Consider the following 72089-nt stretch of genomic DNA (forward strand, 5'->3'; position numbering starts at 1 on the left):
ATACCGAAAATTTCAAAATTCTCTGTGGACCCTGGAATCCCTAGGGTCTCGGACTCTGAGGCAATCTGTCTGGGGGGCTGCTCCAGAGCCGTAGACCCTTCCAGGTGAGCTGGGGAGTGAGGCAAATGAGCTGGCAGGAAACCAGGCAGGTTTCAAAACCTGGCTGGTTTTCTGCTAAATGTCAGCGAAATCAAATGGTCTCCAGGAAACATTTTGATTTTGCCAAATCAGCAAATTCCAAAAGAAAAATGTTGTGCCAGAACTTTTCTGATCAACTCTCGTTATAAGTCTTATAACCTACAGCAGAGCAGTTCTTATGCTGTCCAGTAGAGAGGCCAATAATGGTACACATACACACTACCAGTTCATTACACACTTTCTTAGTTTGACAAATCTCAACTTCAAGCGTCTGGCATTCACTATAGTTCAGCTCTCAGTTTGACATCAGTGTAACAAATCTGTTGCTACCTAAGGCTTCTTGGTATCACTATGGTGCAAATTATTGCCATTCAGAAGCTCTCAGGAGCAGCAGGAATGAATGTAGCCTCCTGTTCCAAAAGCATAGACCAATCCCTACCACTTGAGCTAAGCCCCTACCACCTGTAACATAGGGCCTGATACACACAGCTCAGCCATTTTGAGTCTCTTTAGTAGAGGACAATGGCACACATACATACTAGCCAGTTCATTACAATATATACCAAAATACACAAGCACCAGGTTTCCATTTTGAAGTATGGCATTCTCTCTCTCATGACACATTGTTTAAGCTTACTTTCTATGTGCACCCAAAACTCTTGGTCCCACAAATGTTCTTGTGGATATACAAGCAATGCAGAATTGGACCCCAAAGAAATTATGGCCCAACCTCGGTTTATCATGGTCACGTGAGCAATTGCATTGAGTAAGGCAATCAAAATTTGGCCATGTAACTTTTGCCATTTTATGTGCATGGTCCAATGCAATTCTGCTGGATAAAGTGCCATAAACTAAACATACTTTCAGAATTAAACAACCACATGCCTTTCAGTACAGGTAATTCAGTTTTTGAGTTATAACTTTATTTTCACTCTGCACATATCTAATAGGCTAAACTATCATAATTAACCCCTTGCATTTTATTTTGGGAAGGTATCCATTGTATTTATTAAATTCTAAAGAGTGAATTAGAGTGAAAAACTACTGTGGAAAACATTTACTAAATACAAATGCAGTTAAACTTGATTTGATCTATATACATTTTTTTTTTAAATGGACCCCATCCTGCATTCCTTGGGCACCCAACTGTGAGTAAAGAAAGCACAGAGAAAGAACAGGACTTATCTGTTCTTGTGCTTTCAATTCAGTACAATGCTGTCTTTTTATATGTTGATTTTTTGTAATAAACAGTAACTGTTTATTACAAAAACAGGGACACCTGGAAAGTTACTTCACTTACTGAATTTAAGGCTTTCATGTTTCCTGTTAACTTAAAAATTATGTGGTCAGGATTTTACAATTTGTGGTTTCTTTTTTAGATTGTTTTGGTTATACACAAATGTGCTGTGCAAAATACAATGGCAATAATCTTTCTCAAACTGCTGACGACCAGGTCATTAAGTAAGGTGGTTGGCCACATTTCATAAAGTAGAGAACATTGTTGGAGAAGGAATAACTTTTAAAATTTAAGAGGCACATTTCATAAGCTTCACATTGATGACGAGCGTCTGACAATTGCACAATTAATTCTTTGTGGCATACACAGAACTTTGCAGCATGTTACTCTGCTCATGTTGAATCTTAGCTGTTCTGATGCAGTCTGCCAGTCAAGAAACTTTCAAATTCTCCTTTCTATAAAACAAGCACACACAATCATTCAATTTCTACAGCAGAGGTGGCACCTTATAATGGTGAGATGAGATGACAAATAGAGGAAAACTGTACAGTAATAAAACGCTTGATTTTACCATTTAATACCTTTGGTGTAGCTGGAAGCATCAGTCCTCTACACTTCTGTATCGTACTTTTCATTAGTGAGCATAGTGATTCCTGTGTGTTCTTGACACATCCTATTGAGCTTACTTATTATGCAAGTGGCCACCAGGATGTGTCTCTTATTTCATACAGGACTCTGTCCTGCAGCCCTTACGTTTCAAAGACATTGACTAATTTGTATCTCTGGCTCTTTAACATAAAATTAAAATGATCTTATGTTAACATAGTGATTTTCGTTTTAGAGGCCCAAAGTTTTTTGGAAACTTTATAAAGTGAAGGTCTGATCCTGCAACCTTTCCTCACGAGTAGTTCCAGCTCATGCAAACAGACCTCTTGGCTTCATTAGGAGTGTTCATGTGAGAAAGAACAACAGAATTTGGTCCGAATAACTTTTTCCACTTATACAGTGCCAGCACCTCTGAGTAAAGGTGGGAACTGTTCTCCAGTGCACAACACCACTACACAACAATTTAAGGCAGGAAACAAAGAACAATACCATAAGCAACTGAAGCTATAGTGCAAATTTAGCATGGATTATGACCAGCATTAAGACACCTAAGGCCAGATCAACCACAGATTCCCCTAACTGGAGGAGCATGCGGTCCCCAGTAGGTGCTGAGCTGACATAGCTATCTCTTAGACCACTCCTCCCGGCAGCTCCAGCTGTTGGAGGAATTATGGGGGTATGGCCAGATTGCACAATACTCTAGTTTAGGAACTGTTACTAGCTGACATGGATTAGACCCTGACAATCTGGAAGCCACAACAGCACCTTTGGGGCACAACCCTCCACTACTCAGTGGAGACTGGATGCTGCAGAAAATCGGGAGCACTAGTCTTATGAAAATTGTCAGGGAATATATAAAGACCACAGTGGTCAGGACCTCTAATCTAAACTATTATAAATTCATAGACCACTCCTTTATATGGAGTGTGTATGTATTTCTTTCATAATATTTCAAGGCCTGAAAGGTTATTGCATGTTATTTTAGAATTGCATAGAGACAGTGTTGGTTGTGCTCCAATAAATAAGACAAATGATAATCGTAGAAATTGTTAGTAGTTCTAGCAGAACATCTATATGACAATATTCAGGAAATTCAATTGTACAACTTCAGTGAAAACATGCGTCCAAGCGGTACTTGTGGTGGTTTTTTAAGAAGAGGATTGTTTATAAAGCAATATTAAGTAAGTGGCGGCAGCCTCAAAAATGGGCCTTTAGTAATGTAATATCTTAAGCCATGTATTGCAGCTGCACAGGAACAGAGTTATTCTTTAGTTCACAAAGACTGTAGGGTTCTTGCTTCTCCGGCAGCCCGTTGGTGCAGCTTACACAAAGAAAAGCCTTAAATAAAACAAAGTGGATTCTTAAGAGTGTGACATCTTCAAAGTGGCTCGTTTTCAAGGACAGTGGGGAAGAAAAACTCTAGACAGTTAGATTTCAATTTACTATTTCAGACTGTCCCAGTAGAAAGTCCACGCTGATCTACTTCGGGAAGTAGGAAGGGGGGAGAGGGGTGGAACAACTTCTAGTTTTTTTCCCCTGGCCAGAGATTGATATCCTCTTCAAATTTATAAAACAAACACATTTTCAAGTCCACTGTCCATGGACCACTGAAATCAACTGGAGCTCTGCACAAGAAGGGCTTGCAGGATTGGGTCCATTTAGAATGAGCTGATGTAAATGAGGAAACTGCAGTCATTTGTCAAACTGAAGAGACCGCCCTAGACCAAGTAGGATCAGATTTGCCTCTGTACAGAGTGCCTACAAAAAGCCTATGCATTTAGCCATCCTTAGTGCTTTCAAGTGTTATGTAAGCCTTGTGTGGTTGCTCTGCACTGGAGTGAATTTCACCCCGGTGAGCAAATGTATCCATAATAAAGTTTAATAAACTTTGTGTCTCACTATTTTTCCTGGCTTTCACTGTGACAATGGGCATCCTTGGTCTATCATGTCATAACCCAAGCTTCATTGGATTATTTAATTCATACATAAGTCATTCTAGTTTGCTTTGGTATGGGTTTTGTTTGATTGTTTTAGTCAATGCAGTGAGAGGAATTGACATCCTTGGAAGCTGGAAACCTGCATTTGTCTACAGCATGATACTGCTAACACAGCTCATCCCCTGACTAGAACAGGTCAGAGGGCAGCTCAATTTTAAAATTTTATTAAGATGATGTTAAAAAAAAATTGTTAACAGAGTTTGAGCATAGAAGTTTCTGGTTATCAGGGAATAACATACAGATTAGTGCAAAGTTTGGCTTAAGATCAGGTGGCATGAGGAATACATAATCTGCAATATCCTGGGGGTAAAAGGTTGATGGGTCAAAGTACAGACATTGAGTTATGAAGTTCATAGAGTGGTTGTGTTCGGGTGTGGAGTATAATGAGTGGATATGATGATGAGGATGGATTGACCCTCATTTGGTGAGATTTAATGTTTAGGGAGTTTATGTTTCCAGTTCATATGATCCAATGGAGAAGGTCACTTGGTCCCTTTCTCGTAGTGGGAGAACTATGTCACTCTGGCTCATGCCTCCTGATACCGTCGGTGGCCGGTGATGTGCTCGATGTAGATGTCCCTGGACCATCGGATGGCGTCTGAGACCATGAGGCGCTGCATGAGACGTGCGTAGCGTCGACCGATCCCACAGGTCCGCAGCATCTATACTCCTTCATTGGTCTCTCAGCTGAGACTGCCATCAAGAGTGTCAACCATGCTGGCATTTTTCTGCTGTGGGTACAGTGGCACCTCAGAGTTACGGACACCTTGGGAATGGAGGTTGTCCGTAACTCTGAAATGTTCCGTAACTCTGAAGAAGAGGTTACAGACTTCGGGGGTGTGGGTGGGGCATTGGGACTGCAGCCGGATCCAGGTTGTGGGGAGGGGAGAGTCGGGGCTTCTGTCCCACAGAAGCACTGGAGCTCAGTGCTTTAGACATAGGGGGAGCACTGGGGCTTGGGGCTTCAGCCCCATGGCTCTGCTCCCAGTTTCAGCCTTGCAGGGGGCACTGGGACTCAGGGCTTCAGCCCTGGGCGGGAGGCGCCGAGGCTCAGAGCTCCCCAGGGCTCCACTCCTGGCTTTGGGAGTGGGGAGGGGGAGGGAGGTTGCATTAGGGCTCGGGGCTTTAGCTATGGGGGGAGCATTGGGGCTGAAACCAGCACTCCCCTCTTAGCTAAAGTCCCGAGCCCCAGTGCTCCCCCCGGTCTAAAGCCCTGTGCCTTGGTGCTCCTGAGGATAAGAAGCTCCGAGCCCCCCTACCCTGTGGCTGCAGCCCCAACCCACCGTGGCTGAAGCCCTGAGCCTCAGGCCTAAAGCCTTGAGGCAGTACAGTATTTGCTGGTGGCTTTTTTTTTGTCTGCGCTGCTGCCTCATTGAGGACTTCCAGTTCCACAGGGTGTCTGGTTGACCGGTAAGTCCGTAACTCTGGTGTTCGTATCTTTGAACTGTACATTCCCACTACAAACCAGTCTGAGTCCAAACTGATTTCACATCGGCTACTAGATAGCCACTTTTGGTCACTACTCCACCTGCGCTAGTGACCTAGAGGTACAGGGCTCTGATCACTAGTCTCCTGAGCCATCCAGGCTCCCTGCTCACATCCAGTATGCATTCTTCAGAATCTGCAGTAGTCTTACTACATTTAGTAAGGGCTGTAGGACCTCCACCACAAACAGTCTCAGACAGCAGCTTTGAATCTGGTTGATCCATGGGTCTTTCAGCTGAGGCCTAGTATGTCAATGCCAGATGTACCCTCAACCTGGACTATACCTTACACCTGCGTGGGGTGGGGATAGACTCTGACATTGGAGGCCTTTTCCAATCATGCATAGATGATCCTGCTTGCATTTCTATAAACTCTCTCAAACTGGATTCCTTTAGTATGCAGTTTTGGAGGCTTCCTATAAAGCACTTCCAGTCAGCTGTTCCATTTATTCACTTAGAGCCAATCCCTTGACCCTGTAAGGTCTATAAAGGCAATTCTATAGCATTCCAAATGAAGCTTGATGTAGGATGGATTAGCAGCTGCAAAGGCCACACAAACACAGGGATGTAACTCTCAGCTGTCCTTGTTTCTAAACTCACATTTGCCCCACTCCCATGCAAATTTGGTGCCGCCTCTTTTATTACAGTAAATCTATTCCATCATAAATGCAGAATCAAGGAACAGAGGTTACAGAAAATGTTATTGCCATTAAAGTAGGTAATTCCTCATCAGTGCAAACTTTAAGGGCCTCCAAGGTCTAGCTCTTCCATCTCCCATTGACTTCAATATTGCTTCCGCCTTGCCTTCTCTGTGTCCTTCATTGTATTCTATTTTGGTGTTGCAGCAGGTGGAGACAATAACATGGAGCTTTCTTCCAGTTTTTGAGGCCTGCAGAAGCTGGCAGCTCAGGAGACCTACACAGCAATTAGGCTGTCTGGTCACAGAGCACTTCCTAGTCCAGCACCCTAGGAATCCATTAATTTAAATGAAGAGCACCCATAGGGCAAGATGGTGGCCATTTTTACATGGGTGCCCACAATTGGGGTATAGAGGGAAGAAAACAGGGCACTAGGAAGTCACTACTGCACACCTGTCAGCCACAATCTGTCCCTGAGACCATGACGATTTTGCTCTGTTGTCCACCCTCCACCCCCAGTGGAGGGGAACAAGCATGGGGGAGAGTACATACAGCACCCTGTAAAAAGATGATGGAGTTCCCACAGCAGAGCATATACACACTCTGCCCCAAGGGCACTGAAACTGAGTCAGATAAAATGCCCTTGGGAGCTCCAGCTTCGCCCAGGCCCCTCTTCCTGCTAACCAGGCTGTGGATTAGAGACCCGCCAGGTCTTTACATCCATAAGGAAGACCAAAATAATTGCAGCATATTTTGCAAATCTTTGAAGCCTACATTTCTCAGCACCTATTGCAAAATATATATATATATATATATATATATATATATATATATATATATATATATATATATATATATATATATATATATATATATATATATATATATATATATATATATATGGAGTCAAATAGGAGTTCTGTGTAACCTGGATTTCTATACCACTGGGATCCAGGACTCAGAATACCATGAAAAGGACCCTCTCTTTGTGCTAATAAATATTAAATTATCTGCCCTTTGGCCATTATCTAATTATAGGAACTTATCTCCTAACCATCTTGAGCATTCCTGATCCAATTTATGGAAAGTTTAGACTTAAGAGGAATTTGTCTGACAGACCTCCTTGTACAGACATTTCCTCCTTATAGCTTTCCCTTTCCTTTTTGCATCTTTCCTATTGGGCCATTCAACATTGTACACAGCTGCCGGACTGAAGCGGCACAGAGTGTTTTCTTTTAATTTTATTCATTTCATTCAAATCTTGGCCCAAACTCTGTTCAATTGTTTTTTCCTTCCTTTTCCCCCTAGTGCTGACCGGTAGATTTTTATTATCTTGCTGGAAAATCTGGCTAAAACTTAATTATAAAACATGTATTAAAGTGAGAAACAGATGGAACTGAATTATATGTATGCAGCAGGTTGGATAACTTTGTTACAGTGATGAAAAAAGATTAATTAGGAGGACATCAGTTGGAATTGATATCTTATATTGCATCAATGTGTATGCTTCCAAGTATTTTTCATCATGTTTGAAAATATTGGGTAGCTAGTTAAGATGGATTTTTAGCCACCTGGATTAAGTGCAACACATGTTGCTAGTATTATTAACTGCTAATAGTTGTTTGAACATCCTGGGTGTAATAAGCTTAATGGTCTGAGTGCACAGATCTCCACCTCACAGAGCTACCTATCATACATACACACGCGTTAGTTGTCTGAGCAGAGCAGCCAAGGATTGAATGCAGCATGGAGATCAAATGGCAAGGCAGTGTAGCAGAAACCTCCTCTGGCCCTGTGAGTGTCAATGAACAGACTTCCGTCAACAGACCTTCTGCTTTAGCATCTTTCACGAGCTAAATCCTTTCCCTTTCAGACACCTGTCCCCCTTCACTCTAAAACAGAGCTGGAAGCAGCAATTCAAAAAACCTCATTATATTTTAATTTTTAATAAATGTTTTGGGCCTCAGCTGCTGTAGATCCGTGTAATTCCTTACTGCTTTATAAACGGGGCAAAGTATTAACTGCATGCTACAGCTGGGGGAAATTAAGGCAGAGAGATGAAGTGACTTTGCCTGTGTCACCTTGGGTGTCATTTCCAGAGCTCGGGTCACAGCTCATCTGTCCCATAAAGCTCTATTCGCCAGTGTAGATCACTGGTAGGCTGTATCGTGGTTTGGCCCTACGCTTGGCCTACTGAATCATCAGCAGCTCAGACGGGTTGTGCGTGTTCAAGGCCCAAGAGGCCAGTCTATGGTTTTTATTCTCAAGTAGCTAGCCAGAATCATACACCCAGCTGCCAAAATTCAACCTGCAGGAAGGAGAGTGCTATATACAGGCACAAAGAAGTTCCCAAAGTCAGTCTTGCTATCAATTTACCAATGACTAATGGCCCCCTTGATAATATTGGCCACCCCTATCACAAGCCCTGGAGCCCATCTATCAGTACTATATGTAGCATGACGTAGGAAGGATACAAATCATCCTTTGGATTTGGTATGGCACTGTACGGGAGGCCAAAAATTGAGTCTGTGACCCTATAAAGGAAAACAATGTCTCCTGGACCAAGTCTAGATTATGTGTGTAGTACCCAATCCTGCAGAATGCTTCAACACCCACTCAAACCAATAAGTCTGCGGGTACCGTGTATCTACCAGCATCAAGCCTTATGTATGTCATACGGACAGCCGATCATCTTTTACCTCACAAAAAGCAAACTTTAAAAGGAACTTGAATTTAAAAGGACACAGCCAGTAGGTTGAATTTCCTATTTGATCTACTTAAAAACTGTTACACTCCAGTGAGGAATGTTCTTCACATACCAAATACATTTCACTTAATTTATTTTTTAATCCTTCATTTTGGCACCAAAAACTTAAAAACAAAAAAATCCCCAGGCAATTAAATAATATCACAGAAAACTAACCGTGTAATAAAGACTATAATTCTGTTGAGCTGATGTGGAGATGACAAACAGGTGTGGAGTTGGCAGGTTCACACACGATCCTGCAAGGTGCTGCAATGGGAGAGAAGGGTACCTTGCAAGAACTGAGGCCTTCGCTACCCAAAGCGCCAAGACTGAATTTCCATGTATTACTTCACTGTTGTCTGTTTTTAAATATTATTTGATGTGTGTGCTTACACTCTGTGGGTCTGACACACTGTACTGGCACTGTTAAGAGACCTGAATGTATCTAAGAATCAGACCCTATGGTCTTATGTCACTAGCATTAGCATGGTCCTACTGTGATACGATGCTAATCAATAGCACCACTTGCAAGCTACTAGCCTAAAAGGAATTTTCTGAAACCACATGTTTTATAAAGAAATATTCAGTCATGTGCCTGCAAAATAAAAAGTAGCACAGAGATTAACAGGGTGTTACTGAATTTTTCATTCAGTCTTAAAAAAATGTATTATACAAAGCATACCAGGCACACTTTCTGAATGTTAACAACATCTTGCTGTTACAGTGTCTTTTATCCTTGAATCTAAAAGCACTTTAAAAATATTTATTAAGGCTCTGATCATGGAAAAGCTCTGCACAGGTGCAGGGATCTGCTCATGTAGCCCTGATAACAGAATGGGGAAATCTCGTGTCTCTAAAAATTCCTTGGAGGTGTTTGGGAAGGTCACTTAATCAGTGGCAGAGTTGTGAATAAAAGCTAGAATCCCTGGATCCTCATGCCTTGTTCTAAAACCTAGTTTGCACTTTTCTATTAGATTATATGACATCTACATATTGTACATGTATTTAACATCTACATCGTATACAAAAAAGGAATTACTTCTCTCATGTAAAGAAATGACTTTATAAGACATATGCTAACTAAAATTCATTATGTGGTTACAGGCACGGATATGCCAGGCAATAACCAGTAACATTAATTTAATTAATGACACTATCTCCTGCCCATCCCAGGCAAGATTATGGCAAAGGAAATACTTCAGAAACCTTCAAATTAAGAACTGCACTGTCTTTCTTCAGATGCGGATAACAGAATTGCAATTGACAAGGAGATAAACTCACTCACCAAACTAACTACATCAGTCACACGTAATATTAAAATGACATTTATAAGATAGTTTAATAACGGGTTAACAGATGTTTTTAATGCATTTTACAGATTCGGTTAGGTCAAGATGATGTTTACAACCATGGTATACAATCATAGACAACACCTTCTACTGATGTGCTTGTAACCATCTATGACACACACTACTCATGTTTGTAAAATGCTTATAACATCTATTGATCATGTATTAACCATTTATAAATGGAATCTTAATATCAAATGTTAAAAGTTATTAGAGCTGCAAGCCTGCAAAGACTTATGTATGCAATTTACAGAAGGAGACCTCTCTGGTGTAAGTTTTTGCAGGATGCAAACCTATTTAGCAATTTTACAATCAACAGAAATGCTGAAAATAGAACTTTAAGATTATTACTGAAAAGCTGCATGCTGGTGCTTGAGAATCTCCGCCATTCAGTGGAGTGAGGGAAGAGGCTATTGGTCATTTCACTGGAATGGATGAACTATGATACTATAATGAAATATTGTTGATTTATCGGAAGATTTCCAAAAGCACTGAAAGGATTTAGAATCCTATTGAAAGTAATGCCATGCTAAATCCCTTAGGAGCTTTTGAAAAGGCCCCCTTTAAACTTATTAAAGCATTTGGCAGCACACAAGTTATATACGTGTTAGGGGGACTGAACTCACTCTAAAGATTGAAATGTTGCACGAGGATAAAAGCAAGTATTTTATTCAGTGTTGAAGCTGCACATTTTGAGTCAAGCTCTGTTCAGTCAATGTGTACCCAAAGATAAGAGCGATAAGAAACAACTGCCTTTGAAAACAAACACCTGTTGTAAGACAGCTCAGGAAGCTAGCCCATTCCCCCTCATTCCCCAAATGTAATCTTTACTACAGTATTTGACCTGTGGTATTATTTATTATCTTATTCAGAACATTCTGCTTCAAGCATCTCCAGTATATCAGAAAGCAGGGGAGTGAAGTCACCAGGTTTTCAACTGCCTTTTTGGAAAACCACCATTCACAATCCTCCCATCTACTGCAGAATGCAAAACCCATGGCTAAGGTTGTAAGCATCTGTTCGTTGTCTATATGTTTAATGTGCACCTCGTTTGGCTTTAGGATCTCTGCACATTTGCTCCAAGTATGATCAAAATTTAACAAGATCTCAAGGCTTCCTGACATTTCAGGTCTTCCCCTGCCTCTATCTTGCAGCAAGTCCCGGATAAGTCATTGATCGGTTTGCAAGGGCTGGAAGAAAGCAAATTTGATGACTGCTCAGTCTGGTTATTAAGGATGCCAGGACCCATTTTATAAGAGTTAAGGGTTTGTTCTTCTAACCATCAAAGTGCTAGATGTGAGATGGTGGTTATTGCCTTCCTCCTTGGTGGTGACTGCAGAGATAGCTCAAGGGACATGCAGGTCATGCAGCTACACAGGTCAGCCTGTTCTAGGAGCACCACCGTACCCAGAACAGTTTCATTCTTTCTAAAAAGAAATCCCCTTTCCACTAGGAAACAGGCAGGGCCCCCAATCAGCACTAAGGGAATGCTTGGTTCACATTACTCATCTTGGTCAGAGCATAGAACTTCAGAAGGGAGACGCTCCTCAGCCCCGAACCAAGAGATCACCAGCCAGAGAGGGGCACCACAGGCAGGAGCTCTCCCCACTCAAGCAGCCATGGCAGGGAAGTTCCCGGAGCCTCTCTGTGTCCCAGTAAAATTAGTACAGAATATAAAACAGACCCCAAGAACACCCCACCAAAGGTTCTCTCACAGGGGCAGACCCCAGGGGAAGATGGTCCTTTCCTCACAGAAAGAGAAGCCTAAGATGATCAGAAGATGAAGGCAAAATTAATCAACAGATTAAGGTGAACTGCTCCTCTCCCCAGTGAAAATGTATTGTCTGCAATCCATGCAGCAAAGAATCCTTTTCCAGATGTGCATATTATGGAGTCTACCTGGTGCCTTGCACATCTGGAACCAGTCCTAGGTCTCTGTTTCTATGGATGTAAAAAGACACCATATAATGGTAAGTAGGATCATGAACTCCTCCCTTTAGGCAGTAGCACAGCTCTTCTGAAGCCTGGAAACTCATGGGAGCAGGAGACTAAGCTTGAAAACCAAGTTCTGCTCTCTCTGCGATGATAGATGAAGAGAGCACTGCTAGGGAGGGCGGGCTGAATGACTCTGTGGGAAAGGGGTAGGGCTGGGAGTCAGCAGACGTAGATTCTAGCTCTGTCTCTGCCACACTATTCTAGAGGTGTTGAGCATCTGCGGAGCCCATGGTTCTGATCATCCTTCCCCTCTTGCGAGAGGAAAATCAGTCTCAGAGTTGCTTCTATACAACAGGAATCTACTTTTACTACACATTTAAATCCTCAGCTTAAAACCACAATACCAAGGCAGGATTTGTGTTCATGGAAATGGTTCAGGTGCAGAGAAGGTAGACGGCAGTTGGGTTAAGCTAAGTGGACCATTTCTCTGCCTTGAAATAAGTTTCAGAATTGCTTTGGATGGAGAAGGTAGTGGTGGGAGAAAGATTTGTTTTTGATGAAATATTACAATATTTGCATGTCCCCCAAACACTTTTTCCCAAAAAAAAAAAAAAAAAAAAAAAAAAAAATCTATTGACCAGTGAAGTTGCAGGATTGAAGTTCACATATACGTACTTCACTGAAAGTTAGACAATAATGCTGTCAATAACGTAGCAATTCAAACAGCACACGGATGTGCTGATGCTTTGTAGATTTCAGTCCAAGTAAAGTACCTATTTAAGATTTATTTAAAACAATCAGGGCTCAGATTTAGATTTTAATTATTCATAAGCATATTGTATGCAACCCAAAAGAAAAAGCAAGGAGGCTTTATAGGGTGAGAGGGTTGGTTAGGCAGTCTGTGAAGTAGTACATAAAAAAGGTCAGTTATGAATGTTAAGGGATTTGAAAGGCAATACATGTGGCCTACACACACACACACCCCCCATAACACTCAGGTGCTGATGTGCAATCTAAAATTATAGTTTAAGACATTATCTTTTATGTATAATCTCGCCGTGTTTTTCTTAAAAACATTTATAAATGGCAACTCAATGCTTTGGTCACTTACAACTTTCCTGCAAAAACCTAAGTGCATACAAACAAGTTCTGAAAACTTAAAAGATTATGGAAATGTTTGCTACAAATAATTTTATAAAATTTAGTCATTTCAAAATATACTATTGTTTCTCAAGCAACTTTCTGGTAGGAAAAATCATCTTTTTAAAGTAGCTGATCTCAATGAGCCACTGGTCAGAGCCAGATACTGCTGATATCAAACAGGACTTACATGTTGGATGTAAGTCAGTACCACGCCTTAAGATCAAACCACAGAGAAAATTCAAATCAGCATCATCAACTCTTTGTTCAGTAAAGTTATAGATTTAAGGCTGTCCATGTAGGTTTTACTCAAAGTAATTAAACTCTGCAGAAACCAAGAAATGTGATGTGAGACTATAATGGTACATTATAAGATTCAAACTATATTACCTTATTTTAAAAATATTTGTTTACACTGCAATAATGAGATGCCAATTCTACTAATTTAATAACTATACAGATGTCAAATCCTCAGAAGTTGGAATAAACGTACATCAAACTTTTGTGGTTTTGCCACTCTATATTTTGGGTACATGCCTTCATTTGTGATAATAATCATGAGGCCACAAGCTAATGTCTCCTTAGATATCGAATACACTTAACACTCAAACCAGTTTGAAAACGTAAACATTTCTGCTGTTAACTTCGAGTTCTCCTCGAAGAATTATGCTACAATATATACCAGATGCATGAACAGGCTACAGTATAACAGAACTACTGCCAGCTGTTAGGGGCTGGTTTTATGAATTATATATGTATATTATATTTACATGGTATAATATATACAAATCCCTCCACTCATCTTATTTAAGAAATTTAAATCCAATTTAACATTTATAGTTTGTCTCTATTACATCAATGAAGTCCTTTATAATTTCACTTAGATGCTGAATAAGGGAATACTTAGAATATTTTTTTAAATTAGTGAAGATACTTCTTAGTGCTCTGCATATAATAAGATACAAAGGTGCATGAGAAATCCATAGCAGCAAGAATACTTGGCAGTTTTGTAACAACTTCCAGATCATCACAATGTGGTTTAAAATATCAATGAATTATGCCTTAAAACCCATGAAGTATCTTCATTTTACAATTGGGGAACTGAGGTACTGACCTACACAAGATCTCACAGCAAGCCTATGGATGGGCGGAGAGAGAATTCAGTCCCCTGGTTCTTACTTTTCTTCCTTATCCACACAACTATCCCTTCTTTACATGTATATGTATTGTACCCATTGTACTTTAAGGACTGGATTACCAACTGGGGTAAATTGGTTAGGTCCAATGATGCCAACAGAGTGACACTTGTTTACTCCAGCTGAGAATCTTACCCTCATACTAAAAGCAATTCAGAGCAGTGACCCTTCCTTGACACAATTCAACACTATGTACAGACAGCACTTTATAAAACCATTAATTAATCAAGCTGTACAGTTGTCACAGCAGTTATGCCATGGACCTCGCAGGTGAGGTTCCTTTCTGAATCTGGAATATCCAAATCTCAACATTGCCCCCTGAAGTTTTATTTATGGTAAAAAAATAAAATAAAAAGCGAGAGCCCCTTTCCTCTCCCACTAGTCTCGTACGGAGATTAACTTAAGACTTGCAAAAAAAATAAAGAGACAATATAAAGAGATGACATCAGTCATAGGCCTCAGTTTCTTTTTTTTAAATTAAGTTTCTAAGACTGTCTCCCACCAAATCAATGCTCAGAGACCAGTATTATGACACTAGTGGTTAGTTTTCTTTATTATCTACAAAATCTTTCTTGGCCAAAGGACTGCAGACTCTACAAGAGACCAATAACTTTACAAGGTGATGGAATTTTTATGTTTATTGTAAGTCATTTCTTTTACAAATTGCTGACACCTTTTCAAGATGCAACCTAGCTTTGGAAATGCAGGCACAATAATACGTCAATAGCCATGACCAATGTATTCACTTTTAATGACCTTGGCAAAACATCTCTTTCATTGGGCAGGTGCCACTATTTTGACTGTACAAAATGTTTTGGAAATATGTTGAAAATTATACATGTTTTGGAAAATATTTCAGGATTTCAGTATAGGGAGTGAAGTTTTGGTAAATAAAAGTTTGAAGCTAATGAGGAAAGAAGCCACACCCAAACCTAGGAAAGTCTTTGCTTTCCTTAAAATAGGCATATCTACAATCCCCAAAAGCTGTGCATTCACAGAATGTAGAGCTTTTTATTCAAGTAAACTAATATTTTATCTTGAATGTTCTTTCATTTCCTCCATCAGTCACTTTCACTATCCTGCCTTAGTCCATCATCTTGTCCAGTGTGGCTTTCCCGGTCACTCTCTTTATCCCAGTCTTTCATAGACGCTCCCATCATGAAATCGTCACGGAGTATGTTCCATGCTGGCTCTTCATCAGATTTCACTTCACCCTGAATAGGATAAAACAAAAACCGAAAAGGTGAATGCAGAAATCAGACAGTATGAAGGTTTCTGATCCTCCACAATACCCCCTCCCACTCCCCAAACCCACGTTTACAATGTATGCAAAGACACAGACAAACTGAGAGCTGACTTCATTTGCTTTCAGTGCAAACAAGCATGCAAGTGAATTATAAAGAACTTGACAAAGCAATAAAAGAAATATGGAAACAAAACAATTATTTTTCATGGACTAAACACGGTCAACCCTGGGCATGGCTTCCTTTAGTAAAATCATTTTTGGCAATCAAAATGGACTCATGATATCATTTATTAACCCCCAGGTGCTGCTTCATTAGAACATTTTTGGCACATTTCTGCAATACAAATATGGATTTAATAAAGGCTTTGTAAAAAACAAATTTAACATTTAACATATTTTGTGATTTGTGAACCAAATCCCCTTTATGTGGGTTATTATTGCCTCACTACCTGGGCCTGCATATGGTACAAAGATGCTTCCAAAAGAAATGGAAATTTGATCTATGGTCAGCAAGCCAACACCACCTTGATTCCAAATTTGCTTCTGCATGAAAATGGTTTAACTGAGGCAATATTTAAAGGCTCAGGGGTTAATAAAAAGAAGGGTGACAAAGAGCTTTGGTTAGCTTATCATTTAATGTATTGCAAGGCAGCAGATCTCCAAAGATTACGTGGTAAAACACAGATGGTGCAACAGCGCCACCCTGTGGAAATAATTTAAGCAACACAGTTCATACAAATTTGTACCTATATCCTATTATTGAAGATAATCACTCAAAACTGTTCCATGTACTAGAGTGGTGGTTTAGTGATCTAAGCCTCCAGTGTGAAATATTTCAAGGAACAACATGGCTCAATATCTGCTTGGAGTAATGGAGTAACATACAGTTTACCACTGAAGGGTTATTGAGATGAGATTGTATAGACAAACATAAAAAGTAGGGGTTTTCCCTGCTGTCCCTGGCTAAAAATATCCCCTCCCCCTGCACTGCTATCACTGACTAGTAAACGGTCATCCCAGAAGCGCTTGCACTTCCGTGATGCTGTACGGTGTGTACAGAGCGTACACATAACATTGTTGTAACGTGCTTTGGGATATGTCAGGATTGATACTAGCTTATTAAAGGAATCTTGTCACAAGGAATTAATTGAAATGAGAATACTATGAGATGGTTGTTGCTCTGCCTACTGCACATAGTCAGTCTTCAAATTTATGCATGCTTTCCCTTGATCTAGTGCATTTCTAGATGCTATATATTAAGAGTACAGAACACAACATGCGTAAGCTTACTTTCATGTGATCTCAGGGAGAGAGCAAATGGAGATTATAAGGATTTAGTGCCCTGGGAAAAAGAGACTGGAGAACTCAGGTCAGTTAATAAAGAGCAAACAGAGACTAAAGAGACTAGCAAGAAAGCCTTTCTGCATAATGAACACAAGTTATGGGAACACAAATCTGTCCCAGAAAGAGCGAGATCTTTAAGCTAATGGATTTCAAAAAACAGAAGCATTCATCTAGAATTACAACTTGTCCTGCACCTGTATTAAAAAGATGCCTCTCATAAGCTTGGTTATTTTATTATTTTACACCCATCTCAAAAAATAGTTTCCAAAAGCCCATCCAGAAAAAAGTACCCTCTGCAGCTGCTGCTTAGACTCCTTATGGGTTGCCTGGCCTTTACATCTACTTCTGCAACTTCCTATTCCAAGGAGTAGTTCTCCCATCTCTAGCCACCATGGAATCAGCAACATCCTCTTCTCCAACAGCAGTGTCTCCGATTCCACCTACTCTTATGGCAACTGGCCTCAAGAGAAGTTGATTAACTCCACAGAGAGCTTGGCTACACACAGAAGTTGCACTACAGTAACTACATTGCAGTATGGAATCGGTAACACCTGCTTCCCCCACAGCATGGGCTCAGTTATCGGTATAAATTATTCCCATATGGGAAGGGGAATAGGCCCCTTTATCCCAACATAACTAGGGATTGTACTAGGTATAACTAGATCAGTAAAAGAATCATCCTCTTAACTGAACAGTTATACTAATACAAAAACTGTGTGCAGACCAGACCTGACCTCCACCTACTGCAGCGTTTCTCTAAGGCAAGGTGAAAAAGCCTAATGTAATGATTTCCAATTAACTCAAAGCAGTTAACATGTTGGTAAAGGCTAATGTGGATATTTCGCAAATGTTTGTTCCAGGATACAAACATCAATGAACTCTGGGTAATAAAAGTCTCAAGTAGCCATACCAGGAGTCTCTCTTGTCTGCATGCAGGGTGGGCTCCTCTACGGCTGCTTGCAGAAGAGCTCTGCCCAGAAGACAGAGTGGTGTTCGCTTTGGCCGATAACCAGAATGCACAAGAACAGTAACTGTTGCCGAGATAATTTGGGGCTTGACTGGGCCCCAGCTGTTTTATATCTCATCATCTACCCTGTCAGGAATGAGAGGCTAAAATGATGAAAGAAAACACTCACAAACCCTTCTTTGCTAAACCCATTTAATAATCACCACAGTCTGGATATAGCACTGAAGTAAAACTCTAAATACTCAACTGAAAAAAAAATCCAGCTTGTTTTTCCAATAAGCTGCTTTTGCTAAAGAAAAATGCAACAGAAAAAGAGTACTACATTTTAATCCACACGGTGCGTTTAAAAAGATAAAGGACAAGAGGTAGCAGCAGTGAGTTCTAGGGGATTAGAGAAGTGCTAGGAACCAGAAAAGCCCTAGATTCAAATCCAGTATCATCTGACCTTCAGCAAGCCAGTGGGCCTCCTTTTGGCTCAGCCAACTGAACGGCAACACCTGGGTGAAAACAGGACTTCAACAAAAACCAAATGCTGAACTTCAGTATAGCTACCATCTCTTGTGTAAATGAATTACATGTAAAGTTTGATTAGAGACTTGCACAAGCATTAACTAAGAGTTAGAAAGCGGTAGCAGGTCTCAATCTGGAAGATGAACATTTACGTTCAGGTGGTTTATAAATTTTGAATATATTACCACTAGGAGAAAACCCATGTTCATCCCACTTAATGGTGGGGCACTTCTACTGCAGGAAGGAAAAAATGAAGGGGTCAATGAATTAAGACTGAAGAAAATACAAGACTAACCTATTTGCTGTTGTAATATCAAACAAACAAACTTAAGTTCTAGGAAAATGTGCAGTAAATCTGTGTGTATAATTAGCAGTTCAAGTTTAATTTCACCACATGCTTTATCTATGCAAGAATGTTCATGTCTTAGGGTTTTTAATACCATCATCTAGTTTCATCAAAGTAAAAACAAACTGATTCTTGGCACTTGCCAAGTAAACCAGCTTTCATTCCACATGATTGCTTTGAGCTTTCTCTCAGCTGTTTGTCCACATCTTCCAGATTTTACTACGGTATTGAAGTCCCTTCTGAACATCCCCAAATGAAAACAAAAAACTGTGTGTAAACATTAGCGTGTAGTGCTACACAAAAGGACTGTTTTGGAAAGGCAAGAGTAAAGCGCCAAGTGCTTCACATGTGTAGAGCAAACTGTTCTTCGAACAGGTTATGACATTCAGGAGACTAGAACAATGTGTATATATACAGTAATATGTTTGAAGAGGAGCGGTTTCCTAGTGATGTTCAAGTTATTTTGTTTTATTCCACAGTTTCAACAGGGGCCCAATGGCTAATTCCATTTAAAAGATGGAAGAGGCTGGAGAACATTTCATATATGGCTTCTTATATTTTCACCAATAATATTCAGAAGTATTGCATGAATTAATTGATATAGACAATCTAATCCACAGCATCTCTTGGAAACTTGCTTGCTTGCACGACACGCGCACATTATAAAAGATATCGGACATGCAAACAAGATAAATGTTCACACTGGCTTGAAGCATTGAGAACCATACATCTGGGCAGCCAACACCACACTGGACACAAGCTAAGTCAGCAGTTCTTAGTGCACTGGGATGACCTCTATCCACCAAAGCACCCAGACTAACCCTATTCTGTTCGCAAAACCAGATATGTTTCTGTATCAGGACAGCAGCTGCACTTATGGTCAACTGAAAAACACTAAAAGACAGCCAACCCCCTCCACATCTTTCCTTCTTTCCGAGAGCCTCTCATCCGTGAGCACACTACTCGTGTGGATGCAACCAAGCGGGTCTGGCATGGGTACGCTTTGCAGAGAGGATGCTCCACCTGGGCTAGGCTAAGTCTGAGGGAATGCCCACACAAACCGCTACAACAGCACAGCTGCAGTGCAGCAGCTGAGTCACTGTAGCGCTTCAGTGTAGATGCTGCCTAGGTCAGCGAAGTTAATCCACCACCCCGAGAGGCAGTAGCTAGGTTGATGGAAGAATTCTTCTGTCTACCCAGCACTGTTAACACCTGGGGTTAGGGCAGCACGTCTCTCAGGGGTGTGGATTTTTCACACCTGAGGGACGCACTTATGCTGACGTAAGTTCCCAGCGTGGACCCGCCGTGAGCACCGATCACCTGAGCTCAGACTCACCCACGGTGAGCTGAATCTTGCCAGCCAAATCTTGAAAAATGAGTAAAGTCAGGGTCCAATAGACTAGGAGGACAACACAGCAATATGGCCGTGGCATCTAATTTTTGGGGGTGTCGTGGGGCCAGTGCAGTAACAAACCCTGTGCAGCCTCCAGGCCACCACAGCAGGGATCTGTATATTTGTGATGAAGTAATTTTGGAATTTAGAACTGAGCATCCCTCTCTGCTTTTAACCCTTGTTTTTACTGCTTGTACCAATACGTATTATGTAACTCGCTCTTGGCAAACGCGATTAGAATAACTAGTGTGCCAGAAACTAAGTTTAAGTGAATGAGGAAAGCACAGTCATTCAACTGATACAGTATTTTTAAAGGCGAAAAAAAGGAAAGATTCTAAACCTTGTAGGGTGAGACAACATCAGCAAAAGTATAGTACTTGGTGGGAGTGAACTCCTGTAGTGAGAACCCATGACAGAGTAGGAATATTGGTTCTACTCCCTGCTCTTCCACTAACTCATTGAAACTTTTGGCAAGTCACTTAACTTCTATCTGCCTCAGTGTCCCTCAGTATTGCAAAAACAATAACCTATCTCACATGGAAGTTGTGAGGCTGTGTGTGTAAAGCAGGGGTGGGCAACCTGCAGCCCGCGGGGGGTGCGAAGGCTTGGGGCTTCCCCCATGTGGTAGGGCGAGCCGGTGCTCATGGCTCCAGCCCCATGGTGTGTGGGTGTGCGTGCGCAGAGGCTTGGGGCTTCCCACCCGCGGGGTTGGAGCCGCGAGCGGCGGCTCGCTGGAAGCCCCAAGTCTCTGCGCCCCCTCCCCCGGGCAGGTAAGTTGAATGTGTGTGGCCCGCCATTTATTTTTTTGGTGGGTCAATGGCCCCTGACACAAAAAAGGTTCCCCACCCCTGGTGTAAAGTACACTGACACCCTTATCTGGAAGTGTAGAACATTAACAGATACGTTTGCAGGCATTTTGAAAGCCTGGGAATTATAACCAACATACTGGGTTTCCCTTGCCTTCACTTTATACTCAAAGATGAACTACCAGACAACGCACTGACATCCCTCTCGCATTACCTTTCACCTACAGTAAGTGTTTATTTGTACCTGTCAAGGAAAGAATTTCTAATATAAACATTTTTAAGCAACAGCTTTACATCTAGAGAATTTTTTTTTTTACATTTTTGTCTTAAAGTGTAATTAGTTCAGACTACATCTCCAATTGCACCCATTAAGCTCAAGACTAGCAGTCTGAAAGCTTGAAACATAAGAGACACTGACTGCCATGAAAGAACTGTGAAATGTAATTGACAAAAGTCATTTGATACGTTTGACATTTCTGAATCCACTACTGGAATTAGCTGTCTGACCATAGTCTTGTATTGTCTGGGGTCCTGGTAGAATAGGAGTGCTGGAGAGAAGCTTGCAGATAATTTTTTACCCAGCCAGCTCAGCGCCTACCTTTGGGACTCAGACCCGCTCCTTCGCCGCCACTGGTGGAGTGTCGATGCGGGCTAGCTGGTCCGGCAGGGAGGCTGCCGTCCGCGAGACCTCGCCTCCCTCCTCCTCCAAGGCTGGTGCCACTGAGGCCTCCACCTCCCAGGCCAGGACACTCCTGAAGTTTCCCTTTTGGAGGCTGGGAGCGTCTCCGAGGCCTGCGCTTCTCAGGGCGGGGCGGGCAATTCCAAGGAGAGCAGCGAGAGTGGGGAAGCAGCCGGCGAGGCGAATTCCGTTGCTAGTACCATGCTGGACATATTCGGCTCCATCCCTACCCAGATGGGCTACAAGAGTCAAAAACTAGCAGAACAGATTTTTCGAGGGATCATTCTTGTTTCTGCGGTAATTGGTTTTATCTATGGCTACGTCGCTGAACAGTTCAGTTGGGCTGTCTATATAGTTATGGCTGGGTTTGCTTTATCGTGCCTGCTAACATTCCCTCCATGGCCTATGTACCGCCGTAATCCTCTGAAATGGCTACCTGTCCAAGAGTCGGGAACAGAAGATAAGAAACCAGCAGAGAGAACTGAAAAGGCATACTCAAAGTTGAAGAATATGAACCCTCATGATGTAATATTGGAGAATTTGACTTCATTAAAGGTTTCTAGGATGATAAAAAAAAACTGGCACCCTGTTGACAGTATAAGACAGGCAAAATTTTGAATGGTGAAGGAGACTGGAACTTCTCTTCCCCCCTCTAGGAGTAACTGCTCCTGGACAGGAACGAGGGACATCAACAGCGCAGTGTCAGAAAGTCTGCACTGACACTACCTGTGCCATGTTGCTTAATACATACAAAGAAAGCCCTATGTTTTAAGAAAATTAAGGTTGCAAAGTCAAGCACTCTAAAGTTAGGCAATGCCAGTACTATGGTTGTCTATGTCAGTGCTTCTCAAAGTCGGGCCGCCGCTTGTTCAGGGAAAGCCCTAAAAAAACCCCTTCCACTTCAGCTAAAGGAGTGCCTGAAGCAGTAGTAGGGTGTTAACCTCTGTATGGACCAGTCACTTGAGGGGAACATAACACATTTTGCTAGATAGCAGCAGAATGCTGGAAATCATAAATACTGGGATCCACTCCTGGCTCTAGTGAATAGGTCTAGCAGTTAACAACAGCACACCTAAGCATACAAATTCAGGCCAGCTGTTTTGAAAAGCCATGTGTGGATGAGTAGATAAGGCTTGGGTAGCTATAGTGGAGATCATATTCTATTAAAGCTCTGTTCAAAGTGACCTTCTGAGGCATCTCAGTTACACCATCTGTAAAATGCGAGGAATTAGAACTACCTGACTTTCAAGATAGAGATCTGAGACTTTGCTCAATACGAAGAGATGAAAGTACATGGAATTATGAACGCCAATAAGTAGAAGATCTGAGAGTACAGCCTGGTCTACACTAGAAAATTAGGGCAGCATAACAACATTGCTGGGGGTGTGAAAAATCCACACCCCTGGATGGCGTAGCTAAGTCAGCCTACGTCCCCATATAGACAGCACTAGGTGGATGGAAGAATTTTTCCATCCACCTAGCTACCTCCTCTCCGAGAGGTGGATTACCTCTGCCGATAAAAGAATCCCTCCCGTCAGCATAGGTAGTGTCTATAACAAAGTGCTGCTGCTGTAGCATTTTAAGTATAAACAAGCCCTAGAATTCATCTCTTCTTGACTCCTGGCCCAGCACTCCTTCCCATAAGCAAAAAGGGTTGGTTGATGCTGCCGCTTCTGTGTAGAAGTCAAACTCTGGGGTAGGTGAATATGCCTCATGTGGATAGAATGTTCAGTGATGTTAGCAGTCAACTTCGAATAAGCTCTACTGAACAAGTGCACATGGGGATTTTCAGATGCTTGTAACTTGGGATAAATCTGGGTGGATTTCTAAGGAAATAATAAAAGGCTCTTCTGATTCTGACAACAATTTCCCTGCTAAATTTCAAGTTCCTGCTCCCAACGTCTAAAGTGCTAAAGCTCTTCAAAAAAACACAGTTGGAAACTTTTTTTTTTTTTAAACATTGCCAAAACCATCTACTCTTTCTAACCTTATTCTCTGGAATATCTAAGCTTTTTTTCTGAAGCTTTAAAAAAATTCTCCTGAGGCAGAGAACATGTAAGGAAAATTGCAGCCCAAGCAGTTAAAAATTGGCAATATAAGAAGCGATTTAAAACAGAGGCTTATAATGGAAAAATATTGGTGTTGATACCAACTTCATCTATAATAAAGCATCATAAATATGCATGACCCTGAACAGACACAGACGTAACATCCCTGCTCTGAAGACTTTATAAACTATGTTTTATGTTATTCTGTCCTGTTAGCATCTGGACACTCAATCTGGCAACTTTCACAAACACTCCCTTCACACAAAAATTGTCGTAACAGGATAAATTACATTCTCTGAACAACACACTTCATATTAATTTGGTTTAGGAAAGTATTTTAAAGTGAAAGCTTGTAGAACATGCCGATTGTACAACAGGTGCCTGTTCTGCTCCAGGGTAATTTCACAAACACTTACTCCTAATGATAAGCATGTCATTCAACACACATTCACACTTCCCCTGGACTTCAAGTTAGAGTGACTAAATTGAAATGCAACTGAATATTTGAGATAGATCTATGCTGTTGACTTTAGGAACAATACACAATCTCATTTATTCACAGCTCTACCCAGGAGTCTTGTGTTGGAGGCCATTTCCAGTTAACAACCATTACTATCAATTGTTTACAGCATTTGGATTCCAGTCGTTAATATTCAAACTTCTACATGGGTAAAACATTGGAGTTACTGCACAGAGGGGCAACTCGGGCTCAACAAACATTGGTTTGCATTTTGGGCACAACTGGAAGAGCAATCCACAGTTTAGCAATCTGAGTGAGTAATCCCCCTATCCCTACATCCTTTTCTTGAGTTTATTGTGAAGGTGGATGTGTGAATGAGAAGGAATGCTTGGGTTGGCATGCACAGAGGTTTGAATACACACTAACCTAATAAAACCCAGAATTGAATTACATAAATTCTGAAAATAAACATTCACCTGGGCTTTAGTGAAAAAAAGAAATTAACAGCAACCTCATTCTCTAATACCATTACTTAACACTTGACTGTAAAGAGACGTAATAGAAGTCATTTATATTTTAAGCTATTTACATGGTGGGGGAGGAGGGGGCTTTGTTTAGGCCTGGTAAAAGAAACCCAATGAGTTTCAAGAGCATTTGTACCACAAGATGTAAAAGACATTAAAAGAAAAAAATAGAGTTAGGAGGGGTCTGGTTTTTGGCTGTAAGTTTTGGTGCTTTGCAGAGTTTGGGGCATTCCATTTCTGATAGCAGCCATCTGGGAATTCTTTCCACTGCAAGAAGAATTTTACCACATGCTGCTGCAAGACAACATACAGACATGTTGGCAAAGAGATTCACATATACCTGTTGAAAGTAGTGGGGAAAGATATGGGAGTATTATAACTAAGAGCTGCCCAGGAAAAAACATAAATTTGGGTTCCAGATTATACTATGCACAATATACATGTATTTTGGAAAGCATATGACTTTTAAAAGGAACATAATCAACATGAAATCTAATCTGTTATTAAAAAAAAGCATTCAAAGCAGTTTCAGGTAATAAACCTTCTGAAAATTTGCGATTTTACAGTCACTTTTCCTATTTTAAACATGGTTTTCTCCCCTGTGTTGCTGCTGAAAACCCCCACACAAACTTACTGTAATGAGGAAAGGAAGGTACTATGAAAAGAGAAAAGGGGAGCAGATATTGTGAAATTGACCATATAAAAAGTTAATAAAATATTTGCTAAAGAAATTGGACAGATGCTGTTCTCAATCTCTTTCAATTATAGTCACTGTAAGTGTTACATGGAACAATACTGGATACAAAGAATTAAGAAGTGTTTTTGAAGCTGATACCCCTTTAAATTATATTTTTAGGTTGAATATTCTTGTCATTCTCATTTCTTCCATGCCAAACCATTTTACTTACAAACACAATAGCCCACAAGACATTTGAAAGTTGTCTAACAAAATGTAATCAGGCTCTTTTTATATTAATCTCATGTACCCAATGCAGAAACACCTGAAAACAAGCCTGACTTAGTGAAATGCAATGTGATATTTTATAGGTATATAAAATGCATTACAGGTATAAGAGGTCTTATTTTATGTTAATGTTTTAAACTAATGCTCTGTGAGATAGAGTAACATACTCATGAAATTACTGTGTACCCAAGTGTCATGGGATCAAATGATACAGGATTATAGTGACAGTTAAAATCAGGCCAGAATTAGAGTTCAGGGACCAACACTGAAACCAAACTTTATACAGCATCCCCCATGTGACCTCCCAATGCAGATTGCTGCATAAAGATAGATTTGGGGGGGGGGGGGGAAATGCCGAGCAAAAAGGGGTCCTGGTCCATGACTGGGGCTTCCAGTCACTCACATATACAAATAATAAGCATTACTGCTTTTAATAAATCTTATTTAGATAAACATTCTAGAGTCAGATTAGAATTTTGTCATATGTTTTGTCAAACTTTGCAATTCAAGCATCATCGGATTGGTTTGGGTGCCAAGAAATTTCTGGAAACTATAAGGCTTTGTATGAAAAAGGGAGTCAGCCAGGAACACGGTCAAGAAGAGTATTATCCAGATCCAACTGAGAGTAAACACACAAGCTGCAGAGTTTCAGACAATTTGAGGGTGATGAATTTAACCAGTGGAAATTAAAGTAATCTAAAAGTTTAAAAAAAAAACTAATTTAAGTTCATGGGTAGAGACTATTAGAGTGTATAGTAGTTTCCATTCCCTATGAAGATGACAAATTAATAACTTTAATTATCAAAACATTACATCTAAGATATCCACTGCTTGAAATGGTGGCTGTTGGAAACTGAAGCTCTACTCCCAAAGTGAGAATATTTCACGGATTGAAGGCCTCATCCAACTACCAGTGAAGTCCACATGAGTTTTTCCACGGATTTCAACAGGAGCAAGATCAGGAGCTGACCAAGCATATCAGTTCTGCAGTGAAAACTCTGAACAGTCAGCCAGATATTTTTTAAAACAGACAAAAAATACCTTTCATATCTGAGGGAGCTCAAATTGTAAGGCAAGCAATCTATCTTGTAGAGGAACTGAAAAACTGATTGAAATTCATAAATCTGATAACACAAGTTAGTTGTTAAATTTGAATGGCTACGGCTTTAATGATCATAGCTCAGTTAGGTTAGAAATAGTCCAATTATCATTTAGAAATGAGATCTCTTTTAAAAATGCAGTTCCCATAGTACATTTCCCCCTCTCCCCCAGTGAATTAATGTTAAGTCTGACAAGTTTTACTATAAATATGAATGTTTAATGCTGGGGGGGGGGGGGGGGAGGGAACCCCAAAGAAACACTAAAACCTCTCTGCAAATGATAATCATATACCAACTGCCATTCTTATCAAGACTGATCAATAAACACAAAAGAGTCAATCCCAGACAGACTTGCTAAATAAATGAAGACTAAAGTAATGATAGTTCCTTTGGCATTTCAAGTAAGGAAGTGACCTGACAAAGCAATCAAATGGGTCCCAGTTTGGAAAAGGTCCTCCTTTCTGATCACCAGTCCAGGGCAAATGCTTAAGTTTATGGATCCTGAAATGAGATTACTGGTCTACCAAAGTTATAAAATAGTGGAATTTCAAGAGTGAAAATCACCCAATTTATTGTTTCAAAATCTTTGTTAGTGAATAACTTGGAAACTTCTTGATAGCTGTGCAAATCTTTTCCACCCAAAACCCCATCTGGTCCCTCCTCCTACACATAGCTTTGGCAGGATGTCTTGAAGGTCTGCAAATTGAGGCCTTTTTGGACTATCACTGTAATTCCTTCTCCCAACAAAGCTTGTCTGTCTATTTCAGTCCTATGTTGCTGCTATCATCATAAAAGCAGTCAGTGCCTCCACCTTCAGGAGTTACAAATGTTAAGTTAAGTGGAAAATATGGGACTTTTTCAGATGATGCACAGTACTCATTTTAGCTCTTACAATCCTCAAGATGGCAACCATTAAAATCAGTTTGGAATGGAAATGTAGAAAAAATGAAAGTATTAATATCATGAATTTTTCAAGGTTCACAATTCAAAAAATAACCACATTTCTAAATAATTAAGTATGTCTAGCCCTGGTGTTTTGTGAGATAATGGGCCTTAAAACTGGCATTGAGCAGAAGTGCTATTTTTGCAATGGCCCAGCATCTAACACAGCAAGCCTTAGACCAATGTAATTTTTAATCCCAGGCACATAGCTAATAAAGACAAGTCTCCTTTAAAGAAAAGTATCTGGCTAGTGCAGGACTTTGATTTGTTTAAAGGGAATGCAATTAATTTGAAATTCCATCAGTTTTTAGAAACAAGTTACAAAGTTTCAGCTACTACACCTTGTCCCCGAATCCCCCACTTATCTATCTGAGAATATACCCCCTACTTATTGTATCCATTAACACAGTATGTGAGTGCCGCACATATCTTCAGTATATTTATCCTCAGAACACACTTGCAAAGTAGGAATTATCCATTATTATCCCCGTTTTATGAAGAGGGAACAGAGGCACTGTGAGACTATGTGACTTACTCAAGGTCACACAGGAAGTCTGGAGCAGAACAAGGAATTTATGCCTGGTCTTCTGAGTTCCAGGCTACCACCCCAGGCAGTGGACCATCCTCCCTCTCTTTTGTTGCCACCAGTTGTTCCACTCTTCCACCCCATTCTCATGGGTTGATTTTTTGGGGGTGGGGGGTGGGGAGAGGGGTGTTCTTTCTTGTGTGGGTCTTTTACCCTGCAAAGAGGGGAAAGCCAACTGGCTATTAAGGGGGAAATTAAACTGACTATACACAGAATAGTGTCACATCTCAAACAAACTGGAAAAAGGTTAACCTCTCTCTAATCTTTCAGTTAAAAACATCTTTGGTGTTTTCTGTAACAACAGTTGTTTTAAAAAAGATCTCAATTATGTGATTTATTTTTTAAATCGCCAGTGTCCTTTCAGAAACCATCATTAAAAATTGGTCAAATTCTTTGATGAAAGAAAACGTTTAGCTCAGTCTTCCAACTGTTCTTCCAGTTCATACTGCAGAGCTCTTCTATTTACCCACATAAATAAACAAAGAGTAGGTGCACAGAGAAGTCATACTTACAAAAGAGCATATCTGTATTATGGTAAACAGAAATCAGAACACATCACACCGAAAAAACCTAAGTAATACAGAGCTGAGGAAACTGCTCCCCAAGATAATCTGTGAAAGACAGCACTCAGATGGGGTAAATCAAACTAGTTCAGATAAAAGACCTACACCAAATCTTCAGTTATTTCCAGAACAAAATCTTTCTATAAAAGGTTCTGAAGTGTTTATATATATTCTTCTCTACATACATTGTCCTGCCAATAACTGCTATGAACAAAGACAGAAACCTCTCAAGGAAAGTCTGTTTTTGGGAAACTTTCAGATCAATATTGCAGAAGTGAATCCTTCATGCAAGCAGCCCAGATTTTGTTTTTTAACCAAAACGAAATCCATACTCCAAACTTTTCAAGATTTGCTTACTGCTAGAGTTTGAGCCAATATGTTGAACTTCCTTGGCTTCAAACTGATTCAGTGATAAAAGCATATAAGCCGTGACCAGAAAAACTTAATTACCAATTAGTGTTTAGCCAATGGTCAGAAGATCATTTGATGCAATCAAAGAGAAGGCGCTATTTGACAGTTTAGAAAGTCTGTAAATAAACATAACTGAAAGAATTGGAATTTAGAAAGAGACAGTCAAACATCCTAAAAAGGACCTGGAGAACTAACCGTGATCTCAGTGATTTATCCACAAAGGAACAAATGTCTGCTATCTCATACAACAAAAAAGGAACATTGGGAAAAAAAGGGTCCAAATTAAAAGGACAAGCTTCAACAAGCCAATCATGACACCATGAGCTATTAAAGCCACAGCCAACACAACTAGACATCCAATTTGAGTTAAAGACATATTTCCCATTAAAATAGCTTTGGAGATCATAGTTTGAGAGTTCAATAAAGCAGTCTTAATAGGATTAGACATTTTGGATGTCTATGCATTGTGCATTTACAGAAGATCAAAAGAAGATGTATACCGCAAATTGTTCAAATGTACCCCCTCCCTGTGACTGTTTTAGACACAATTTCATTGAAAACCAGCTTGGCAGCAACATCTGGGAAAATAAAGTTACTTTGCTTTACTAATGAACGTGTAACAAGGCATAGAATTCTCAAATACTTTAGTTTTATATTACGGGTGGAGCTGATAGCACTGCCTATAGTTAAAGTTGCCCAACATTACCCATTATAAGACCCTGTTTTTAGTTGCTTATAATTGTGCCAAACAAACCCTTTGGGCTGAAATTTTCTATGCTAGGTGTCTCCCAAAAAAATCCAACTTGAAGCAAAGTTTCAGTTAAAACAGTTCTGCTATTATCGAGAGTGAGATTAGAGAAAAATGTTGTTTTGCCCATGATAAAAACATTTCTTACAACCACCTTGTTAAGAAGCTCAGACTCCCTCATGCTTTGGAGCAGAGACTTGTAATTTGCCAGGGGGTCACCCTGATGCCAGAGATTTGCCTTTTGATGTTCTCATGAAGATTCATTCTAATTTGGCCAAGTTATAAGCCTTTGGGGGGGGGGGGGTGTCTCAGTTTGCACATGCTAATAGAGACTTTTTAAAGTTTGGCAGATAAAAATTCCAGATAGTCGGTCTTCACTGAGCATGCTCTGATCCCTCACAGCTCTCACATGAGATCAGACTGCACAGGTACCATCCCCACAAGGAAACTAATTAAGCATGCTCAATCCCACAGCTACAGGACTTTCCCTCCAATTCCTTCTCCCAGCAGCTGGGGTCATTTTGGTGTTAGGAATCAGAACTGAGAGCAAGAAGACTCTCTCTCATACTCTGAATGCTCCCCCAGTTGGTGCCCAGACAGCATAGAGAGGAAGAAATAGCTTGACTGTAAAGCAGAGGGGGGGGGAGGAGCAGGAGCTAGGAAGGGGGAAAAGATAGCAGAAAGGGGGTGGGGACAGTGGCAGAACTGTTTGTAACCAGTAGAACACATGCTCCTCCAGAATCTAGAACTGAACTCAGGATGCTGAGTCTCAACATTCCTTTGTTGTCTAGCAAATAATTATAAAACTAAGTTGGTCTCTCCCCCTGTCTAGTGGCTGGTTCACACAGAAGAAAACAGCCTTCTACTGCTGCCAATTACTCCATTTGCTCAAGCGCCAGACAACCGTACTATGGATGTAAATATCCCAATCTTGCCGATAACCCAAGGTGGAGATGATGGTCTTACAGGATAGAATTTTGTTTTTTTCCAGTTTACTTAAAAAAAAAAAAAAATGAAATTACACACAAAGAAAGCCTACATTAAAAGATCATTAAAGTTGCAAAGTCAAGCACTCAGAAGTTAGAAAATGCCAGAATTAAGGTTGCACAGGTACACAACCTTAATTCAGCCCCATTGTGCCTATGCAGTATAATACAGTATTTAATTATATGATCACATTCCATTGTAACAAAAACCTAGACTAAAAATATAAGTGAGCTTCAAACATGACCCATCAGGTGGGCTGGCAATAATAAAAGATATGTACAGCTAGAGAAATTGATACAAATAAAAGGATTTATACAATAACCTAAACTAAAATTCATATGGAAAAATCCTCATGTATTGATGCTGGGACCATCACTATGGACTAGGATGGTGAGAGAAATTTTCACTTTACTCCAGGAGTTTGCCAAACCAGATTACTCCAGGTTTGCTGCAACTGTCAGCATAGTCAATTGGGCTAAAGGGGACTGTTCAGTGCCTGGACAAGTGTAACTTTACCTGAATATTAAACACTCTAAAATGTAGGTGCATTCCTCCAAAAAAGCAATGGTTTACTATGTTACAGTACTGGACTTTACTATGGTATTTCCTACCTGAAGTATAAGAAATAGCGTCAATACCACACTAAAGTCAAAACACTCAATTTGTTAACTCCTGCTATTTTTTTTCAAGTGGCATCCACTGTACACTGTTATCTCCTCTCAAAATACTAGTCTTTTGCAATAAATTCCTGCTGCTGTCACTCCTGACATTATGTTGCAGAAAATCCAGCCAAATTATTTGTCCCCAACTAATTCCTATCACTTTGGATTTATATTTAAATGCTTTCTGTAAGAGAGCAGCGTACTACATGCTGACAGTTACGGTATGCTCACACCACACTCGCAGAAAACCGACAGTGGCTGTGGCACTGAAAACAAATACCAGTAAGAACATCTGCAGCAGTGATCTGGCACCATACTCTACTCTGCAATATTTTTGCCTTCCTGTTGCAATAAGCAACCGCTTTTTAAAGGTCAAAACAGGTTTCAAACGACCCCAGACTGCTAGCAGAGTTCTAGGCCTTTATAAGAGCGGCTATACTAGGTCAAACCAAAGGTCCATCTAGCCCAGTATCCTGTCTTCTGACAGTGGCCAATGCCATGTGCCCCAGAAGGAATGAACAGAACAGGTAATCCATCAAGTGATCCATCCCCTGTTGCCCATTCCCAGCTTCTGGCAAACAAAGGCTAGGGACACCATCCCTGCCCATCCTGGATCATAGCCATTGATGGACCTATCCTCCATTAATTTAATCTCGTTCTTTTTTGAACCCTGTTATGATCCTCCTGATCCTACTTGACCCAAAAAGCCCTAGAGATTCTTGTGACTTCAACAAGTTGTCTGGATCTGGAGCTTATTTTCATATCTGTACCCTCAGGACCCTGAACAAGGCAATGTGACTTGTCAAAGCCCATAAAGCTATGTAACTAAACAAAAACAACCAAAAAATATCCCCAAAACAAAAAACAAAACAAAAAATTTTGCACCTATTTAAAAAATATTTCATTTTTCACCTGAAAAATGTTCTTCTATTGTGTCATGTGATTTTGTTTTCCTCAAACCTGATTAGAAAAACAAACAACCCAAAATACTGCATCTATTTGTGATCCAGCATCTGATGCACTCATGGTAACAGAGTCAAACTAACATTCTCAGAAGCAAAAGAAAATACTAATGGCAAGCTATTGTCAGAACTTCCACATTTATTGATTAAAACGTTTCAAAAACCAGGACACGGCAAACAAACAAAAACAAAGCTTGTGCTTTTTAGACTCCCCAGCCAATCTGCTCCTGCAATCGTCTGCACTTGTGATTTGCTTACTAAATACCAGGAGCATTCATAAAATGAACCTCAGTTTCAAAAAAGTAAGAGGGAAGAAGAAACCTTGGTAGCAAAGCTCTTCCGTCTCCTGAGGCCCATGATACAACTCCAGACCAAGGACTTAGAATTACACTTAGGGCCAAAAGGTGGCTGAAAATAGCACCTTGGTTTTTCACTTTTTTTGTAAGCCATTGCAAATTTACTCTGTTTAGAAGCCAAAGGGATTTTTCTAGCTGTCACCATGGGAAAGTCAATTTGGTCTAAGAATCAAATTATGCTTTTTACTGATTTGTATAGTCACCAATGAAGCTTCTAGAATAACAATTTAACATAGTTTAGTTCACTATAAACAGGGCAGAAGAGAGTCCTTCTCACACTTCACCATTGTAACAGCTCTGCAATAAAAACTATAGTAAAAGTATAGTTTTGTTGGTTAAAGCAAGCAGCTGAGACTTCGAAGATCACACTCAGGAGACCACTGACTAACTCAAAATAAGGCTGACAAATACAGACTAAGCTTGTTACAAAGTATATTTCTAAATAACTCCCATGTAAATTACATACCACTGGGATACCTCTTATCACTTAAGACAATCTTACTTGTGAGTAGTACAAATGCAAAAAATCAGAGAAATTAGAGGCCATCAAGTCCAGTCCTTGTGCTGAGGCAGGACCAAGTTAACCTTAGACTAAAGGTTTGTCCAACCTTTTATTAAAGTCTCCAATGATGGGGATTCTACAACAATGTCCCCTGGAAGCCTATTCCAGAGCTTAACTACCCTTATAATTAGAAAGCTCTCCTTAACCTCGAATCATAGAACTGTAGGACAGGAAGGGACTTCGAGAAGTCTTCTAGTACCGTACTCTGCACTTAAGGCAGGACTGAAGTATTATCTCCATCCCTGACAGGAGTTTGGAGAGTTTTAAGAGCAGGGTTAGACAATGATGGAGATTCCACAACCTCTCTAGGCAATTCTGTATCCCATTACCGTCACCTCCAGATCATCACTTCTAATCTGGGCCAGGTCCCTAATAATCAAAGTTATCACAGTTGTGGTCTGGGGGCCTCTGGGAAATGCGTCTGTAGCTCAGAGCACCTGTGGGTTGTTTTATGACAGACACTTGTTCACTACCTAAATCGACTCCCTTGAGGTCAATCTCAGAGGTCAAGTACTCAATGGACATGTAAGACAAGTTGCTTTTCCCACCCTAGAGGCTGTCCTTCCAATTTACAGTGGAGGCATATCTGGAGAGCAACGCACGCTTCCCTGCACTGCCACTATCCATGTTGTACCTGTTCTGTGGATTCACAGAGGATTTCTGTCCCCAGAGCTGGCAATATGGCACCTTTCACAGGCACTATTTTTTTTTTTTAAAAGATTGTTGATACTGTAGATTATGTTATTGTTTTGGTGGGGTCAGGAGGGAAGGAAGGGGGGCAGAAGAGAAGCAATGCACTGTACAGAAAGCTGTTTTAGTAGGACTTTAAACCAAAATACATCTCATTGTAAAATAAATGCTCAAAACTGGAGTACTTTTCAATGACTACATTCTTCTCCCACATAGAAAGGCTTTCAGATAAGGTGGAGGATCTTGCCCAGAAATAAGTATTGTGCACAGTACCTTGGGAAAAAAACAAGGAAAAATATTCCACAAGCTAGCTGGCTCAGCCAGGATTAAGAAATACCTTGATAAACAGTTAATGATATGAAAGGCAAAGCCTTTGGCTTCAATTCAGAAAAGTAATTACTCCCATCTGGGCACACACAACCTGCAAAAGGGCTACAGTTTTAAATTGTATGAGCAAATATTTTACAGAAGCCCATGGATCCTCCTTTTGTAGCTGTATTAGGGAAAAAAGAAACACTGAAAAGATTTTAAGCTCACAGATATAAAGCAAGTCTACAAGACCATATACAACAAATACAGTTCTAGGAAAGGTACAAGTAATCCCTCCTCTAAGTAAGATACCAAGTTGTAAGGGTAAAGAAGGAACACATCAAACCCGATTAGAAGGGTGCCTATGCTACTGAAATAAATCCCAATTCCACAGGTGGACTTCTGTGTCTCAAAAATGTTCACATGCACAGATCTATACACAGATGCTTTAATAAGCAAATCACAGCAAAAAGCAGATACTAATGGTCCCTGAAAGTTCCCATCAATGCCTCTCCAAAGAACAGCTACCAGGATATTGGAGGGGAGGAGAAAAATTAGCATCCCCTCAAGACATGGCAGTTCATGAGTACACGGTTCGCTGCATTTGCAACTTACAGCAGATACACTCCTGAGTGTAGCCTGCCTATCTGCATAGCAAAAGGATTGGTTTAAGAAAGGTTCACTTTCACAGGGAGATTTTGTTCTGCTATGTTCTTCTTGCTGACTGGTTGTTTTATGTGAGTGGGGTGGTCGTGGTGGTTAATTGTTATGAACTGTATTCTACTTGATGGCAGGGTGCCCATAGCGTGGGATTGGCATCTTTTAGAATTGTTTGTTGAAATGAACACATTCACATTTCTTAAAAAGTAAAGACCAAACGCTCCAATGCTGAAATGTACAGCAACTTGCTACCAAAACCTGCCTACAGACCTTCCACACAAACTAAAAAGCTCCTGCTCAGTGGTTTGAGCATTGGCCTGCTAAACCCAGGGTTGTGAGTTCAATCTTTGAGGGGGCCACTTAGGGATCTGGGGCAAAATCAGTACTTGGTCCTGCTAGTGAAGGCAGGGGGCTGGACCTTTCAAGGTCCCTTCCAGTTCTAGGAGATAGGATATCTCAATTAATTAATTAATTAATACAAAATCCCCCATAAGATCCACAAACTCCAAACAGCAAGGTATGATGTGAGGAAAGATACAAGTCCTGTTCAGTGGCAGAATGTTTGTGTTATACTAAGGAGAAAACCTAGATTTAGATACCTGCCTTAGTCTCGCTCACCAAGGTTCGAGCTGGGAGTGTCCATAACTAGTGAGCTATGAGAGAGATAAGTTGCCAAGAGAAAACAAGCCTTGATTAAGAGCAGCTTGAACAAAGTTCCTGACTTGGTTCAGTCCTGGCTGTAGGACCGTGGTGACAAAAGGAAATGATGGGAAGAGAAGAACTGGGGTATCTACAGAGAAGATATGGCTGTTATAAGAGGGCAAATTTGGCCCCAAATCCAAGCTGCACAACCCCCAAATTTCATGCCCCAGGCCCCACCTCAGGAAGTCCTGGACTTTGTAAATTTGTTCAGATAGGGAAAAGAAGACATCAGATATAAAGCTAGAAAAAAGACAAACCACCATTCAGCATCCAAAGAGTTATATTTGATTTTCCAAAGCACCAGAAAACAAACACGCCCATGCTGACTCCTCCAAAATCAGTCATTCTAGTGTATATAAGGACACAAAGAGGCACTCGAAACCAACATTTTGTGACCTTGTCACTAGAAGAAAACTGCCGCTCCACAATTTGATAGATATAAACAAACAAAAAAACAATAGTTTCTCAACTATTGACCCAATCTCAGCCTGCCATATTTTTGCAGGTGATGTACAATCTCCCCTGATCACAGAGTTATAAATACTGTCAGATCCTTAACCACAGCAGCACTAGTGGGCATTGCTGTTATACCAGTTTTTTTTTTTTTTTTTGCTATTTGAAATCAAGCAAGCTACACAGATTTTAAGAAAAATAAAGCGTCAGCACCAAACTAACTTGCTCTAATTACCCAAAGAGTTTTAAAAATTATTACTACACTTGAGTGAAATTTCTAAGTGCTCTTCATGCCATGGAGTGTTTCAACATGCTGCCTAAATGCACACAAACAAAAAACATATGACAAACTGTTGTCTCCCAACTGATTAAAGTATTTCTTCCTGGCACACAAAAGCACTTAGTTAGCTAGTGTGGATCTGGGCCAAGAGAAGTATTCCACCCACTACCAAGCATAAAGTTCAAACACAAGCACAAATATGCTTAAAAATGGGGCAGCTTCTGAAATTTCAGAGAGCAAGAGAAAAGTCTGAGCAACTTGTTATTAAACCCTAGATACTTGAAGGGTTCACAGGATTGGTCCAAGGGTTGGCAGACCCCCAAAAAATCTGTGTCACTCCAGTATCTGTTTGTAATGACCATGTGATTTTGTCTGATAACTCTTGGAAAGAGAAATGTATAATGTCCTAACCAACTCTGCAACCCGGCTAGCATGCACACAATTAAGTGAACAACCCCCCCACATCTGATCTTTAATAAAGTCTCTAAATACCCTATACTGCCTGCCAATATAGTACATCTTTACATAATAATAATCACCCTCATACCTGTGTCAAAGCCCTTCAATTTCAGGTTCAATAATCATTTCAGAGCAAGAGAGCACAAAGAGACTACCTGTGTGAATGCATAAGTTGAACAGGTCAGTGCCACATGTTATCACAGGAAAGTCCCAGCCATTTACCACTGTATGAGACTTTAAATCAAGTTACAAGCCATTAAAATCCAATGGTTTCTATTACTGTCTCTGATTATTTACCAAGTATAAGTCCAACTTTTACATATCACTAAAGCAAAATGATCAATGGATCACCAAAGTCTACCTTGAGCTTCACAGAATGGACTAAAGATTAGGATGAGAGGGGAGATGGGTCTAGCGAGGCTCACTCTCTAAGTAGTCCACACAAAAAATCAGACTCTGAGAACCACTGTGCTAAAGGGCAGAAGTATTTACGCACCATCAAATAAAACCAGGATAAACAACTACACTAAGAGAACCCCTCGTGTAAATTCAGCAAGACCATGCCTACCTGTTTGCTTTTCAGGGTCTTCCCAGAAGTACTTTGTTCGCTTTTAGCTCCTTCACTCCCTCTGAGCATACTGATGAAGTCTTTCTTCGAAACAGACGACATCAGTTTAGCACGTTTCCTATTGGAATTCCCTGCTTCTTTCACTTTCTCATCGACAGTCTTTTGGTGTTTCCGGACAGCGTTAAATAATTGCACAACACCCCTAAGGTTAAAGGGAAAGAAAATATTGCATTTTGCATCAGGTTGTCATTATAGAAACACACACACCAAAAAACATTGGGCTGGTACAAATGCTAAAAAGACTATTAGCTACTGTTCTCAAAAACAGTGACTTAAGGTTCTCACACAGCTAAAGAATAAGTAATCATAATGCACCTCAGACTTCCAGCATTCAACTCTTTCTTCACACCTGCTACTATGAACCAGACAGACATCTACCGCTATAGGACCCAATTCAGCAAGGTACTTAAGCACATGAACAGTCCCAATGAAATCAATGGGGCTACTCACATGCATAACTGAACTAGAACCAGAGTTCTTAACAGGTTATTCAGCAGCCACATTAAGTTGCTGAAGGATGGTACAAAGTGCTGGAGTCAACCACAGGACAATGCTCCATCCCCCCAAAATCTATCACCTGCCACTCCCACCTATCAAGATGGAAAGGGGAAGGAGCATCAGAGTGACCCCAGCAAAATAAAAGTAAATATAGAGAGAACACCAGCAATGCGTTATGCAAAGACATGTGGTACCGCACTAGGGTAACGCGAAACAGTAATCTGACCACAAGAACAATGAATTTGGTGAACTCTCTGAAGAGGGGGGAAAAAAAAGTGGTAGATGTGCTTGATCTATATATTTTTAAGTACAGAATTAACAAAACGATGCGCTCAGGCACAGCACTCATGCTGGGCAAACACTTAACATATTATATTCTTGTCTAAATTCTGATGTTCTTATAAGACTTCTGAAATCTTTTTTGAACTCAATACTGTACAAGGCAAACCTGGGTATAAATCACTTGGCTCCCACTAGTCACTTCTTAAGAGTTCAATCTGATTGGAAACAGATTACCCACACATGCTTTTATATCTATTAAAAAAAAAAAAAAAAAAAGGGGGGGGGGGGGACGGGACAAAAACACTTTCTTACCTCGTGGCAATTCTCTGAAAATTTCTTTCCATTTCTCTGTCTTTGGCAACATCTGGCTTCACTCTGCACATCATTTCCCACTCCCGCTTTTTATCAAGCTGTGGTATAAATATTGTTATGTGAAAAAACATTAGGCATTTTAAAATGTAACCTACTTTGATAGGATATTTTGTAAGACGACAAAAATGATAAACCATTTGGACTCAGTTTGGATGAGGGTAAGGGGAACTTCTAAATATTACTTTTATTGGGCTGGACAACAGGTCCTGGGGTAAGTTTGCCACACTCACACAAGGATGCCAATCAGATTCTCAATCAGCCTCTTGTCCCCACAGGAGGTAAAAAGCCTGAGAGTCCCCCTGCAGAAAATCTTCTGGGTGACCCAGAAGGATTAATGGATTCTGGGAGGAAACTCAGCCCACCCCTTTTCAGCAAGAGAGTGGCCAACTAGGAGAAAATTATTCAAAAAGGAATCCTCCTCGCTCTCCACCACCCCCCAAAAATCATATTCTTCATCTCACAGTGTAGGAACTGCATAGTAGTCAAAAAATTTAAGTTAAATATTCAGGGCCTGCCTGACACATTTTGGGCCTACACTACTTGATGTTCTCCACTGAACAGACTATCATACAACGTACTGTATTTTGTAATAAGCAATGACACAGCAAAAGGAAAGCTATAAAGGAAAGAATTTGGACCAAAGAGGGAGAACATTGTGTCCACTGCAAAAGAGCTGAGATATAAAATATTTCAGTTTTCTTTTGAAGCTTGCTGTTTTAAAATCCAACCCAACCATATTTTCTGCCTCCATCATCAGCCACAGTAAATAGTGTTTTTATTTCCACTATGATAGTGGAAAGTTGTATTCCCCACCCCTGTTTCAGGGAAAAGTTAGCAGCATTTTTTAAAGCAATTTAACAGTGTTCTAGTCATAGGGATCTTACATTAAGTCTGCATCATACAAAAACTCTTACATGAAATTATAGAGTCCTTATCTTTATCATTGCAGGCAGACTACTATGAATTTATGAGTTTATGAGCATGCTCTGGCCTTTGATCAAAGGATTTACCCTATTCTAGCATGGAATTAATAAAAGGCAGACTGTTTTCAAGTTTATCCAGGGGTGAACAAATCAGTTTACAGCCTCACAGCCCACCACTAATTTGTGGTACCCCACATATTTATTGGATAAAACCAGGTATTCAGTGAGAACAGTAACTGATTAGATTCCTTACTGTAATACTCTGTATTCAAAAGGTGGGCTGCAGCCACCACGGTATGTCCCAGCTAACCAAACTGCTGACTGGGTTATCCCATTAAAACAGTATTGTTAGGCTGAGACATTTAAAGTGTTTCTATTCTGTACTTTTAATACCAAGGTAAATCAATTTTCTATTTTTAATCACAATTCTTCATAGGAAAAGCTTAATTAGCTATACAATTTTGTTTTATTCACCTGACAATTTCAAAACTGCATACAACCTGGGATGTTTAAAATGACCATAGACAGAACATGAGAAAAAATACTCATTGGGAAAGAAATTGAACTGGCAGCATGATCCACTAGACCAGGTAATCAAGCTCCGCTCTGATTTATACCCAGAAGTTAAGACACAGCAGAATTTAGCCCAAGACAACTTTTTTGTCTCTAGCTTCTATGATTCTAAGACATTGGAACTTTACATTTATTTCCGTTTGTAACACTCCAAAGCACACCTATACCATATATTAAAAATAGTCTTAAGAAAAGTGAACCAGCAGATGCTTTTCACCCCCACAACAACACATACTTAATCCAAAACGAGAGCAAAATCCAATCACAATACTCCCATTGCCAAACACCAGACCTTATTGTGACCCGAAAGCCTGTGTGGATAAAGAGACAGGTCTTTCAGCATGCCCTGAAGGTCAGCAGATTCAGGCTATTTCAGATCAAAGAGTGAATGCATCCCGAAGGTGAGGCAGGGCCATAACTAGGGCAGGGTAAGTGGGGCAGCCACTAGGGCACATAGCTACAGGGGTGGAAAAATGGGGTGGAGAAATGAAGGGAGGGGAAAAACAGTTGGGGATGCAAATATGTTTGCTCACCCTGGGTGCAAAAATGCCCTTGTAATGGCTCTGAATTGAGGAGTCCGCATGGAGAACACTACCAGCAGCTTCCCCATCTTTACCAGAGTGCTCCAGCTCAGGAACCCCCACTAAGTGCTGGTGTGGCAGTACTGCACAGGGATATCACAGACTGTCTCTTTCTCACCTGCCTCTTTTTCTCTAGCTTCTCTTGTTTTTCTTTCTCTCTTTCTTTCTCCAGCTCTTTACTTTTAACCAATATGGTGGATTTACTTTTGGGAATCTTTTTGTTAAGCACTTTGGCCATGGCCTCCGCCCAACCCGCACTTGGGCCAGCCTGGGATTCTGCTTCATTTTCATCCATGTTGCCGTGGACCATCGCCTCATCCTCATCATCACCATCTAACGCTTCGCCCTCTGAAGAGAAACCGTCTTCTGGGAGCTCTGAACTCCACTCAGAACCTGAAGAAAGAGGGAAGATGTCAGATCCCCTGCTTCTGAATACCCTACCACTAAGAAAATTCCTCTCAAGCTGAAATGTTACAAGAGTTCAGGACCATACACCATTTCCTGTTACAACTAATTCCTCAAGAAGATGTCTAACTGGGCATACATCACTATAATGAATTTATTACAAAGTACATTGTGTAAGCATTTGCTCCTCTGAGTGATGATTTAAGAAGTTGGGTGGGAGGGAAGAGAAGAGAGCCGTGATAATTTATTATGGGATTAATGAACATTTTGATGATTAAAAGCGGCAGATTTCTGAGAAAAAGCTTTTCTGGTAAAATATTAAAACCGCAACACTGACACCTAGTGTTTAAATAAATAGAACCAGGCAGATTAGCTTAATGGTTGTGTGACATTTACCCACAAATACACAAAGTATTTCTCCTGGGAACAAGGAGAGATCTTTCATTGCATAGATAACCAACCCTTTCACCTTTTGCACTGACTCTGGTAACAGCTGCTTCAAGCACTCTAGTTCTCATATCATGCTTGACCCCTCAGAAAAAGGACTGCCTTGTGGTTAATGAACTGGTCTGCAACTCAGAACTAATTCCTCTCTGACATAAACTTTCTGTGTGACCGTGGGCAAGTCGCTTAGGGCCAGATACTTGTTACCCTTACTCATATTGGGTAGCAACTCAATAAAGGTAATGGGACTATTTGAGGAATAAGACACAACCTAGTAGGAGTAAAGGTCTCTCTCTGTGCCTCATTTCTCCATCTGTACAACTAAGACAACACTTCACTATTGTACAAGGACATTGTTTCATAGATTTATAGAGTTTCAGGCCAGAAGAAACAATTAGATCATCTAGTCTGACCACCTGTATATCACAGGCAATTGAATTTCATCCACTTAGCTCTGTACTGAGCCTGATAACTGGTGTTGGGCTAAAGCACAACTTGCAGAGTCATCCAGTCTTGATTAAAAGATATCAAGCTATTGAGAATAAGCCACTTCCCTGGGTAGCTTGTTCCAGTAGTTAATCATCCTCAAGATTAAAAATTGTGCCTTCTTTCCAATTCAAATTTGCCTGGCTTCAGCTGCCAGTCCTTGGTTCTTATTATGCCTTTCCCTGCTAGATTAAAGAACTCTTTACCTTCATGTGGAAATACCGGGTCCTACTTACACACTAATTAAGCCACTTCTCAAAATTCCTTCTGAAAAACTAAACAGACTGTGCTCTTTAAGTCTCTCTAGGGCTGGAGAAAACACCTTATAGTGAGTCATTTTTGTGGCTCTTTTCTGCAGTCTCTCCAATTTTACAACATCCTTTATAAAATGTAGACACCAGAACTGGACACTCTATCCCAGCACTGGTCTCACCAATGCCATATACAGAGGTAAACAATCTCCCCACTCCTCCTCACAACTCAAGTCTATGCATCTAAGGATCACATTGACCCTTCCTCCCCCACAGTTTCGCTCTAGGAGCTCATGTTCAGTGGCTTGCCCACTACTACCCCTAAATCCCCTACTGAGTCACTGCTTTATAGCATACAGTCCCTCATTCTGTACATAAGGCCTGGAAACACTGTTACTATATCTATGACCTTCAATTTGGCTGTATTACTTCAATGGGCCCAGCTTACAAGTGATCCAGATCATTCTGTATGACTGCCCTCTCCTGATCACTATCTACCAATCTTTGTGTCATCCACAAATTTTTATAAGCAGTGATTTTATATTTACTTTCAGATCATTGATGAAATTGTTGAATGGCATCAAGCTTAGGACTAGCCCCTGCAGAACTCCACTAGAGACACCTGGGACGTTAATAGAACCCCAATATTAGCTGGCACACTGTTGTGGCACATAATAAATAACATGACCTTTTCGGTGTATCACTGGAAAATGATCACTGATCATTAATATTCTTGCACGATGCATGAACAGTAAAACCCAGAAAGGGATTTATAGAGATGTGCTGCAAATATGTTTTTAAAATGTACTTGGTAAGCAGTGCTTAGGCCATGCCTGTTCCACACCAAGGAATGTGCATCTCAGGTAAATTAAGCAAGCTGTGACCAAAGACCAAAAAAAAAAAAAAAGCATATTTATGCAAGGTAAACAGAGGCATCAGGAGAGCAAGTAGGGAGAGATGACTAATAAACAATCTTGGAGGGAATGGAGACTGTGCTCCGATGAAGCATTTGTGCCTCTTGAAGCAAGGTCAGTGAACTCTGGAAAGATCTAAGGAGGGGAAAAGGCCATTTTGGCATCCATCTCTTGAGGGACTAAAGAGGCCAGAGCTCTTGAAATCACAGAACGTTGTGTCCTTCAACCCTTCAAGGGGTTGAAGACTCTGAGAATTCAGGATAAGTGAGACACCTGCTTAGACAAAGATTATTTGCTGAAATTAAGCTTTAGTTTTAGAAGTGTATTTTTGTTTATTTCTAATCTTTTCTCTCCTTACACCTGTTATCATTTAAACCCATGACTCTTTGTTTAATAAACTTGTTTTATTTTTACTATAAACCAATTTGCTGCTTTGATTAAAATAGAGTATTTGTTAACCCGAGTTAAGATAAGCCGCTGGGTAATGTCTCTTTAAGGAAACAGCAAACCTAATAACGTCTTTAAATGGGCAGGAATAGGGCTGGACACTAAACAGCATACAATTTGGGGGAAATTTGGGATTGGGAGAGTGTTGGGGTCACTCTGAAAAAAAGGAGCCTGGCAGTAAAAGCCAGCATGGATACGGCTATATAGCAAAGAGAAACCCGTGGCTGACTCATGCCAGCTGCCTTGAGCTCGCGAGGCTTGGGTTGTGGGGCTGTCTCATTGCTGTGTAGACTTCCGGGCTTGAGTCCAAGCTCTGGACCCCTCCTAGCATGCAGGGTCCTAGAGCCCAGCACGGGCCACCTGCAGGTTTTCTTTGCGGCGTAGACATACCCGGTGTGACTTGCACACTTATATGCTGGCTCTTGGTGTCAGGGCTGTGAGCCACAGCAGGATAGCATTTAAGGTACCCAGAGTTGCAGGGCAGGCAGTAACACAACCCCTTACCAGTCTGGGTTGAACCCCAAAGCATCACAATACCCCAATTCAAAGAAGATGCCCTATCAATGACTTCTTAGAGATCTGAGTTAGCCAGATCTCAATGCATTTAACATGTGCATTATAGATACTGCATAGTGTTGGGTTTTTTTAACCAGAATATGATGCAGTACTAAATCAAACACCTTACAAAATCTTACATCGACACAATTACCTGATTCAACCAAACTGGTCATCTCCTCAAAGAATGAAATCAGGTGTGTTTGACAAAATCTATTTTCCATAAAATCATGTTGACTGGCATTAATTATATTCCCATACTATAATTCTTATCCCCTGACTCTCATATCAGCGCTTCCATTATTTTGCCTGGAACTGATGTAAGGCTAACTGGCCTATAATTACCTAGGTCTTCCTACTTGCCCTGTTTGAATATAGGCACAACATTAACACTCTTCCAGTCTTCTGGAATTTCCCTGGTATTCCAAGATTTACTAAATATTAATGCCAACAGGTCAGACATCCCCCCAGCCAGCTCTTTTAGGACTCTTGGGTACAAGTTCTCCAGCCTTGCTGACTTAAAAAAAAAAAAGTTGATCATGTTTAACGTCATCCTTGGTTAGAGATTACTAATGACATGGAAAGTCCTTAGGATATGAGTATGTCATCTTGCTTCTATCTATATAAAAAAACGAAATGTGTATTGAACACTTCTGCCTTCTCTCCATCATTAATAATTTTATCACCTCCATCTATTAATGGGCCTTTACTATTACTATGATTTTTGTTCCTAGTATATTTTAAAACTCCTTATTGTCCTTAGCCCTGAAAGCCATGGATCTTCCCCTGCTGTCTAGCTTCCCTGACAAGCTTCATCATTTCATAACGTCTCATTAATATTGACTGCTATCAATATCCCCCTTTTTTCCATTTGTAAATATACAGCTTTTTTATTTCTGATTGCAGCCTTCACAAGATGAGCTTTTAGCCAAAGTTGTCCTCTTTCTTGATATACAAAAATACTTCCTAAAGAACGTCCAATTTTCATTCACATTTTTCTGTCTAAATTTTTCCTCCCAGTCAATTTCACTCATAATTTTCCTCAGCTTTGGAAAGCTACCCTTTTTGAAGCAGCAAATATATTTATGTTGGTTAAGATGGTCTTCTGTTTGCCTTTATTGGATATAATCAGGACAGGATAACTGGGCCCTAAGTAACCACCAACTTTCAGTCCAGTGATTTATTCCCTACAGTGAGATGCAAAGTAGAGTTACTTCATGTTGGGTGCACTACCTTTTGTCTATAATTTTAAGAAACTAATGATATTTTACTGCTGGCTTCATGAGACCTCCAGCAGATGTTTTCCAGACGGAAGACACCCCCCCACACACACACACAGCACAATTTTTCTTCCACACATTATAGACAGATGCTACGGCAAGGAGAACCAAAGAAAAGTCTATTCATAAAACTGTGCCCAGCATGCATTTTCTCTTCACTTTCCTCCTCCCTTCCCAAATCTCATCTCCTCTTTCACTCTCCATTTCCCCAACCTACAATCCCCACCACCACACCACGTCCCGCAAACTATACGGTTCTCAAAATGTTCCATTTGGACAGCAATAAAAGGAGTCATGCCTAAGGGAGAAAACACAGTCAGAACCAAGGCTCACAAAGCTCGCAAATGGAATTTTTGTACATGCACTTTTAAAGAAAACAAATCCTTAACACATTTAGTTAACTGTACAGAATACCTAGCTGAAGCAGGGGAAAAAAGATTTTGAAGAACTGAACTATTTCATCCCAGAGTCAGAATCAGCCCATCCCACTCCTGAGAGGGTAATTTCTTATTTGCACAGAGCCAAGTGGCGAGTGAATTTTACTAGCCCAGCGAATGGGTAAGTTAAGTTAGTTGTCCAAGATCACCCGGTAAAGCAAGATGGAGCCATGAACTGAACCTAAGAGACTTGAGTCCCAGGCTCTTAATTTAAGCACAAAACCATGCTGCCCCTCAGTAACCCAGACCAAACTGCAGTACCATTGCACACCCTGGATACCTTACTCCATGAGTAGTCTCATTGTCTTCAATGGAATGGCTCACGGTGCAAGGTACTATGCAACACAAGTAAGGGTATCATGATCTGGCTCTGTTATGCTTATATGAACACTATTGTGAACAGTCAGCATTTGGATCGAATAAAACTGCAGTGTTCTCAGAAGTATATTTATTTAAACCACAAAATACAAATTCCATTAGTGTTCTGTGTCCATGTCATGATGCTGTATGCCCCACTTGGCCCATCATGAGAGGAGGAAGGAGAACTTCATGAGTGCTGATCCTGGAGTTAGCACAATGATAAAATGGAAGACTCTCATTTAGATGCTTATTCTGCCATCATCCCATCTTATTTAGTAATTTCTAAAAGCTGCTCTGTCCTTATACTACCAAGACATCTTCACACACCCTGCTTCCGTGAGTCACCAGCAGGTTTTTTGGACATGTGAGAATGGGTAATCACACAGCAGTTGTCTATTGCCTACTAACACAAAGAATTTGCCAATTATTCAGCAATCCACTCTAGACCTCATCTATACCACAAAATTGGACCAGATTAATTTATATGGGTTTTTTAAACCAATGTGGTTCAATCAGTGCAAACCCCAGTGTTGAGATTTATTTTGGTTTAAGAGTGCTCACACAGCCTTTTGAACTGGTTCAACTAAATCAGTTTTAAAATCACACCTTTAATTAAACCAGTGCGACTTTCTCATGTACACAAGATCTTCAAGTAATAGCACAGGTCTGAATTTGCCCTTCTACAGGACCTTTAGTCTGAGGATCTCTTTACTAGCATTAGCTAAACTAGATTCGTATTATTCCTAGCTTACAGATGGGGAAACTGAGACACAGATGTAAACCTATTTACCGCAGGTCAGAGTGAGTCAGCAACACTGTCATGAGCAAAACTCAGGAGTCCTACACACCACCTTAATGTTGCCAACTCTTGCAACTTGATCACAAATCTGGTGAGAGACATCTGATGTAAAGTTCTAGCTTCTGGATTCATGTGATTATGTGAGAATTTCAACTTTCATTAAAAAAATCTTCTGGCCTTCCTGGTTATGAAGAAAAGCTTGAAAACATCATACAAGTGTACCCTAAAGGCTCAGAATCCAGAAGACAGACAAAATGAAGCCAAAATGTATTATTTTTAAATCTCAGGATTTTTTGTCTTTGGGGTTGGCAACAGTGCTCTATTGACTTTAAAAAACACTAGTTTTACAAGAGCCAAATCAAAGCAGAGCCAAGCTGATTGTGAAGTCAGGAAAAAATAAAACCAACAATGGATCTACCCTTGCAGCTTCCAATTTGTAATTTAATTTACAGCTATCTGGAGTCAACTCCAAACACTACACATTGCTTAGATTAGTTTGAGAACAAAGTTTTATCTTCAGACAAATGCCAGTTCCACCGCAAGAGACGCATACAAAGCACCGTTGAACTAGGGTCTGACTCAGCATTTGGAATGGCAAAGAGCTATGACTTAGTGCAGGGTTTCCCAAACTGTGGTCTGTGTAGATGAGCTTGATGTTCTATCATTCACTTCAAAACAATTTTTGAAGGAGGTTGTACACGAACCAATAAAGTTTGGAAACTGCTGATTTAGTGACATTTTCCTTTGCTCCCAATCATGAAGTTACAGTCTTGGGGCTGGTCTACACTACAGGGGGGGCAGGATCGATCTAAGTTACGCAACTTCAGCTACATGAATAACGTAGCTGAAGTCGACATACTTAGATCTACTTACCACGGTATCTTCACTGCAGTGTGGCAACGAGAGACGCTTTTCTGTCAGTTCCCCTTGCGCTTTTTGTGGAGGTGTAGTACTGGAGGCAACGCTAGAGCAATCAGCAGTCGATTTATTGCATCTATACTAGACATGATAAATCGACCCCCGCTGGATCAATCGCTGCCCGTCGATCCGGCCGGTAGTGTAGACAAGCCCTTGGTCTATACTTAAAAGTTTTACAGGCAGAGCTATATCATTCAGGGATGTGAAAAAACAACAACACCCCTGACCAACACAGCTATGCCAACAAAACCCCCAGCGTAGACACAGCAATGCCAATGGATGAGTGCTTCTGTCAACATAGCTAATGAATTTCAGGGAGGTGGTGTTCCTACACTGACAGAAAAACTCCTTCAGCATCTACACAAGCAGGCTATGCCAACGCAGGCTCCACAGTACAGGCCTAACCAAAGTCTTTACTACAGAAAATGTAAATTGCCAAAGGGAATGGTATAGCTAAAAATCACGTGGTACCATGAAAGTTCAAGTGAAGTTTCTGCTTTAGATAATTTAGAGACATTTCCATTGCCCACAGTAGTAACAAGAGAGGCTAGTCCTACTTACCTGACAAGTTTTGCATACTAAACAAATTTTTTCAACCAAGCATATTAATTGTGTGCATCTTGAAACATCTCTTAAAAATGCAGGATAAAGCATAGGTAGCTCAGACTAAATTAAAGTGGAGTGCTTAGTTTTAGCAATTGACTTTTATTGAGAGGTATTTGGGGCTCTATCCTGAACTACAAGAGCTCTAACCTGGCATAATTTCAAATCTATGGTAGTAGTACTGTAACCACATATGCACAGACTTTAAACAGGAATCAAACTCTCTCAGGATCTAGTTGTGCGTCTCTTAAAATACCTCTCTCTGTCTGAAACAAACAAGACCACCGTGGAGCAGGGCTCTGACATGGCTACCTTGACATTTACAAGACATTTTATCTTGTGACATATTACCTCTTCCCAGACTGAAGAGAAGACAATTTTTCATTGGAAGAAAACTTTTTTTCCTTGCCCTTATTTTTAAGAGAAAAATTAATAAGGTAAATTAGTATTTGAATGCTGCCAACAACACATTAGAGGATGAAATGTACATCACTAAGGCATATTAGCAAACACCAGTTAATCTATATTGGTTGCTTCTATGTGCATTTGTATTCTGTGCTGCCTCAAGTGGATTTCTGTAGATCCTGCAGCAGATGGAGATGTTTCATGTATTTTTATTGACAATAATAAAAAAAATAAAACTTATTTCTGGAAAGATACAGCAGTACACAGTTTATATACACTATCAAGTACTGCAGTTCTCAGAGCACAAAAGTGTTCTCTCAAAGGGGTTTACACATCCAGGAATCAGCAAAGACTAGAGCTACTGTAGTGCCAGGCAAATTAGATGGGGAGAAGATGAGGGAGGGACCACACAAAAGCCCATACAGGAACAGCAGGAGGCAACCACAAAGCCTAAATGGAGGATCTCAGGCTACATGTACACTAGAAGCGCTACATACAGCGCAACTGTAGCGTTTCTGGTGAAGACGCTCTAAGCATACCGGAGAGAGCTCTCCCATCGGCTTTATTACTATGCCTCCCATAAGGTGCGGAAGCTATGTCGACGCGAGAAGCTCGCCTGCCCACATAGCACCGTCTACTCCGGCACTTAGGTTGGTATAACTCACATTGCTCTGGGTGTGACGTAAGTTATACTGAAGTAAGTTCTAGTGTAGATAGGATCGCAAATGTTATTTGCGCCCTAGCTAGGCCTGATCTACACTAGACAATTAAGTCGGCCTAACTATATCACTCAGAGATTTGGAAAATTCACACCCCTAAGCAACGTAGTTAAGCCAACTTAATTTTCTAGTTTAGACAGCACTAAATCGATGGAAGAATTCTTCCTAGCTACCGCCTCTCAGGGTAGTGGAGAACAGCTCCTGTCTACACTGAAGCACTACACCTAGTGTGGACTTTGCCAAAAAACAAAAACAAAAATGTTGCACTCCCCATCCCCTATCATGCTCAAAAACCATATAAAAAACCAAGGTTCCTGCAACTCCACAAGGAATATTTCTCACATGAAAAGAAATCACTACACTTGCAGATTTAGAGCGCTGAGAGTTAAACCAGCTTTCAGAGATCGCAGCAGGGAAAACGCTGCCGAGAGTCTACACTCTCAGCTGGAAGCGCTCTGGCATGGCCACTAGGGTGACCAGCCAGCAAGTGTGAAAAATCGGGACTGGGTGGGGGGGGGAATAGGAACCTATATAAGAAAAAGCCCCAAATATCGGGGCTGTCCCTATAAAATCGGGACATCTGGTCACCCTAGTGGCCACATTAGCAGCTCTTGCAAGGCCACAAAGAGCAGTGCATTGTGGTAGCTATCCCAGCTTTCAAGTGTCTGCAACATGAATTTCAAATGCGGGGGGTGGGGTGGAGTGCGACAGGGAGTGTGTTGTGTGTACGTGAGGGGAAGAGAGAGTGGGTTTTTGGGGCACTGAGAGTGAGTCAGCATGCTGTCTTGTAAATTCAGACCCCCCCCCCCCCCTCCGCATCTCTCCCACACACTCACAGCAAGCAAGATTCCACACTAATGGCTTGCTTTGTCCCGGAGCAGATAAGCATGCTGGCCCTCAGAAATGGAGCTTTGAAAGGGGATATCCGCATTCCAAAACAATGATAAGAGTGGCCACTTGACTTAAGGGGATTATGGGACATTTCTGGAGGCCAAGCAAAGTGCAGTAATGCAACACCTCGTTCACACTGAGGCTGGGGTGTTTCAGCCAAGGTGCAACAAGCCTTAGGCTTCTCCTGGAGGTGGATTACCAGGAGCACTCCAGCTGCAGAGTCCAGGCGCTCTAAGTGCCTTGCCAGTGTGAACAGGCCAGGAGTTAGGGCGCCCAGGGCTGCTTTAATGTGCTCTAACGTGCAAGAGTAGCCAAGCCCTAAGCTCCCACATGTGGCTTTCCGTGAGCCTTGGGTACATACAGGCTATGACAACAGAGAGTCCTGTGGCACCTTATAGACTAACAGATGTATTGGAGCCTTGGGTACATACAGGCTATGACAGGCCTTCTCCACCACAGGCTAAGCCTATTCACACCACTTGGGGGGCCACGTAGGGAAGATAAGTGACTATTATTCCACAAGGAGATGCACAACAACCCCCCCCACACACACACATACCCAGTAGATCAGTTACTGTCTGCCTCCCCTTGCATCCTACTGTTGTTTTTTCCTGCTGCTCTCCTAGGCAGCAGGGAGCCGAAAACGAAGATATCTTTAGGGGCAGCAGCAGGGATTGGGCACAGGGCAGAGCGAGGAGGAAAACGGGAACATGGCAGACTGGAGCGGAGGCTCGGGGGGGGGGGGGAAATCAGAGCACGGGAAGGTTCAGGAGCAAAAACAGAAGAGGGTCAGGGGGTGGAGAGGGACAAAGAGAGGTTATGAAAAACCTACGGGGGGTGGGGAGGAGCCTGGAGGATGGAAATGGGAACATTAGCAGCCTGCAGCAGCGAGGAACGAAAGAGGGGAAGAGATGTGGACACCGAAAGGTGGTTTGGGGAGAAAACACCGGGGGGGGGGGGTTTGCAGATGCTCACGCAGAGCCCCTGGGCTGCAGATGTCCCCACCGCACAGAGCCCCTGGCCAGGCTGCGGGGTGCCCGCGTTCTCACAAGGCCGCAGCGAAACCGCAGTTAGTTTTACTACATCCCCAAGCCCAGGCCTCTACCCGGTGCCCCCAGCCCCTCCCAGGGTCAGGAGCCATCAGCCCTTTACCGCTCTCCTCTGCCGAATCGGCGGCGGCGTCTGCAGCACCGACCCCACGTGGGCCCTCCATGGCGGCCGCCATCTTGACCGCAGCGTGTCCCGCTAATCCCGCCCGGGCGGCGCCGCTGGCGCTGTGAACACGGGTTCCGCGGCCCCACTTCCTGAAGCTGCCTTCGCGGGGAGAAGCCGGGCCTCAGGCGCGCAGGGTGAGAGCCGCCGCCGCCTTCCCCTGGCGGACCGTAAACAGGGGGACACCCGCTTCCCGCACGGCGGCGCTGGGCCCTTGCGCGGGTGGGGCGCGGACGCGGTGTCGGCGTTTCAAAGGGGGCGGGACTCGGGTAGGAGTGGGGCGGGGGCAGCAGCACCGGGGGGACTTTATGGGACTAATCCAGGTTCGTATGGAGCTAGCGTTTGATTCCTTAATAAACTTCTTTTGAAATACATTCTAGGCGGCAACTTTCCTTTTCCTCCTAAAAACCTGCAGACCTTGCTCGCAGGCTACTCTGCCATAAGCTGTGTGATACTGGTAATCATATTATTTCTGTCCGGACTGTGTTCTTTGTATTAAAAGTAGCATCTAATTTTCATGGCCGCCTTGAAACAAGAAACATTCTAGTAAACGAGAGAGGGCTAGATTACATGATCTGGTTGATATTGAGCAACGTGAATGTTGGCAAGACTAATACATTTTATTTGATTTGAACAAATTATACTTCGACTCCCAGGCTCAAAGCCTACAGTAGTGAGATGGCTACTGTCATGCATCAAGGAGATATATTCCACCTTGCATAAAACCTTTCCATTAAGAATCCTCACCTTACCATGGGAGTTGCAACCTCTCACACAGAATTCATCAAGGTTGACAAGATTTGCCAAGATGTTTCGAAGGAACAGGCAAGAGAGAAAAAAAAAGTGGGGAGTTACTTGTCATAGCAGAAGTCTTTTTTATGGTACTGAGAACGACTCTTCAAGCCCATGCAATTGCACCCATTGCGGCAGCTACACTGTGGCTCCCCAGGCGTCTTTTCCCACATTTATGACATTTAAGATCTGTGACCCCTTAGGTTCAGTATATTTGTGTCTTGAGGGTGTTTATACTGAAGTTGACCAGCTACAACAATCTGGTAGCTAAAACAGCCAGGAGTTTTTCTGCCACTCAGGCAAAAATGACCAATGAAATCTTGCAAAAGGACCACTTCGGTATCCAAAGGTCCGGACGCCATGATCCTTTGGCTTTGTCGTAATGATGATATTAGGATCATGCATTGTTTTAAAACTTATGTAGTCCTGCAGATCTGAACCTCTCAGTATAGGCTCTTTTCCTAGTCAGTATCTCCTGCGCAGGAAGTGTATGCTTCCACTTAGTACTCTGATCCCCATAGACCTTGTGAATTTCTTCAGGAATCAATTCTGAGCTACAAAAACAGACACATTTAAGTGTTGTGTTCAATGGCTCACAAAAAAAAAAATCAATACTTTAGACTCCTGAGAAATACTAAGCAAACACCATGATAGTGATCAGCTTAGAATTGCTGCTCTTGTTCCCATACTAGACAACATTTTTTTATTCTTTGTTTTGGACTACCTCCATCCAAAGGTAGGTGTTCCTGCCCTATCCAGTTCTCATCTAGCTGTGGGAAAAGATTCAGACCTTGCAGGTTCAGACAATTTGGTCCAGGCTGAAATAATCTGGCCCATTCCTGAAATACATGGCAGCTGGGGATCCATGTTTAAATGTCACTGTCACGAAAACCTTAGGTTTCCCTGTACACTGCAAGGAATTCAACAATCAACATTTACTGTGCCAGAGTATTTGACTTTACCATGGTATTTGCTGTTTGCCTTTTACTAGAAAGGTTAAAGCCAAAAATATGGCCATTGGTGATATAATATTGCTTTCTTAATTCAACCAATTTATCTTCCCTTCCCTGTCTTTATACAAGTCTCATGTAAATTTGATCCGGGAAGCTGACCTGTGCTCCATTCCTGATTAACCAGCAGGGGTTGATGCTAAGAACACCAAACTCACCATCTTTCTGATGAAATCAAAATGCCACCTTACTAGCAGCCTAGCATTTCCATCTAGAAACACAGGGCCCAGTCATTCTCCCATTATTTCCAGTGTGGAAGGGAGGAAGGAGAAGGGTTCACCCCCCTCTCAGTAGGGGGAGCCATGGCTGAAGAAAGAACTCAACAGGGCCAGTGGGATGTATACTGGCTTCCTGAGACAACAAGGGAAAGTTTTTTCAGAAATTGCAGCCTGAGGATGTAATAACTATGACATGAAACCCTCTGCATTAGAAAAACCCTCTTGAGGAGTATCCCAAAGGCAGCAGCTAAGGGAAGCTTAAGCAAAGCTATCATAGTCAAAGGGCTCTGTGTGGGTTTTCCCTGGCCTCCTTCTGGTTCTGGGGGTTCTGCAAGTTCTCTGTATGGAACAATGGTGTAAGGACTATATTTTAATTCCAGCTAGAAAAGCTTTAAGAGTGGGAGGGGTTCTGTGGCCCTGCACAGGGCCGGCTTTAGCAAGTGCGGGGCCCGATTCGTGGGGCTTGTCTCACCGGGCGGCTCTCATACGCTCACATAAATTTGTTAGTCTCTAAGGTGCCACAAGTACTCCTGTTCTTTTTGCAGATACAGACTAACATGGCTGCTACTCTAAAACCTATGTTTTTAATCTGATTTCTATGTGTGTATGCTGTGAACATATCAGAAACCCACTGCATCAGGATCCTATGACACAGTAGTAAAAAGACTTAATCCCTGAGTACTTTACAATCTCCACTGATGCTACCACTGCTGAAGCTGCCTGGTAGTGAATTGTGGGTCCCAGTTTTCCTAATGTAGACAGAGCCACTGAGACAAGGAGCATGTCTTAATCTAAGCAATATAGGTGCATCTACACTGCAAAAATTGAAAACCATTATTCACCACCTATGCAACCCCTACCAGTGCTAGCTATGGTGGAAGTTATATTGGTAAAAATGCCTGCCCCCTGTCTACACTATGGCCTCCTCTGTTGCAATGACTAGTGTAGCTGCACCCAGGGATTTTTCCATTGTAGATGCACCCTAGAAGGTTTAAACACAGTTTCATACATTCTTTCAAGCCCCAGTAACAAGACAGAAGTTAGCTGAGATTCTTCAAAGCATATTCATAGTTCTAGTTATTCAAACCATACAGAATGTAAAGGGTGATTCAGGTTTCTGGGCCAGATCCTCAGCTGATGTATATTGGTGCAGCTCCACTAACATCAATAAAGCTATGGCAATTTACACTGACTGAGGATCTGGCCCTCCAATCTGATTTGCAGTTTGGCATCAGACTATTTTTGTGTCATAACCTCTGCATTTTATACCTTCCAGATATCTACTAAAATAGTAGGGTATTTTTTTAATTAATATTATATTTCCTAATTGCAAAACAAGCCAATTTAGCCAGGAAACTGTTTGTTTTATACAGCAGATTATTGGGAAATGTGACTTCAGGGTCAGTGTACTTACATTTTCAAGAGGCTGCTATGCCACAAATGCAATAAATATAATACTAACATGCCATGGTGCGCTGCATGCTAATTTCCATATTCACTATGCAAAAACATCATGAGCCAAAGTCCTCTTTGGTGTAAATCCATAATAGTCTGTGGAGTTACACCAGAGATGAATTTAGCCCCATGTTAGGCTCACTTCAGTTTAAAAGACATCCATTGCATGGGAAAGAATGAGAAATTGAAATTATTATTCTGTTTGCTGTTCACTCAGAGAATCAACTATAAAAAGATGAATAAAACATTTATTGCCTCCTCTTCAAAATATAAAGATGTACCATTTTAGTCATGATGTGTCCATGTGCTATTTTGAATAGGGTTTTTTTCTTACTTACATCAGAAATATCCTGTAAAAAGAAAATAGGCCTCAGTGTAATAGAAAGGTAAATCAGAAAAGGAATAGATACGTGGCTATTGGACAGATCTTTAGCCCCACTCCAGTTCCTTTCTCCCACTCCAACAGTGCAAAGGAACTAGAAAGCTGGCCTAAACAGCCAGTGGAGGATTCCCTTTATAAAGGGGTAGCATAGAACCAGTGTAGCCAAGTCTTTCCCTCTTGCTCCTGCCTGCTCCCCCACATCGCAGAGGCCAGGGAGGAAGCAGGGCCAGAACACACTGCACTCTGGCTATCCTGGGCTGGCAGAATAGCCCCTTGGGGAGCTGTGTTACTGACACAAACTCAAGCAGTCCTGAGGCTATTCCAACTTGGGCTGGGGACTGAAACAGGATTGAGGAGGTGGTATGAAGAGTGGCAGAAAACCATATATGCTCTCCCTCTCCCCTCACACACACTCTTTCAGTGCAGCAAGCACAGCTCTGGTGCACTTGAGGATCTGGCCCTAAATATTTAAATTGTATACGTGTCATGATAGCCATGGAATAAATGGCTTTTATTTCTGTGTCCATTAAATAAACTGCAGAACTAAGGAATAAACTGCATGTATTCAGCAACTTTGACCTTCTCACCTGCACTTTCACCATCCTCCCGGGTTATTATGACATTCCAAATATCTTAAAGGCTTTCAAACAGCTGCCCTTTTTAATAAAAGGAACCTGTCACAAAAAATTCTTCCCAAATGAGAAATATCCTGCTCACATCCCCAAATTATACTGGTCTCAGATTTAGGATGGATAAATTTTAGACCTGGACCAGTAACAGTTTTAATATACAATATCTGGCAGACTAGAAATGGGGCCTTTGTTTGGCACAAGGACTGGGATCCCTTCCTTTTAATAGTAATAGGCATTTGCTTTTTGTTCTGGTGGTTCATGATTGAGCTGACATAAAACACTATTTCTACATCATTTTTAGAGGGTCGCATTAGTTTATTAGTACTTTTAGTCACTCCAAGGCCATCATATCAATTCATAGAGTTAAGGCCAGAGGGGACTGTTATGATCATGTACTCTAGGCTGACCTCCTGCATAACGCAGCCCATAGAATACAGGAACTATGGCAACTTGGCTTTGCAAGAGGAGGGACATAAAGAGTACCAATTAAAACATGTTGAATTAAAAAAGGTTCTCGAGTAACTTTCTCCTAAAATGTGCCCTAAACAAAACACATGAAGGCTTGTTATTATTAATAATTGTTACTATTATAGTGGTAGCCAGAGGTTCCTGTATGTATTGGAGTCCCATATGTGCTATGCAAACACTTGTCAAGACATGGTCTCTGCTTGTAAAGCTTACAAGCTATGGTCCTAATACTACAGCTTGAACATGGGGTGAACCCCTTCCACAGTGTGGCTCATCATTGACTTAAATGGGACTCAGTGTGGGTTATGGATCCACCAGAGCAGATTTTCAGCAGGGCCTAGTTTCAGATAAGATGCAACATGTGGGTGTTACTGATCTCAGACTGGAAGATTGATTTTAAGATGGTAAAGTTCAAATATCATAGAATCATAGAAGTATAGGACTGGGAGGGACCTCAATAGGTCATCTAGTCCAGTCCCCTGCACTTAAGGCAGGACAAAACAACTAGACCATCCTGTCAGGTGTTTGTCTAACCTGTTCTTAAAAATCCATCATGCTGTTGGTTGCCTTAGAAATAGCAGTAGATAAGTCTACCAATGTTACATTTTGCACAATGTTAATAGTTGGAGTTTTAAACTAATTATTACACTATGTATTTTATAAATGAGACTTTTTAGTTTCTGCTAATTTTCTACTTCCATTATTTTATGCTTTGCTCTGCATAGATGATGTTCTATCATTCCTTTCCCCCCTCCCACCCCCTCCAATCATGTGGGTTGCACTGGAGATAGAAAATTCAGTTTGGGCACCTCAATATCAGAAAAAAATTGATAAAGTGGAGGGAGTTCAGAAGAGAGCAACAGACGTGATTATGGGGCTGGAGAGATTGATTTATGAGGAAAGATTAAAAGAGCTAAATATGTACCACTTGGTTAAGTGCCAAGCAAGTGCTAACATTACTAGGCTTATAGCTTCTACTGCGAACGATCCTGCTGATGAATTCAATGGGACTACTTCTGATAGTAAGTGCTACACCCAGAATGGTTTGCATGACACCTACGATAATTCTCTATACATATTGAAAAGAGGTAAATACCAATAATGAAGCATTAGGTCCTGATCCTACAAAAAAGATCAACTTGTCTATACCCTTAGACCTGTGTGGAATTCTGTGGGACTCCGTTCAGGCATAGAAGCTTTTTTTTAAAATGAAAGCTCAGAGAGTGAGGTGATGACATCACTTCAGGAGCTGGGGCCCAAGCCTATATCGTAATCCAATCCCATGCAGGACTGTTTTGCAATGTGCTATGGACTCTGTTATGTCACTTAACCATAGAGCAGGGGTTCTCAAATTGTACTGCACCATGACCCCCTTCTGACAACAAAAATTACTATATGACCCCAGCAGGGGGACCGAAGCCTGAGCCCTGCCGTCCCTGAGCCCCATCATCCTGGGCGGGGGGAGGGCAAAGCCAAAGCCCAAGGGCTTCAGCCCCAAGCAGGGTAGGGGCGGAGGCTGTAACCTGAGCACCGCCACCCAGGGTGAAGCCCTCAAGCTTCAGCTTCAGCCCCGGGCCCCCAGCAAGTCTAATGCCAGCCCTGGTGACCCCATTAAAATGGGGTCACAACCCACTTTGGGGTCCTGACCCACACTTTGAGAACCACTGCCATAGAGTTTACCACCTGCTATTGTGTTGCGGGAAGGAGACCTGGAAAAGAGAGGTAAGATCCAGAAGAGATGACAGAAAATAAAGTGAGGAGGCCACACAAGGCTAGAGAAGACTGGGAAAAGAAAACAAAGTAAAGAGAAGTAGGAGAGGAGACAGAGAGAAGACAGGAGAATATGTAAAGAGGAAAAGAGGCGATTCCCTTGGGTTTTTTGCTTTTGTTTTTCTTTACTTTTTAGCAATACAAGCACGATCTGTAATCCTGCTACAGCACAGGGGGATGGACAAGATGACCTCTTAAGGTTCCTTCTAGCCCTACATTTCTATGATTGTTTTTCTAGATAATACAGAGGCTAAGATTCCTTGTGTGCTCAGAGACCATATTTCTTGTAACTACCTAAATTAATCCACAATTTATGTCAGGAACAAAAATATATATATGAAAATGAAATCCACAATCCAAAACTAACTTTTCATTGTCTTTGGTGGTTTTGGGTTAGGTGTCTTATGCACACAACTTGAGAAGTGTTGGTGTGTATTATTTTCCCCTAATCATTCTAGCTAAAAAAAGGTTCTAACACAGCAGTAGCTTTTTTCACAAAAATCCGGTTGTATTAGTGTCCAGTTGGCTCAGGAGCTCCGCTTTCATGAAGGTCCTTTTCTTTGTGGAAGCAGCCACTGCTTTATCAAAGTTTTCCCTCGACAACACAACTTTAATGCTGCTGGGCTTGAAAAACCCACTTCTCCTCTGCTGGGATAGGCCCCAGATTTGGATGGAGGGCATTTTACTGAGGCAATATTGTACTGCTCCCCTAAAGTAATCAACATTTTGCTAAACCAACACTTTTTGCTTTCCTTTGTGAAAATGAAACTTGTTCATGTTCTTTATTAGCTTGTCATTGTACCTGAGGAATGCAGTATTACACATAATGCTTACATAGGGACCTCAGACACAGCAGTGATTCCTTGCACAAAGGAGGAGAGCTGCTTCTCTACCAGCTGGGTGTGTTCACAAAAATCTTAGTGTTTATCAAAGTAGCAGTTGCCTGGTCACAGACCCTATTAGTTCACTCTGTTCCTAAACTGGCTTAACAGTTTGATGAAGAACAGGATCTTTGACACTGGTAGTCATTTTCTTCACTAAGAGCAGGAGCTCCTGAGCTGCTGTGCAGTTTCATGAAGAACAGGATCATTGACACAGTCGCTTTTGTTCTGTTTTGATGCTTTCCTAATGTTTTGCTTTGGTGCTGTTCTCTGTGAAACTGTTCAGGAAAGCTCTTGCACTAGCTAAAGTTTCATGGCGCTCCTAGACATTGCTGAACCAGCAGCCATGGCTTCAGAGGACCCTAGTCATCATGAGCCTTGTTCTCTGCCGGCTAGCTGTGGTGCATAAGGGTTCATTTATGGCCAATAACAGTAATTGTTTTAAATTCTTTTTGTTAAATAATAAAATTATATAGCCCCAGCAAGCCCATCAAATGCCCACTATGTACATTTAAAAAAAACTTTCTTCAGTTTCAGAGGGGTAGCCATGTTAGTCTGAATCTGTAAAAAGCAACAGAGGGTCCTGTGGCACCTTTAAGACTAACAGAAGTATTGGGAGCATAAGCTTTTGTGGGTAAGAACCTCTGAAGAAGTGAGGTTCTTACCCACAAAAGCTTATGCTCCCAATACTTCTGTTAGTCTTAAAGGTGCCACAGGACCCTCTGTTGCTTTCTTCAGTTTGTAGTTTATATTGGGTGCCCCCCCCCCCCCCCCCGCAAAAATCATGAGACTCAGAATACGAACGTTAGAATTCAAATGAATGAGCCTATTTTTTAAGCTCCCAAGAAAAATCCATGCTATACTCAGAGATTATGTACTGAAAAATTGGGACAGATCTACCCTTTTTTTTCCCTGTCAAAAAACAGGATGGACTTCCTCTTTATGTGCAAACAGAACACAGGTTTAATGATGGTGTCCCAATGGGGTGTAACACGGCCACAGCTATGAAGTCTTATATTTTTGTGTCTGATCCAAAGCCCATTGAAATCAGCTCCTTTATGGGCTTTGGATCAGACCCTTTAGCCCGAATTTTCATAAGATGAGAGATATAACACAATTTATAAATAATTAAGAAGACATATATAGGGATATATTTAGGGGGGAGGGATAGCTCAGTGGTTTGAGCATTAGCCTGCTTAAACCCAGGGTTGTGAGTTCAATCCTTGAGGGGGGGAATCTGGGGCAAAATCAGTACTTGGTCCTGCTAGTGAAGGCAGGGGGTGGACTTGATGACCTTTCAAGGTCCCTTCCAGTTCTAGGAGATGGGATATCACTGTTCATTTATTTATATATAGTCCCTTGTTCTATTAGAAGAATTCTTACTGATATCCATCAGAAATGAGCACGAGGACATTCCCCATAGGCTTCTATGGTATTATCATACACTTACAGTATGTAGAAGACTTGAACATTATTCAAAATAAAACAGTGGTGTTTTGGTTTGGGGGTTTGTTTGTTTGTTTCTTTTTCTCCTCACTTTCCCCTATTGCTTCTATCACTCGCCTCTCCTTCACTTTGTGAACAAATTGCCTTGAATCACACATATCCCCAGAACAATTGCCCTTTCAGTTCCAGTGAAGGCTGAATCCCTGGCCAATATGAGAAAGTTCAAAATGTTTGCCACCTTCATAAGTCATATTCACGGCCTGATTCCCATACTACAAAAGATCAATAACAGCAGATAGAAGATGAGCATGCTAAAGCTCTCCATTGGCCCTAGACTTCACCATGTTTGTTTCCATTTTCATTTCTGTGAGTTAGCTGGTCCCAAGTTATCCCTAAGCATTTCAGATCATTTACCAATGAAGAGAGAAGAACCAGCAGTGAGCAAGTCAGTTAACTATATTGCACCTACATCCAATAGCCAATGTTCTAGCAATACTTGCCCAATCTTTTATTAATAAATAACAATAAAAGCCTATATATTCCTTTACAAACATTTTAGCTACTGAAAGGGAGGTGACAGTGGTGGATGGGAGCAGAGGGGAACGGAGACAGGCTGGGAGCAGAAGTGTTTATAATCACTAGAGCACACTCCGCCCCCCACCCCAAACCTGGAATGGAGGGAGGAAAGAGTCCTGAGTCTCTACATTCCTCTGAGGTCTGCATGTATCTGTGAAACCTACTGGCAAAGTATGTGTCTCATCACTTGCTAGTGGCTGGTCCATATAGATAACAACAGCCTTCTAGTGTTACTGGTAACTTCATCAGCTCAAATGGTAGAGGTCTGTGTTGTGGATCCCAAACCTGCTGGTGACCCAAACTGGGGGTCAGTGTGGGTCCACATAATGAAATTTCTGTTTTCAGGGGTTTGGGGATATCACATCCCAAAGTACTACATTAAAAGAACATTATTAAGGTTGCAAAGTCAAGCATTCAAAAGTTAGGAAATGCCAGAATTCATATTGCCTGTGCATTATGGATGAACATAATCCATAATGGATGCATTATGATAAAGTTGTTAATTACATGAACATATATTATTTTTTCCACAGGGTGTGTCTCTGTCTCTCCTGTTGAAGCTGTTCCACTTTGTATAACTACTTAGAGTCATTAGGCCAGAGCAAGAGACTGACTCTCTAGCCTGGTCATTTAGGCACCCCCACGGGAGACAAAGGGTCCAGTGCCCTCTCTCCGATGACTAATAATTTATCCAAAATGGAACAGCTTCAACAGGAAAGACTGAGAGAAATTCATATCAGACTATCTCATAGCCCACTGGTTAATGCACTCATCTGAGAGGTGGGAAATCCCTATTTAAATCCCCTCTCCCCACAAGGCAGAGGATAGAACTGAACCTCGTATTCCCACATCCCTAGTGAGTGCTCCATCAACCAGGTAGAAGTTATGAGGAAGGTGGCAGCACCTTCTCCTCTGGCCATTTAGCATGGACTGAGGCAGGCATGTAATTCTTTCTCACAAGAAGTGGGTTTAGGCACCTCACTCCAAGAGCAGGGATACATGATGTAAGACAGTCCCAGCCCCAATGAGCAATGTCTAGCACCGACTAGCAGTCCAAACACCACCGGTTCTCCCATATGGGCGAATGCTCACTCTTGCAGAGGGGGCATTTTGCACTCCTATGCCAAAAAGTGGTGAATAGAGCTGGGTGACATTTTTCTGAAGAATAGTTTATTTGACAACAAATGCAGTTTTGGGTCAACTAAAACTATTTGCAAATTTGTGTCATATTTGGCGAATAGTTTTGGTGAAAATAAATATTCAAAAAGTTGCAATGTTTCATTTCCACATTTTCAAATTAAATGTTTTGACTTTTCATTTCAAAACAATGTTTCATTTTGAAATTTAGCGACTTTTAAATTTAAAAAACAATAACAAATAAAAAACCCCCACAAAAAAAATGAAAAACAAACAAACAGCAAAAGTTGTTTGGGGTTGAACAAAATGTTTAGTTCAACACAAAACAATTCTCTCTTTTTTTTTTCATTTCAGTGAGAAAAAGAAAAAAAAATCAATTTTGGGTCAAACAAACAAATGCTTTTCCTGATTTTTCAGTTCAACAACCAAACCAAAAAACCATATCATCATATCAGCCAATTCCTTGCTCAGGTCTAGTGGTTTAATCACTTCCATGATCCTAAGTCACTTGTCAGCAGGGGTGAAAGTAAGGCGGTACGGGCTGGTACGGCGCACCGGTAAAATGTGGTCGCTGGTACCGGCCCCTACTGCCTTACTTTAAAGCACTGCCCCAGCAGCGTTTTAAGTACCCTGCTTAAAGTGCTGCCTAACGTTGCTGCCGCGGCAGCGCTTTAACACCACTGCCGCTTTTGCACCCCCTGGCGGCGGCCCTGCCAGGTCCCTAGTGGCAGGGCCGCTGACGGGGGAGCACAAAAGGGGCAGCAACGTTAAAGCACTGCTGCTGGGGCAGTGCTTAAAGCAGGGTCCTTACGCACTGCCATGGCAAAGACTCTGCTTAAAGTGCTTCTGCGGCAGTGCTTTATCGTCCCTGCCCCTTTTGCCCCCCCAGGCTGCCAACGGGGGGGGGGGGGGGGAAAGGAGCGGCTGCCCCAGGGCCGGTGATTTAAAAGGGCCCAGGGCTCCGGCTGCTCTGTGATAGCAGCAGCCTGGAAGGGCTGGCTGGGGGATGCTGACCCCCCAGCACCACCCCTTCCACCCGAGGCCCCGCCCCTTCCAGGGGGGCCAGAGTCGGCCCCCGTACCGGTAAGTTTTTCAATTTTACTTTCACCCCTGCTTGTCGGGTATCCGTGTAACACCATTTGTGTAATACTCATTCTTATTGTGCAACATGTATGCAGATGTGAGAAAGATACCGGAACACACTGTAAACACATGGCCCACTTTAAAAAAAGCCACATCATAGCCTAACTCTGAAACTCCTGCTGCTTCTACTGATAATCCAGTTTCTGACTTGCTTTAGAAGACAGCAGGTCAGATTCTGCTCTCACTTCCACTGGCATAATTATAGTCAGTGGCTGGAATTACTTCTGATTTACACCAGTATACCTGAAACCAGCCAAACATTCTTAGGACAATTTTCGGAAAAAAGTAAAGACCTAATTTTACATCACAAAAGGTGAATTAATAGCACTGTATAGAAGTTTGCCACAGGCCAAATTCTGTTCTCATTTACCCTGATGTAAAACTAGAGTAACGACATCGAGTTTACCAATGTCAGTGGAGTGTGTCAGATTTACATCAGTGTTACCAAGAGAAGGCTGTGGCTATGGCTACATTAGAGAGCTCACAGAGGCACAGCTGCACTGTAGCACTGCTAATGCAGATGGGAGACGCTCTAAGCCGACAGGAGAGAGCTTTGCTGTCAACTTAATGACCCCACTCCCAATGAGCAGTGGTAGCTATGTCGGCAGGAGAAGCTCTCCCATCAACATGGTGCTGTCCACACCAGCTCTTAGGTAGGTATAACTTACGTCACTCGGGGGTGGGTGGGGGCTTATTCACACCCCTGAGCGACATAAGTTATATCAACCTAAGCTGTAGTGTAAGAGTCAGCTTCATGTACTTCTGGTTGCAAATAAGACCTCATGGAAAGATTTTGAGGCTTAGATAGATTTAGAAAGTCCTGTCATGCTCTCCGGAAATTGGAAAGAGACTATATGACTAATTCAGCTCAAATACCTCCTTAGCACCACGCCAGCTGAATACTTAATGCCCATATCAGAATGAAGGAAATAAGAGTCACAGGAGAGTGGTGTGGTTTGTATGCAAGGAAGATGCTGCAAGGACAATTCCTGTAAATTCTACACAGATTTGTGTCATTCCGACAATGTGCACATCTCAGGGGTTATGCAACCTTAACAAACTCCAGGAAAAAAATCATCACCAGAAAGTGATTTGATGAAGGATGCGTTATTTAGTGTTTCAGAACAGCTGCAGGGGAATTAAAGTCCCAGGTCTAACAGGATTCATATACATTTGTATTAACACGTTTATTTGTTATGGGAACCCTTGCTAGATATGCCCAATTATTATCTTAAATTATAAAATCTTCCTGAATCAACATTGTTAGTAATTACTGCCATCCTCATAAAACCTAGTAAAGCCTCACTGCAGTTGCTTTCCACAGACCATTAACATCATTATTAAATACAGATGCAGAAGGTTTAGCCAAAATGCTACCGTAGCTACAGGGCAAGAATTGGTATTGGAAGGTGAAAAAAATATCCCTTTGTGGTAATAGATAAGAGGTTGCTGGTAACTTTATATTTTGCTTTAAGTTGGGAATAACCATTAAAATAACTTCAATGTTTTTAAAAAAATAACATTCTGTTCAACTATGAGATATGACAGCCCTGATTTATAACTGAACCTGACCTTTGCTTCCAGAGACAAAAGCAAATTATACTAGCAATTGCACTTATATTTACAACCCACTTAAGGCCAGATTCTGACATTCTTACTTTGAGTAGCACCTGACTGCATGAGTGGTCTCTTTGGGCTCAGTGTCAGACTGGTTCATAGTCAGGCTTCTGAAGCCTGAAACATCAAGGTAGAGTAAGTGCTTATTAACTTTAAGCACGAGTAGCTCTATTGAGGCCTATGGGACTACTTGTGTGAATAAAGTTAAGCACAGGCTCAAATATCTTGCTGAACTGGGGCCTGAATAGGTGAATAATTAGTCATGCCTGGAATTTTGCACCTGCATTTAATTACTGATACCTACCATATTGTAAGGTGTTTTGTAGAAAAAAGTAGATCTAACGTTTTTCTTCCGATGACTAAAGCATAATGGGAACTGGTTACTATTGGCCTCCTACTATCTGTCTTCCAAATTGTGTCACTTTTTTTAGGAAGATGGAGTTTGCTAGCAGTAACGTCAGAAGTGCCACTTACAATTCACCATATGAAGTTTAATTATGTGCTTAGCAATACTGGAGCAACGTCCTTTATTTCTGAAAATCAAATTATATTATTGCTGCCTCTTTCATCATCATAATAATAGCGAATATGTGTAAATAGAATGGAATCTAGCTCACTCTCCCTTAGCTGAATGGGATCTGTGGGACTAATAGTGGTAAAAACTTGTTTAAGCACGAGGACATGACTCAGGAGCCACATTCTATCATTGGACATATGTGAATGGAAAATGACATTTATCCATCATAGGATCACTTAAGGTAGATATAGGTATGATCCATCAAATCATCCAGCATATCTCCCTGCAAAGGTGCCTTCATTTTATTATGCTACTAAATCTACGCAGCAGCATGCAGTGCACTAGATATTTGAATTGTATCTCACATTAATACTTACCTGTACAGCAAACAGAAATAAAGGTGTATCAGTGGTGATTAAGTCTTCTTTGCCCTGCACTCATGAAACATGCATCCTCAACAGAAGCCATATGGCTATTTTTCATATGGTTTGAGTGGACTCTTTTTTTAAGTCAAAGACCAACAGCAATGGGCAAAATCCTGGCTCCATTGAAGTCAATAACAAATCTCCCACTGACTTCAATAGAGCCATGATTTCACCCAACGCTTTTATTGCTTACCCAAGAACTATCATTAGTAAGAGTCTTCATTTCCATTTCCTTGCTTAAAAACTTTGAGCACTAAAGGTATGCATTTATCATCATGATGGAATTATTAATGGACAAACCAATTCTGATAAAATTACCAGTTCAAACCTTCATCTAAATGCAAAACTTAACCAAACCTGAATCACAAATCTTCAAGTAAGTTCTTCCCCTCTCCCTCCTCAGCTCCCTCCAGAAATAATCATCACCCACATGAACTTTCAGAATAATTCACTGAGAAAGCAAGGTGCAGTTTAAAAGGCATTGAGTTACTGACTGGAACCATGGCTTAGTCATACCTATGTGGCCATCAGCATTATTTTCTACAACCCATTTTTCATTTGACTGACCATTTCATCAAGAATTGTACCACCCAAAGAGGAGTACTGGACAGACTGCAACTGTGATTGGAGACTGATCATCTTAATTTCCCATAACTCTCTAGAGTGTGGTTTGTGTCAGAAAGGTGGCTATGTAAAATCTCCCATGATGCCTACGGTCTCCCCTCTTGCAATGCATCATGGAAGATTTAGTTCAGCAGGGGAACCTGGTTCAAGAGGAGAATGGGACATGAGACACCTGTACTACAATTCCCTAGAGGCACCAAGGCAGCATTTCCAAATAATTTTTTTTCCAATTTTTGGCCCCCCCCAAAAAATCTATCATTTTTTGGTGTTTGGATTTTCAACTAAAAGTCAAAATTTTCTGTGGATAGCAGACACTTTTCACAAGAAAATGTATTTAGTTGAACCCCAATTTTCCATCAAGTTTCTATGGTCATTTCAACCAGCCCTAAAAATTTCTGCAAAATAGAGTTTTTCAGGATATATCATTCTCTGTACAGTAAAAACTCACAGAGAGGCCAGGAAACCATTGAGGCTCAATTCCTGGAGCTCTATCCATTTATCTAGGTTCTTATTTGAATCCCTGGCTATACTATCAGTGTGCCTACAAGGTATTTAAAAACAAATACCAACAGCAGTATCTCTCTTCACCCCAGCCTGTAGAAAAATAGTTACTAGTTTATATTTTTGTTTGTTTGCCTGTTTGTGTTTTAAGTGACTGGATGGTTTGACTAGAGTGGGAAGAACTTACTGAGTGAAAGCTAAATCAAAGAAATTAGGCTATGTCTACACTTAAATTACTACAGTGGCACAGTAGACACTTATTACAGTGGTGGGAGGGATTCTCCTGTCTCTGTAGTAAATCCATCTCTCCGAGAGGCGGTAGCTAGTGTTGGGATTTTGTGGTTCCCAATGAGTCAGATGCTGGGCAGAATCAAGGGACTTTGATCCGATGCGATTCAATTCAATTCAATTCAATTCAATTCAATTCAATGCGATTCAACAAGGCTTTATTCAATGTGCACAAAGGGAGAGCCCCTCCAGCAAGGAGCCCCTCCCCTTGCTATTTTATAGCACATGGCACTTAGATAACAAATTACATAACAAGTTACATAACACAAACCTCTAACCAATCAAATTTAACCTTTCCATATATGGATTTGTTCATCACATGTTCATAGTTCTCCACTCCACATGTTGAGCTCACCCCCCTCCCCTTGGCCTTCTCTAGAATGTTCCTAGGGTGGTGAGCCACAGCATGCTTCCCTATGCATAAGCACCCTGCAAACCACATTTTATCCAAAATGAACACAAGCATTCCCTTCACTAGCTTAACAGAAGAATTCTTCCATTGACCTAGTGCTGTCTATACAGGGACTTAGGTCACTCGGGGCATGGATTTTTCACACCACTGAGCAACATAGCTGGGTCACTTAATTTTCTCGTGTAGATCAGCCCTTAGTTTTGCATTCTGAAGGTGGTTCGTTCCATGGTTCCTCTTAATTTTCTTGCAGGAGTGAGGCTACGTCTACACTACAGATTGTATGCCAGCATAGCTATCTCAGCATACGCCAACAGAAGGAGTTCTATTGCCAGTGTAGGAATAGCCACCTTCCCAATGCACTCTCTTGTCAGCAAAGCTACATCTATACTGGTGGTTTGGTCAGCATAGCTGTGTTGGTAGTGGGTGTGTGGGTGTGCTTTTTCACACCCCTGACCAACATAGCTATCCGGGTGTAAGTTTTAAGCAGGGCCGGCTCCAGGGTTTTGGCCGCCCCAAGCAGCCAAAACCAAAAAAAAAAAAAAAAAAAAAAGCCGCGATCGCGATCTAAAAAAAGCCGCGATCGCGATCTGCGGCGGCAATTCGGCGGGAGGTCCTTCACTCCCAGGCGGAGTGAGGGACCGTCCGCCGAATTGCCGCCGAATACCTGGAACTGCCGCCCCTGTCTGGAACGGCCGCCCCAAGCACCTGCTTGAGAAGCTGGTGCCTGGAGCCGGCCCTGGTTTTAAGAGTCGACCAGGTACAACTCCATACTCAAGATCAGGCTCCTAAGAACGTCCTGTCTTGTGCTCTCATGAGTCTCCCCATAATGGTAGACAGTTTAATTGTCCTGTGGGAATGCACTTGTCATGGGAGATCATGGCAGGGGAGGGAGAGACAATGTCATAAGTAGCTAAAGCTAATTGCATGGGGAGCTTGGAATATCAGGAGAGAGACATCAAAATGGTCTCTGTATTCAATGAAGAGCTAGAGCAGAGAGAGCACAATGCTCATGGTCACGTCTGTTACTAAACAGATGGATTGCTGCATTTTGAATCAGCTAGAGCTTTTTAGGGTTGTATGACTTCATTGCTAGATATAAATCTTTCCTTTCTTCTTTTTACACCATAACAAAGAAAACAGGGCACAAGTTTTTTAAAAAAAAATCTCCTGAAGAGTATCTTTAATCTCACAGCTGATTTCTCAGAGGTGCAGAGCATTCACAAGTCTAGATGAAGTTAATGGGAAATGCAGGTGCTCAGCACCTCTAAAAATCAGTCCCTGTGCTTTCAGCACAGTTCGGGGGATGAGGGAAATGTGCCCATGAATACCTGTGAGGATGGTGACATGCATGAAACCCTAATGGAAGCTCTACAGAGGCCCTTTTACCCTATAGAATAGAAAGTTTCTTTATACCCTTAACAGTATCCATTGCATGTAGCTATGTAATGGAATTTCTCATTTTTTTTATTTGCATGTGTTAGTCTTTTTATTGCAAATAGGGCTCTAAATCATACTTTAGAAATGAATATTGCACTATATGTGAGTGCATGTGCAAAGGAAGCTATCAATAATGTTAGTTATGAAAACCTGATCGTAAGTGTTTTTAGTCCATTAGCCATTCAGTTTTATTTATGTTCTCTTTCAGGCAGGATTTGAGGCCAGAATTCAAAAGACGAAGTTTGGAAAAAGAGCAACACATGAGGTTATAAAACACTGTCACATTCTTTATGCAACAGAATTCTTTTTTTTTTTTTTTTTTTTAAACTCCAAGTCTGGCAATAACTTTCAGGAGAAAAAGTGAGTATTTACCAGCTATTTTTTTGCCATCATTAAACTAAAATGTCTTTAAGAAACACAACTCAGACAAACCAAACCAAAGTAATCTGCTAATCACATATGCTGTGAATACATATAGTACATTATGCTTCCACCAGCTATTAATATATATATATTATGCAGTCACAGACCTTAATACTGCAAGCACACAGGTGATATAACTTTACTCTTGAGTATTTCCATTAACTGCAATGGGACAAATAATGTGCACTTCTGTGAATAAGCATTTGCAGGATAGAGTACTTACTTTTTCATAAAATTAGGGTTACCATATTCTGAGTGTCCAAAAAGAGGACACTCCATGGGGCCCCGCCCCCGCCCCCGCCCCCAGCCCCGCCCATGCCCCCGCCCAACTCCACCCCTTCCCCAAAGTCCCCACCCCAACTCCGCCCCCTCCCCTGCTTCTCGCGAACATTTGATTCGCGGGAAACCTGAAGCAGGCAGCAGGTAAGCTGGGGTGGGGTGGGGGGAGGAGGCGCGGCCCAATCTGGCTCCCCCAACCGAGCGGCTCCCTCCGGCGGCCGGCCCCGGTGTCTCCAGCCTGGCTCGGCTCCTGGGGTGCCGGCCCCGGGCCAGCCCCCGGCCGAGCACCCCCGGCCCCTGACCCAGCCCCGGCCCAGCACCCCCAGCCCCCGGCCCAGCACTGCCGGCCCCGGCCCCTGGCCCAGCACCCCCGGCCCCCGGCCCGGCCCCGGCCCCCGGCCCAGCACCCCCGGCTCCCGGCCCAGCACCCCCGGCCCTGCACCGCCGGGCCCGGCCTGGCCCCCGGCCCAGCACCCAGCGGCGCCGGCTCCTCCCTATTTTCCCGGACATGTTCGGCTTTTTGGGATTTCCCCCCGGACGGGGATTTGAGGCCCAAAAAGCCGGACATGTCCGGGAAAATCCGGACGTATGGTAACCCTACATAAAATGATTAAATATTAGAGATACCAAAAACCTGCTATCTACTCAGAGTTCATGGGTTATGATAAAATAGGATTCAGATCCAAAGCACCGTTAGAATTGCTTTTGCAAAACAAGACTGATCAGCAAAGTTTTGCAAAACCAAAACCATATAGCGAGTTTTGAGAAAGTAGAAAATGGATTCTAGAAAGTCCAGTTCCAGTTTTACAGAAATGAAAATCAACTAAGAATGTTTGCAAAAACCAAAAACCACCCTATGCTTTCCCCATCTCTAGAATGCAACAGGAATGCAGTGCACAATTTATGAGTATGAAACTGTTTGCTTATAGTTCCTGTTTTATCTGATAAATAAAATAAACTTTATGCAGTTAAGCTTAAAAGAAGAAAATGTTTCTTATGACTTTCCTGGAGTATAGCTACAATCTGCTCCTGAGATTTCTGGTACATGTTTACTGTATTAATGCATGCCTGAAGCTATGACTTGATCCTGTTGCATTTAGAAGTTGTGAGGCTGGGATTTGAAATGTCAGCACAGGGGTTGCTCTCGATTCATCACTGCTGCCAAAGGTAGCAGTGGCTGTGGCAGCTTCTTCCAGAAGCTGTTGTTGCTCATAGTTCACAAAGCCTAAAAAAAAGCAGTGAGGAAATAGAGCACCTAAAAAAAAAAGTTGTGGCTATTTTTTTTTTACCATATTAAGATGCACATGTTGCCAGCTCTGCTGGATATAATGCAAATTACTTTGCAATAAGGAGATGGTCTTTTTTTCTGTAATTTATATGAAAATAAAAGTGTCAGCCTGAGATAATTTTGCAGCCAACGTTTTTTGATTGGGTACAGTTCAAAGGCTCAGGTGTTTTTTACATGAAGAATAGGTCTCTAACTTGAGA

General features: G+C 41.6%; 2 protein-coding genes and 1 long non-coding RNA gene across 4 annotated transcripts; 2 read left to right on the plus strand and 1 right to left on the minus strand.

Annotated features, from left to right (window-relative positions):
* Window positions 1-15089: 15089 nt before the first annotated feature.
* On the minus strand, window positions 15090-52422 carry RRP15 (ribosomal RNA processing 15 homolog). 2 transcript variants are annotated; one of them, XR_006174381.2, is made up of 6 exons: window positions 52109-52422; window positions 41161-41435; window positions 38906-39003; window positions 37754-37955; window positions 28331-28535; window positions 15090-15680 (listed from the first exon to the last, which is right to left on the minus strand). XR_006174381.2 is itself a non-coding variant. In XM_005306949.5 (5 exons), the coding sequence occupies exons 1-5, from the start codon at window positions 52179-52181 to the stop codon at window positions 15528-15530; spliced, it is 801 nt and encodes a 266-aa protein (XP_005307006.1). In that variant the 5' UTR covers window positions 52182-52413; the 3' UTR covers window positions 15090-15527. The 2 variants fall into 2 exon arrangements, 1 of the variants encoding a protein (XP_005307006.1); XM_005306949.5 differs by lacking the exon at window positions 28331-28535 and having other exon boundaries at window positions 52109-52413.
* LOC122173686 (signal peptidase complex subunit 1-like) lies at window positions 21574-22358 on the plus strand. Its single transcript, XM_042850217.2, is given in 2 exon segments — window positions 21574-22327; window positions 22329-22358. Coding segments are annotated over 2 exon segments (399 nt in total). The 5' UTR covers window positions 21574-21958.
* Window positions 24334-27483, plus strand: LOC135982485 (uncharacterized). The gene is made up of 2 exons (XR_010599871.1): window positions 24334-24578; window positions 26574-27483. It is a non-coding gene; the product is annotated as an uncharacterized LOC135982485 (long non-coding RNA).
* Window positions 52423-72089: the final 19667 nt, after the last annotated feature.

Source organism: Chrysemys picta, chromosome 3 (assembly GCF_011386835.1).
Source record: "Chrysemys picta bellii isolate R12L10 chromosome 3, ASM1138683v2, whole genome shotgun sequence".
Lineage (NCBI taxonomy): Eukaryota > Metazoa > Chordata > Testudines > Emydidae > Chrysemys > Chrysemys picta.

Bases quoted from the DNA above. Each gene is read 5' to 3' on its own strand.
- RRP15 (XM_005306949.5), bottom strand. From the start codon at position 52,181: ATGGCGGCCGCCATGGAGGGCCCACGTGGGGTCGGTGCTGCAGACGCC. The intron at 39,004-41,160 runs GTGAGAAAGAGA...TTTATACCACAG, and splicing joins AGCTAGAGAAAAAGAGGCAG to CTTGATAAAAAGCGGGAGTG. The intron at 15,681-37,753 runs GTAGGCATGGTC...TATCCTATTCAG, and splicing joins AGACCCTGAAAAGCAAACAG to GGTGAAGTGAAATCTGATGA.